Genomic DNA, 72089 nt, shown 5'->3' with positions numbered 1-72089 from the left:
AATCAAAAATTCCAAATCCTGCAGGAAAGGTAGACCAAGGTGAAGGACAACAGCAGAAAAAACTTAGCCTTTCACCTGGATGAAAGTTCACCCAAATATACAGTGTGATATTATTAAATATATACACATACATGTATCCTAAAAGATATAAGTATGGTACTAAAATTATTTCCAAAATGTCAATATTCTTTTCTTTCTTCAGTTCTACAGGAGTTTTCTGTTCAAGTAGATAAAACAGGGGAGCAAAGAAAGAGTTAGTAATGAAGGGTAGTTTTCAGAACATCTGTGATCATGCCTCTTCATGATCCAGAAAGATCTGCCAATCAACAGGCCCTTGATGTAAAATGTTGTTGTAAAACAAACTGTGGCCAGTTTGGAAATGTATACCTCAACATTAAGTTATATAGTACAAAAGAATTTAAGAGCAAATGTTTGGATTTCCAAAGGCAATAATAATTGAAGAAAATGGTAGCATTTTCTTAGAGGAAAATGTGTTTTTTAAAGAAGATTAAGCAGGTTTGTTTATTACAGGCCTTTTCACAAGCCTTAACAAGACAATTTTCACCATCAATGCCCAATAGATAGGTATAACACTCAGCAAATCCCAAATAGGTTTTCCCTAATGGTCTGTGTTGCTTAACCATTGGCAGATGTAATAATTTATCGAAGGCTCACATATAGAGGATAAATTACTTATAACCAACATGAAATATGATAGCAAGAATAGGCTAGAAAATTTATATTTAGAAACCCAGGGTTTGTCAATCAATCAACTAATTGTCATTAATTGACAAAACTTATTCAGAATCTGCTAGGTTGGGAAGTAACATCTTAAACTTACTACCTAATACCAGTCAAAATATCAATACAGAGTAATAGAAGTATTTAAGGAGTATTGTCAAGAATATAAAATCCATTGATTCTAGAATTTAGATCAATAGTTATCAATTTGTTTGAAAGAAGACTAATGTAATAGGAGAAAAAAACTCTTCAAATTATCTTTTATCTCCATTTCAAATAAAATATATTGACACTGAGTCTCATGGGAAAAATATATTTTTATATTATTTGAATTCATTAACCTCAACTTTTACATTGTATAGTGTTTTAGAGTTCAATTCTTGGTTCAGCAAATATTTATTAAACACTTTTTATTAGCCAGTATGTTCCTATGCATTAATTTCTCTTGTTTTGGAAACATTCCATTGAGGTTAGTATCACTATCCTCCACAACAGTAAAGTTATTTGTCTATATTAAAATAGTGAGTTAACTTTAGAACTTGGAAAAGGAAAAGCAACAAGTACTAGATGCCTGTTAGGTGCCAGGGATTGCACAAACAGGCCTTGGGGTTATGGAAATGAGTAAGAAGTTGTCCTGCCTTCCTCTACCTGGGCCTTTCTTACTCCTGGCTACAAGACTTCCTTGCTGAAGCTGTTGAGGAATGAGAAATCTTGTTCTAGGAAGCAACAATGCCATTAGTTTCTAAGAAGGATCAAAGGAATGAGCCGAAGTGTAGTTGTATTATAAAGTGGCTTAAGTTGAAGCTTTGGAGCCCTTATATACCTTATGTTGCTCTATACTTCTATAGATATTCTGAAATCTCTCCTTGCACCAGAAGGACCACTAAAGTGTAGCATGACTGAATCACATAGTATAGTTACCTCTCTCCCATAAAAATGGTTTCTATTGTAATCACACTTCAGCCAGATAGCATCTCCTGATATTTAGGGATATTACACAAAACAGACCTGTGAAACTCCTCACACTATGATAAATATGTTTTCAATTTTTCTTTCTTACAATTTATATATAAAATTTTGTTTCATGATCATGGTTTCATGAACAGTTATTATGTTTCCTCAAAGTAACCAATTTATTTTTACCTTAGAGATAGTAATCACATACCTCTTTTCTCATTGGTTTCTAGCAAGCTTGGAGTCAAATTTGTGATCTACCTCTAGCAAGTGTACAGAACTTGAGGGTAAATATTTTTATGTACCAACTTCACTCTTGGCTAAATTTTACTTTTTTATTCTTATTTTCCCTTTCCCTTGGCTTATTTACAAATTTAAAATTCATTGCATCTTGCATGCAAGTTTATAAGTTCTGATAAATTATTTTTGTTACAACTCAGGGTGATAGTAAATAAATACCTAAAAACTAAACACTCTGGAATTTATTTCCAAGGGCAGATATTTCAGAGTTCATAGACCTTATTTTTAGAAAAAGGGCGGAAACAGCAATAGCGATACAACCCTTCAATAAGCTCCTAGAAATAAGATAATTTTGAGCAATGCTATTGGTAAAACAATAAAAACATAAGTCAGAGTTACAAACAGAGATACAAATTACAGGTATAGACTGAAAAACAGCCCAGTTAGAGTGCATGGGTTCACAGAGACACAAGGTGAAATGCTGATGGAACCAGTTTTCAGCCTCCCCTAATTCCATGCTGAGGAACATGACTATTAGTGCTGCATTAAATAATCAGGAGAGCATATCCATATTTATATAAAATACCAACAGAAGACAGAGAGTCTAATGACTATAGATTTATTTATAAGGTGAAGCCTAACCTGAAAGATCCTCTGAGCATATTTATTCCAAGTCTTATGAAATGAAACTAAGAGTTCAATAACAGCAATAAATATAGTTCATGGCTTTGAACTTAATTCTAAGTTTATGATGGATCACGTTCACTATATATATATATTCAAGAAGACTGTCAATAGTTTAGCCCATTAATTTCCCATTTCTGGTGAATGGGTATGCTGCAACCACATTACTAAATGGGTTGCAGAAATTTCTACCATTGTAGCACCATGAAGATAAAGATACCACCAGGGAAGAAGGAGAGTTAAGTGTCCATACCTTTCCCTGAGATCTCCTGCTCTGGGATCTAGAGGATTCAGTTATAATTAAATTTTCTCTGAATTTCAAATTTTCACCTGAATGGGAGAAATTAACATTAACATACCAGAAATAATACTGTGTAACTAAATAAGCATTTATTTATGATATAACAATAAGCTATAGCAGCTATAATAAGCTACTAAAAAGCATTTGATAATTTCTAAATAAAAATGCTTTATATATTATATTTTTCAGTAAGAAATTTTAACCTTCACACTTTACTTATTTCTTGCTTATGCCAGCTTTATTGAAATTAAGTGACATAAAGTATACCTAAAGTTAGCACAGTTTATAAAAGAGTTTTATCTTGGATCCTTTGTAGTTAGCTTAGATTTAAAATAAGAGGAGACTTAAGATCATGACTTCATCAAACATTTGTAAGCAAACAGAATTATGTTCACAGTTCAATTCTGAAGTTAAGGAGAACACAAAAAAAGATTGATCCCAAATAAATGTCTGACATCTTTTATAACTATTCTTTATTGAAAATTGTATCATTCAATCCATAAAGGGGGCTTTAGAAAACCACTTTCTCAAGTTAAACCTGATCATATGGGAGGTTTTACTTACATTAATAAATTGAATGAACAGTTTTAATTAAAAACTCATGCTATTTTCAAAAATAATGCTGAAGAGTAGATTTCTGATCAATTGTAACTGCCAGATGGGAGATTTTCATAAGCTGTTTTTAATATTTCACTTTCATGAACACATCACTTAAATATGCTGCCTACCAATCTCAAATACAAATGCTATTCAATCACAGTATTAAAATACTGCAATAACTTAAGTACTTTTCTATAATTTTTGTTTACAGACTTTAAATATAAGGCATGAAATTCAATAATTGAATTAGCAAAGATTTTCATCAAATTACTTTAAGTACATTTCCACAGCAAGCACATTGGTGAGGAATTATGACATACCTGGTAAGTTAAAGTTGTGCAAAGATGATAATTTGAAAAGTGTCACTGATGACTGCAATGGGAAAAAATGTATATGTGCATGTTCCATACAATTATTATTTATATTAAGTTCTATGAAATTGTTATATTGATATTTATAATTGAATGTGTTGGAGTTTGTCTAAAAGACAAGTGGAATAGCATGGCTTATTTGCAACATTTTATATTTGTTTAAAAATGATATTTTGCTTTTACCAAAAGATATGACATTCGTCATTTTATCTGATTCTCAGAATACTCCAGTGATGTAAGGAAATTATTGCTTACTTTGCTTGCTAAGCAAGAAAACTGAGAAATATAGAGATGTAAAGGTTTGCTAAGACACAACACTAATTTGAGAACCCAGGTCTGGAATCTTCTATGACAGTGTTCTATTTTCACGATTTACCCACAGCTAGGCAGAGGCCAAGGGGCTAATCTAACTGGTTCTCCCGAGCTAAATGTAAAATGATTTAGAACCTAAACGGGAAAGAATGAGAACTTATTTTTAATTTCTCTTGAAATTCTTCATGAAACTGTAGCATAGAACTATTTTTGTTTCTTTACTCATCAGGAGAAAAAAGCAGCACGAGTATTACTTACAAAGCAATCATCAAAATATCCCTCGCAGAGTCTTTATTGATCAACAGCATCTAACACCAGATTAAGAATTAGACATCTTGAGTGCCTGGGAGGCCCAGTCAGTTAAGCGACCAACTTCACGTCAGGTCATGATCTCAGAGTTGGTGAGTTTGAGCCCCACATCAGGCTATGCTGTCAGTGTGGAGCCCGCTTTGGATCTTCTGTCCCCTCTCTTTGCCTTCCCCTGTTCTCTCTCATCCTCTCTCTCTCTCTCTCTCTCTCTCTTTCTCTCTCTCTCTCAAAAATAAATTAACAGTCGGTTAAGGATCCAACTTCCGCTCAGGTCATGATCTCATGGTTTGTGGGTTCCAGTCCCGTGTCAGGCTCTATTCTGTGCTGACAGCTAGTTCAGAGCCTGGAGCCTGTTTCAGATTCTGTATCTCCCTCTCTCTCTGACCTTCCCCTGCTAACGTGCTCTCTCTCTCTCTCTCGCTCTCAGAAATAAATAAAATCATTTAAAAATAACAAAAAAGTAAATTAATTAACATTAGGGGCGCCTGGGTGGCTTAGTCGGTTAAGCGTCCGACTTTCGCTTAGGTCATGATCTCGCGGTTCTTGTGTTCGTGCCCCGCTTCGTTCTCTGTGCTGACTGCCAGCTCAGAGCCTGGAGCCTGTTTCAGTCTTTGACTCCCTCTCTCTCTGACCCTCCCCTGCTCACACTGTCTCTCTCTCTCTCCTAGAAATAAATAAAAAACATTAAAAAAAATTTTTTTTTAATTAAAAAAAAATTAGAAAGCTTGCTCATCTGTAGCTCAGGATTAGGTTACATTCTCTCTTATTAATTTTTGCTTCATTATTACACGTGGCCTCATTATTTTGTTTCAATCTCTCTTGCCAGATTAAGAAAAGGGAAGGGCAGTTAGAGGATTTGCAGGATAAGCTATACCTGAAATTTTAGAATTTAGCAGTTACAAAGACACAGGACTAAGGGGAGGTCAAGGTATAATATACAGTCACAATCATGAAAAAAAATCATTTAGAGGTAGGAACACTTTCAAAAACACAAACATGTGCCCAGGAGTAGGGTTTGAACCTATAATAACAGATCAAGAACAAAACAGAGTATGGTGTTTTTTCTGCATGTTAATGCCAAGAATGAATAAGATATCCCTGAGAGCAACCCTCAGGAAAGCCAGACAGAATAAATAGATAATTTTAAGGAGCACTAACAAGAGTTTCAACCAAAAAGAACAAGATCAAACCACAAATGCCATTTTAATATTTTTAAGGCAAACTATCTTTGCTAGACACTATGCTCATCACTTTCATACATGTTACCTTTTTTTGAATGTTTATTTGGGAGAAACATAGACAGAGAGAGCACATGCCTGAGTGGGGGAGGGGCAGACATAGAGGGAAAGAGAGAATCTCAGTGGAGTTCAATGCAAGGCTTGAACCCATGAACCATGAGATCATGACCTGGGCAGAAATCAAGAGTCAGATGATTGATCAGCTGAGCCACTCAGGTGCCCCCATACATGTTATCTTATTTGTAATATTCTCTTTCTAATATCTCGTGACATACATGATTATACATGATTAACATTCCCATGTTACAGAATAAAGAAACTAAGATCCAATTACTTGAAGTATTTTCCCAATTGATAAAAGGTATATGCAAGACAAATCTCAGATTTTTGGAAATCAATGCATTTACGCTGAACTCCTGCATATATACCCGCAGTAGGACAGACTTTAATATGAGCTGCATCCAAATATTCTACAAGTACTATAAAGTGATTTTTTGACAACATGTATGCTACCCATGCCATGCACTATGGTGCCACAGAGCATCAGGAGGGCATCTTGCTGGTTCTCTCTGACATCACAGGTATGAGTTCCTCTCTCCATTTTATTCATGTCATAAATAACCCACCTTCACAGGCACACAAAATGATATTCAACATCATTAACCATCAAGGAAATGAAAGTCCAAACCACAATGAGATATCACCTCACACTTATCAGAATGGCTATTATCAAAAAGATAAGAAATAACAAGTGTTACTGAGGATATAGAGAAAAAAAAACTCTTGTGCACTGTTGGTGAGAATGTAAATTGATGCAATCACTATGGAAAATAGAATTAGGATTCCTCAAAAACCTAAACAAAAGAACTACCATATGATTCAGCAGTTCTACTTTTATATATTTATCCAAAGAAAGCAAAAGACCTAATTCAAAAAGACATATACTCTCCTATGCTCATTGCAGCATTATTTGCAACAGTCAAGATAGGGAAACAATCTAAATGTCTATCTATAGATGAATGGATAAAGATGTGGTATATATATACATATATACAATGGAATATTACTTAGCCATAAAATGTGAAACCTTGCCATTTGTGACAACATGGATGGACCTAGAGAAATAAGTCAGACAAAAAGACAATTACTGTATGACTTCACTTAAATGTGGAATCTAAAAAAGACCAAAACCAACAAAGCAGAAAGACTCAAAGATACAAAGAACAAACTATAATTGCTGGGCCAATGGGCAAAACAGGTAAAGAAGATTAAGGGCTACAATGTTCCTTGTTATAAAACAAATAAGACACAGGGAGAATATAGTCAATAATATTGTAATAACTTTGTATGGTGACAGATGGTAATCAGACTTATTTTAGTGACTATGTTGCAATGTATATAAATATTGCATCACTATTTTGTACACCTGAAACTAAAACAATATGGCATGTCAATTTTTATTATAAATAAACAAACAAAAAATAAATAACTCGCTTTGAGTTCATAACCATTCTGATTCAAAAAGACAATATGGTTACTGTCTGTCCACTGACTCCTACTCAGGGCTACAACAATACCACCTGTTAGACAAGTCTTTGCAAAGCATTCTCACAGTAAATATACTCATGATTTGCATACTTTTTATGGTGAAGACACTTCTGTGACTATTTCAATTAATGGTTTGATCTCAGACTTGGCAATTGTTTTGTGAGCAGTTGTGGTATCAGGATTCTGTTGAGAAAGAGATTAAGGAGAACATTGTTAATCAGATCAGCACTTTTTCCCAGTTGCTCTTGAGGGGAAAAAAAAAGCCTAAGACTTTTCATTAAGACAAAAGTTAAGAATGAAATAATCAAAGAGTGCACTGACTGAAAAGGCTTAGGCTAAGGTAGAGCTTATATAAAATTTACTATATTGCCTTGCAAAGGTTATGAGTCCGTGCAAGGAAATGTAATACTCTTGTCTGGAAAGCCCAGATTCCATGAGTCTGGAAGGTTGATTCAGTAATTATATGAGAAGATTATCATTTGAACACCCTAGCCAAAGCTGATTTTGGGTGGTAACTAGAGTATAATTCTCAGGTTAATTACTCTTTCCTGAGAAAAATCAGAAATAAGATGGTGATGTTGCAGGAACATTTACTTTTATAAATATGCAAAATTTGATGAAGATGGCTTAAGAGTAGCATTCAATTAAAATGGGTCATGAATGCATTATTTGAATAAATTAGAGGTCAAATTTATTCAGTATAGAATATTCACATACAGTAAAAACTTGACATACCATGGTGAAGATATGTGACAAAGGCTACTAAGTGTACAAAAATCCTTGTTTTCTTTTTCCATTCTGGGCACATTACTGGAATATTTTATTTCTAAATCTTCCTTACAGTTAGGTGGGGCCACCTGATGTTTCACAAATAAGGCACAAATTCTCCATACATCCCTCTATGCTCTCATTCTCTTCCCTCAACTCTCAGTCAAACACAGAATTTCGGGGCTGGGGCTGAGGTCCTTAAGATCCTAGGGATGGCAAAGCCACCAGATGAAACAACCCTAGACTCCCTCAACCCATACTGCACTGAGATATGAGGAGGAAATGAAGTTCTTAGTGATTTAAGTCACTGTAATTTGGAGTTTTTTGTTTTGCATATAACAAAAATAATAGCATATCAACATCACCTTTATCAACTGACAATTGTTAGCTTTCAATGGTTCTAAACTGGCTATTTCCTCTATCTCTTATATTTGAGGAAATAAAGCTTGTGAATTCTCAGATTCTCTTGACCACCTTTTTCTTTCTCTCTTAGCCAGGTCCCCATTCATATCACTCCTCCACTGTTGGACCTGGATAAAGTAACATTCTATAGTACAAAGGATGTCTCTCCCTGAGCAGCACTGAGGGGTCAGTAGTGTAAAGGTAAAAACTCTCCACAGAATATGACCACTTACGTGATGTGAGGTAAGGGAGCTTCAGAGACCAATTCCTCCTTTCCTTCTTCTAGGTGTGATTTATTCTCACCACATTTCAAGAGACGTTCTATGTCCTGCACGAACACACCTGCTAAGCAACCTTCAGTATCTCCTAGTGATTCATGCAATGGTGACCAATGTTGGAAAACAATGCATTAAACTGTTTTGCAGCTTCGCCCACCTCACTTATGTTTTCTTTTACAAGTTTATTTATTTAGAGAGAGAGAGAGCACACAAGCGAGGGAGGATCAGAGAGAGAGGGAAAGAGAGAATCCCAGGCAGGCTTCATGCTGTGTGGTGCCCTATGCAGCGCTCGAACTCACAACTGTGAGATCACGGCCTGAGCTGATATCAAGAGTCAGATACTTACCCAGCTGAGCCTCTCAGGCACTCCTTGCCCCACTTCTGTTTTTCCTTCTTTGGTGGGCTTCCACTTCCCAAATAAAATAATAGTATCCCATCCTTACCTCAGGCTCTGCTTTATGAAGGATTGAGCTAAATCAACTTATTTGCATAATTATTTTTCAAACACTTCATACCTATGCTCTTTTCATCCCCACTCTGTGAAACACTTGCCCAAGATCCTATAGTTAGATAAAGTTTTAGGGAACAGTACCAACAATCCGATGCAAAAATAGTACAATCTTTAAATATAGGAATACTGAATTTCTGACATTAGGCTTTTTGTAAAAGATTCATGGAGAATCCTAACAGTAATCATCAGGAACAATGCAAAGAAGTTTAGTAGACTATCAATTCATGAAGGAATAACCACAGATATGGGTTATAATACAGGTATATTAAATGCGTTAGCTATTACGGGTAGCAAGCAGGGTAAATTATTATAGGAGTCTTCTCATATTTCTGGGACCATATCATATATATAACTAAAAGGAAATCCAAGGTAAATGCTTTAGGGCAAATATCATAATTATATATTTGGGCTACATGCTGTATTTAATTACTATTCTTATTGGTCTCTTTCCTTTCTATTTTCTTTTACTCAGTATCCCATCCACATCTGAGTAGACAAACCCTTTGAAGTCCAAACACTTACCATTATTTCTGCTCCAGGGAAGTTTTAAAATGAGTCACCTTTTCTTAGAATATGCTTCAACAGAGGAAAAATGCAAAGACTCCAGAATTAGTGGTAAAATTTTATTATGTTGTTAAAATTCCCTAAAGACCAGAAATAACTATAATCAAAATTTAAATAAAACATATTTCTCAAATATTAGCCATGCGGGTTTTACAAAGGAGTATTTTTCTCTTCCCCCAAATCAGATGTCCATTAGCTTTTACCATATAAAAATGGAAAGAAAATAAGAAATGTGTTGCATCAAGCAATCTCCTAGGCATTTTACATGTTTCTCTCTTTTTTAATCTTACAATTGTGGCATAAGTTAGGAGTTACTATCTCCTCTTTCTACAGAGTAAAGAGAGGCTGAGAAGTTTGAAAACTTTGTGCAAATTATTTAGCCAATCAGATGCTGAAACATAATTGAAATTCAGATCTGACATCAAAGTCCACTTAGAAGTTTAAAAAGTATATTAACATTTCCAGGATAAAGTGCTTCTGAAAAAGCAAAAAAGCACCTACATCATTTTGCTAAGGTGTGCTTTGTAGTAAATAGGGTACCAAAAAGAATACCAAATAATAATTTATTAAGTTATACTCTTATCTGAAAAAATTAATCCAGCTTTTGAAAGCAACCTTTAACTAGGGCATAGTTTTCTTAGTAAAAAATTCTGGCATACTTAATAAAAGTAACAGACACTAGCTCGATGAACACAGCATACAAGAGCATTCTTCTTTCACTGGGCATTTGGCAGCTCGTGAGGGAAATCAGGCATCTGGGTCATAGCATAGTCAAATTTGCTCACCTCACACCATATGCTAAAAGAAATTCCAGATGTATTAAAAAGTGTAATATTTTTAAATCAAGTTAAGAAAAATTAAAATAATATTAAACTTTTAAAGCGTTGAGAGAGAAATGATTTTATGCTTTGAATTTATAAAGAATAAACAGGAAAATACCAACAAATGTTACATTTGAAATGTTTACATAAAAAAATAAAAATCTTAACTTTCTAGGAGACTTTTCAGTAAATGTGGCATTGAATTAATAGCTCGATTACATTTTTATATGTATAAAACAAAACATTCAAACTTCTGATAGGACAGTCGCTAAGACCATAACAAGTAAACTGACAAGAGGTGAAACAGATAATTTTAAAAAAAGGAAAATAGGGCGTCTGGGGGCTCCAGACTGCGGGGTGGACGCAGGTCTGAGAGATCAGCAGCGGAGCTGGGTGAGGCCGCCAGAGCCCGAGCTAGTGCCACCATCGCCTCGTGCCACCCGGTCCCTGGACACACCGCCGCTGCCGCCAGGAAGGAAGGAGGCGCCGAACAGGTTGTGAGCACGCCTCTCTGCCCGGGGAAAGTTTCCCCCACGGCTGCCAGCAGGAGTTGGTTGGGGTCAGGCTTCTGCTGCTGGAAGAGTTTATCCTGAAGCCATCAGAGAGAGGCCTCAAGAGAATCCTGACCCTCCCAGAAGGAGCAGACATCAACTAGAAGAGGGCTGCCTCAAGAAACAAGCCAAACTACACGTGGTGGAGAGTCCCAAATACCACTACCAGTAGGGAAATAAAATAACCAAATGCTCAACAAGAGAAACCAAGAGACACCATCCAAAGAACACTTCCTTTACAGACAGGCCCTGGACAGTCAAAAGAGCCCTCTCTAATACAGCAGAACTCGCAGTGTATGTGTATACAACAATCTTAAATTGAAAAGAGATAGAAAGCTGACCAAAATGATGAAATGAAAGAACTCTCCTCCAAAGAAACTCCAAGAAGAAATGACAGCTAGAGAACTGCTCAAAACAGATATAAGCAACATAACTGAACAAGAATTTAAAACAATAATCATAAAATTAATAACCGGGCTTGCAAAAAGCATGGAGGATCAAAGAAACTATGGCTACAAACAACATGGACAACAAAAATAGGCATGATGAATTAAAAAATGCGATAAATGAAATACATAATAAACTGGAAGTGTCCAATGCACAGACTGAAGAGGCAGAAAAGAGAATAAGTGATTTAGAAGACACCATTATAGAAAAACAAGAAGCTGACAAGAAGAGAGACAAACTGATCCAGGAACATGAAAGAAGTGTTCGAGAGCTCAGTGATACAGTCAAATGCAACAATATCCGTATCATAGGAATCCCAGAAGAGGAAGAGAGAGGGAAAGGTGTTGAAGGAGTCTTGGAACAAATTATAGCAGAGAACTTCCCCAACCTGGGAAGGGAAGTAGATGTTGACATTCAAGAGTCACAGAGAACTCCCTTCAGACGTAACTTGAATCAATCTTCTGCACAACATAACACAGTGGAACTGGCAAAATAGAAGGACAAATAGAGAATTTTGAAAGCAGCTAGGGAGAAAAGGGCCCTAACATACAAAGGGAAACCTATCAGAGTGGTGACAGACCTATCTACTGAAACTTGGCAGGCCAGAAAGGAATGGCAAGAGAAATTCAGTGTGATGAACAGAAGAATATGCAGCCAAGAATCCTATATCCAGCAAGCCTGTCATTCAAAATAGGAGAGATAAAAGTCTTTCCAAATAAAAAAAAAATTGTAAGAATTTGTCACCACTAAACCAGCCTTACATAAATCCTGAGGGGGACTTTCTGAGGGAATTGTTGCAAGGAACGCAAGATACTAGAGACACTACCACAAGTATGAATCCCACAAATGACACAATGACTTTAAACCCATATATTTCTATAATAGTAACACTGAATGTAAATGGGCTGAATGCCCCAATCAAAAGACACAGGATAGCAGAATGGATAAAAAAACAAGATCCATCAATTTGCTGTCTACAAGAAATGCATTTCACACAGGAGGACACCTTGAGATTGAAAGTAAGGGGATGGAGAAATATATATCATGCTACTAGAAGGCAAAAGAAAGCTGCAGTAGCTATACTTATATCAGACAAACTGGACTTTAAAGGAAAGATAGTAACAAGGGATAAAGAAGGGCATTATATAATAATTACAGGGTCTATCCATCAGGAAGAACTAACAATTATAAATGTCTATGCACCGACTATGGGAGCACCTAAATATTTAAAACAATCACAAACAGAAACAATCTTATAGATAAGAATGTGCTAATAGTAGGGGAATTTAATACTCCACTTACAGCAATGGATAGATCAACCAGACAGAAAATCACTAAAGAAACAATAGACTTGAATGACACATTGGACCAGATGGATCTGAGAGATATATTCAGAACTCTACATCCTGAGGCCAGGGAATTCACTTTCTTCTCAAGTGCGCATGGCACATTCTCCAAGGTAGATCACATACTGGGACATAAAGCAGCCCTCAATAAATATAAAAGAACTGAGACCATACCATGAACACTTTCAGATCATTATGCTTTGAAATAAAAATGAAAGAACTGACATCATACCATGCACATTTTCAGATTACAATGCTATGAAACTTGAAATCAATCACAGGAAGAAGACTGGAAAAACTCTAAAAACATAGAGGTTAAAGAACACCGTACTAAAGAATGAATGGGCCAATCAGGCAATTAGAGAAAAAGTTTAAAAATATATGGAAACAAATGAAAATGAAAACACAACAATCCAAAATCTATGGGATGCAGCAAAGGCAGTTCTAACAGGAAAGTACATTGCACTCCAGGCCTATTTCAAGAAATTAGAAAAAGTGCAAGTGCAAAATCTAACAGCTTACCTAAAGGAACTAGAGGCAGAGCAACAAGAACCCCCTAAACCCTGTAGAAGAAGAGAAATAGTAAAAATCAGAGCAGAAATAAACAACATAGAGACCAAAGAAACAATTGAACAGATCAATGAAACCAAGAGTTGGTTCTTTGAAAAAATAAACAAAATTGACAAACCTCTAGCCAGGCTTCTCAAAAACAAGAGAGAGCACCCAAATAGACAAAATCATGAATGAAAATGGACTGAGTACAACCAACCCCTCAGAAGTACAAGCAATTATCAGGGATAACTACGAAAAATTATATGCCAACAAATTGGACAACTTAGAAGAAATAGACAAATTCCTAAACACACACTCACTGCTAAAATTCACACGGGAAGAGATAGAAAATCTGAACAGACCCATAACAAGTGAAGAAATCGAATTAGTTATCCAAAATCTCCCAACAAATAAGCCCTGGACCTGATGGCTTCCCTGGGGAATTCTACAAGATGTTTAATACAAAATTAATACCCATTCTTCTCAAGCTATTCCAAAAAATAGAAATCGAAGGAAAACTCCCAGACTCATTTTATACAGCCAGCATTACTCTGATTCCCAAACCAGACAGAGATCCAGCAAAAAAAGAGAACTACAGGCCAATATCCATGATGAACACAGATGCAAAATCCTCAACAAGATACTTGCAAATCGAATCCAACAGCACATAAAAAAAAAAAAAAAAAATTATCCACCAAGATCAAGTGGGATTCATTCCTGGGTTACAGGGCTGGTTCAATATTCACAAATCAATCAATGTGATACATCACATCAACAAAAGAAAAGATAAAAACCATATGATCTTGTCGATAGATGCAGAAAACGCATTGGACAAAATAGAGCATCCCTTCTTAAAGACCCTAGAGAAAGTCGGGATAGAAGGAACCTACTTAAACATCGTAAAATCCATCTATGAGAACCCCTCAGCTAACATCATCCTCAACGGGGAAAAACTGAGAGCTTTCCCCCTGCGATCAGGAACACGACAGGGATGTCCACTCTCACCACTGTTGTTTAACATAGTGCTGGAAGTCCTAGCATCAGCCATCAGAAAACAAAAGGAAATCAAAGGCATCAGAATTGGCAAAGAAGAAGTCACACTTCCACTTTTTGCAGACGACATGATACTCTACCTAGAAAACCCGACAGACTCCACCAGAAGTCTACTAGAACTGATCCAAGAATTCAGCAAAGTTGCAGGGTACAATATCAATGTACAGAAATCGGTTGCATTTTTATACACCAATAACGAAGCAACAGAAAGAGAAATCAAGAAACTGAGTCCATTCACAATTGCACAAAAAACCATAAAGTTCCTAGGAATAAACCTAACCAAGGATATAAGAGATCTATCTGTATGATGAAAACTATAGAAAACATATGAAGGAAATTGAAGAAGACACAAAGAAATGGAAAAACATTCCATGCTCACGGAGTGGATGAATAAATATAGTTAAAATGTCATTACTGCCCAAAGCAATCTACACATTCAATGCAATCCCAATCAAAATTGCACCAGCACACTTCTCAACACTAGAACAAACTATCCTAATTTGTATGGAACCACAAAAGACCCCGAATAGCCAAAGTAATACTGAAGAATAAAACCAAAACGGGAGGTATTACCATCCAAGACTTTAGCCTCTACTACAAAGCTGTCATCATCAAGACAGTATGGTATGGCACAAAGACAGACACATAGACCAATGGAATAGAATTGAGAAATCAGAATTTGACCCAAAAGTATACAGCCAACTAATCTTTGAAAAGCAGGAAAGAGTATCCAATGGAAAAAAGACAGATGGTGCTGGGAGAACTTGACAGCAACATGCAGAAGAATGAAACTAGATCATTTTCTCACACCATACACAAAAATAAACTCAAAATGGATAAAGGACCTGATTGTGAGACAGGACACCATCAAAACCCTAGAGGACAAAGCAGGAAACAACCTCCTTGACTTCCACCACAGCAATTTCTTACTGGACACATCCCCAAAAGCAAAAGAATCAAGAGCAAAACTAAATTATTGGGAACTCATCAAGATTAAAAGCTTCTGCAAGGCAATGAAGACAATTCATAAAACTAATAGACAACCGACGGAATGTGAACAGAGAGTTGCAAATGACATATCAGATAAAGGGTTAATATCCAAAATCTATAAGGAACTCAACAAACTCCACACCCGAAAAACAAACAACCCAGTGAAAATTGGGCAGAAGATATGAACAGACACTTCTCCAAAGAGGACATCCAGATGGCCAACAGACACATGAAACGATGCTCAGCATCCCTCCTCATCAGGGAAATACAAATCAAAACCACACTGAGATACCACCTCACGCCAGTCAGAGTGGCTAAAATGAGCAAATCAGAGGACTCTAGATGCTGGTGAGGATGTGGAGAAACGGGCACCCTCCTACACTGTTGGTGGGAATGTAAACTGGTACAGCCCCTCTAGAAAACAGTGTGGAGGTTCCTCAAAATATTAACAATAGAACTCCCCTACGACCCAGCAATAGCACTGCTAGGAATTTATCCAAGGGATACAGAAATGCTGATGCATAGGAGCACATGTACCCCAATGTTCATAGCAGCACTCTCAATAATAGCCAAAACATGAAAAGAAGTGTCCATCAACGGACAAATGGATCAAGAACATGTGGTTTATGTATACAATGGAATACTACATGGCAATGAGTAATGAGAAACAATGAAATCGGGCCATGTGTAGCAACATGGATGGACCTTGAGGGTGTTATGCTGAGCGAAATAAGTCAGGCAGAGAAGGACAAATACCATATGTTTGCATGTATAGGAGGATTAGGAGGAACTTAACAGAGGACCATGGGGGAGAAGAACGGGGGAAATAGCGGGGGAAAGGGAGAGAGGCAAACCGTGAGAGACTCTTGAATGCTGAGAACAAACTGAGGTCTGATGGATGTGGGGGGGGAGGGGAGAGATGTGCATGGAGAGGGCACTTGTGGATGAGCACTGGGTGTTATATGGAAACCGACTTGACAATAAACTATTTGTAAAAATAAAAAATAAAAAATAAAGAAAAGCAAAATAATGATCACTTATAGGTGATAATTATCAAATATGCAGATTTGAAAATATTCATTCTAATAGCCAAAAAATCAAATTAAAACAAATTAACAGCCAAAAAAATTAAATTAAAACAAATACCATTTGACATGCAAAACCACAAAAATAACTAAGTAAATAAACACCCTAAATGCTGTAAAAGTATACTGAATTCACTGCCCCTTCTTTCCCGATGACAAACATAAACTCGTACACTCTTTTTGAAAGCAATTTGGCAAATAACTTACCATAGGTACTCCAAGTTTTCACATACCCAAGAATCTAGTCTAAGAAAGTCAGTCAAATAATGCAAAGAATTAAATATATGAAGACACCTGGGGTGCCTGGGTGGCTCAGTTGGTTAAGCATCCAATTCTTGATTTAGGCTCAAGTCATGATCTCACAGTTTGTGAGTTTGAGCCCCACAGTGGGCTCTCTACTGACAGTCTGGAGCCTGCCTTGGATTCTTTCTCTTCCTCTCCCATGCCGTTTCCTTGTTCTCACTCTGCCCTTTCCTCATTCTCACTCTCTCTCTCTCAAAAATAAATAAGTAAATAAATAATAATATATGAAGACATACAATAATACACTAAGGATAATTAGAAGCAACTCAAAGTCTAATATCAGGGGAATGTTTTAGGACATTATCACAGATACACTGGATAAAATATCTGGCTGTTTTTAAAATATTAATTGTTTGGAGGTACCTAGTGGCTCATTCAGTTGAGCATCTGATTCTTGATTTCAGCTCAGGTCATGATTCTAGGGTCACAGGATGAGCCCCATGTCAAGCCCCACAATGGGCTCCAAGCTGAGCATGGAACCTGCTTACGATTCTCTCTCTCTCCCCTCCCCTTCTTCTGCTCACCCACTCTCTCTCTCTAAAATTAAAAAAAAAAAGCCACATTAGGGGCGCCTGGGTGGCTCAGTCGGTTGAGCGTCTGGCTTCGGCTCGGGTCATGACCTCACAGTTCCTGGGTTCAAGCCCCACGTCGGGCTCTGTACTGACAGCCTCGAGCCTTGAGCCTCTCTTTGGATTCTGAGTCTCCCTCTTTCTCTGACCCTCCTCTGCTCACATTCTCTCTCTCTCTCTCTCTCAAAAATAAATAAAACATTTAAAAAATGCCACGTTAAAAAAGATTAATTGTTGAATAAAGCAAATACTTAAAATAGATATTTTTTAAGCAGAATTACATGGCTCTGATTATTAAGTACATTCTTAAATGTTTTCTATGAAACTGGAGTGGAGTACACTAAAACTTTAATAGTAGTTGGATTTATGGGTGCACTTTTTACATTTGTCCTGTTTTAACATCCTCTCTAAGTTGGGTGTCTACATCTATATTTTTATATACAGGTTACATATCAAAGCTAAGCACTGGGATAAGAAAGAGCATGACCAGGATTAATGGGGACAGACAATAAAAGTAAAAAACAAATGTTTCATAACTATTGCCTCTTATTAGCTGGATTTACATACACTTGTTGACTTCAATAGGATATGTGTATCTGGTAAGTGAAGACATTCTCTAAGTTAGAAAATATGATTAGGTCTAACCTTTAAAATTCATAAGACTTCACTATCAGGCAAATGAAACTAACAGAGCATTGTGCTACAAGCAGTAACAGTCAAGTAATATGATTTATGTTAAATTTACCTATATCACCTAGAATCTTATAGAGTAGTGCCCCCAACTTGGCCAAATAGGTGTTTTTCAATTTAAAAAAGTAGGAAGTTAATTTAGTCAGAGAAGGAGAGAGAAAGGATAAATATACATAGAATGATCGACAAGTAGAAAAATAAATATCTCTTCTGGGTCTGAGCAGTATGTATATGGCCCCAACCCACCTCCAGATATTTTTAACAGTGTGTCTTGACACTAAGTTACTGAAAACAGGTCTCATTCAACAATGAACCTGCATGTTGCCTGGGCCTCTATGTGCATCCAGAATGTAGAAGTAATTGAACTGAACCTGTTGACGTGGCTTGACAAACCCCATTAACAAAAGAGTGTAAAAATGACTGATACTCGATTTAAAAATGTTTATTTTCCTTTACATACAAACCAATGTTTTCCTACGACTGAAATGATATGTTGAAAACCCAGGAGTCCTCTGTGTCATTAGTAGAGAGATATGCTCTCCCCACCTACTCACTTCCCCTGCTCCTGCGGCCATCAGGAGAATACCAGTAATAGCTACCATTTATTGAGTCATGTGTCTCTTATGTACCAGGCACTTTGCATCTGTTATCTCATTTATTTCCAACCACAACCTTGTGAGGTCTGGACAATGGCTCTCAGAGGGCTATTACATGGCTCTCTTGAAACACACTAGCAGCAACACTTCCCTCTATCTGCTCGTAAGACTAATTGGGCCAGCTCTCAGAAATGCTGTGTGGAAACAATTTTTCAGTATTTATGATCTATGCAGTGATCTTCTCACACATCCTTTTGCAGGTGATGTAAGAAAAGGTGCAAAGCCAGAAATGAGGAGTAGATTGTTGTACAGAAATAAAACAAGCTTAAGTGTCATGCCTATATTTGGTTCTGTTGTTCACACGTTGGGTGACCTTAATTAACTCAGTTTAACTTTTCAAGTTTCCAAGTATCAGGACCTCATATTCACAAGTCCGGAGGACCACCACTTTAGTCAAGGTTTTTTCATTGTAACAGGAACCATATCAGACACGCTTAGGCAAAAATGCAAATTTACAACGGAATTATACAGAGATTTTGTTGGGAAGGTAGCTAAATTTCCTCAGAATTTTGGACCAGAATCAAGAATGTGATTAGGAACCTGAAGAGCTCCTTTTGGGGTCAGGCACTCCAAAATCTACCAGCAGGGCTAAGTTTACATCCTAATTTCACCATTTAATTATATCATCACTCAAATTGGTTTTTAATAGTTCTTAACACAGTGTGTGGTCCAGGGTGGGTATCCAGTAAATGGGAGCTATTTTTATTATTATTTTGTCATCAGCAATAATTCAGTAATAATGATATATTTTTACCGCAAAGTTGGCCAAATATATTTTTTAATCGTTAGGTATGCAGAAGTAGTACAGAGAAATTACCAAGAGTTCAAGATCGCAGTCAGTTTGCTTGTGTTCCAATTCTAACCCTACCACCTATCATCTACGTGCCTATAGGAAAGTAATTATGGATTATGATAATAAAAACATTTGCTTACTGGTGAAGATTAAAAGAGACAATTTGCATACAATACTGAAATTGAGTCCTCATTGGTACTAAATGTTCAATAGGTAATTGTTATAAAATTGTTGCTTTAAAATTTTTATGTGTCAGGAATAAAAATCCCACGTAACCTAAAGGGAGAGAAAACCTAAAAGGAATCAGAAACAGTGTGACAACTGCAATAAAGTGGCATTTAATGGAAGAACCCAACCTAACTACACCCTTAGTTTGTCCTTATTGTATTTAATTTTCCATTTACTTTTTTTCACAGCCATGAGGAATAAAGCAATCACTAAAGTGACATCATTTAAATGACTTACCACACATTCTAGTGCAGCATTAGCATCATCTGGGACTTTACTAAAAATGCAAATTCTTGGGCAACCTCCCCAAACTCACTATATCAGAATCTCTTTGGTGTGCATGGGGGTGGGAGTGAGGGGTAGCATATGGTGTTTCAACACCATGTGCATGACCCTGAGACCGCTCAAGTCATAGAACCAGTTTGAAGAATTCTGCATATTAGATTCACTTTTACAATTTTAAAAATTATCGATATTGGGGCGCCTGGGTGGCTCAGTAAGTTAGGCATCCCACTCTTGATTTCTGCTCAGGTCATGATCTCATGGCCCTGAGACTGATTCCTTGGATTGGCTCACCCTGGGGATTGAGTTTGCTTAAGGTTTTCTCTCACCCTCTCCTTTTGCCCTTCCCCACTTGTGCATGCTCTCTCTTTCTTTCTCTCATAAGAAAATAAATAAATAAATAAATAAATAAATAAATAGCATATGAAACTTACCTGTATTAATGCCAGGGTCCTCAAAACTACTAGGGAAAAAAAATCACTGGGGATAAGGATAGGATACCAACACAGATAATTTAGAAATACAAGTGAAAGCTTGCCCCTATGGAAAGAAAAATCACTGTAATTGTCCATTCCACACAACCATGATGCAAATGGCTTAGTGACCAACACCAAGGATGTCTCTGAAGTGCATGAAAACAGAGGTGGACTTGGTTTGAAGCACCTCCAATCCTCACATTATGGATGCTCTCCAGTATTACTTAATACTCTAAGATTTCCTCTTTTCTCACCTCAGGGTAATATGTACATCTGATCCTATAAGAAAACCAGTTCTTAGATTTTTTTCATTCCTGCTGAAAGAAATCCCAAGCAACCCAGAAGAAAAATTTTATAACTTAGCCAAGTGAAATTTCAGACCTGGTCAAATGGATTGCGTAAAGGTTTGTGGACAAGGAGTGGAGGACCCTTTCTACGGTCTTATTTTAATCACCAGCCCATTTCCTCAGCTACAATGTACTATAGAACATTGATAATTTATTATATTGAGTGGCATACTTTAATGAATACTAACTCCTTTCAATACTTCTTGGCAACCCCCAGAATTAACTGAACTAAGTGTATTGCTATGAGAACAGCCACTCAGCAGCAGCAAAGGTGCTAACTGGTACATTTAACAGCAGTGAAAACACAACCTGCAAAGATATTTGGAGATAGAAAAATGAAAGCATGTTGATAATATGGCTAGAATGATAAAACTTCTATTATGTAGTACAACAAAAATAAAGCCATTTTAATGGAATCATGTCAAAGGACCCATGTCTCCTGCTTTGAAAACAACTGGTGTTGGCTTCCAGTCAACTTTTCCAGGGTTTAGCAGCAGGAGGTCATTACCCTTTGACAATGTTCAGTTACACAGACATTATCTCCAATTAACAGGTTTTAACTACAAGGATTTCTCTTTTATTGAAAACAGTGTTATTTTTTTTAAATAAATAACTAAAGCAGTTATTCAGTAATTTTGTCTTTTTATTGACTGGCACGGAGATGATTACATTTACTCCTAAACACACACACACACACACACACACACACACACACACACATCTGAGTCAATAGAATCCCGTTAGTGTCCTTGAACTCTTTTTAAAGCTTGGTAGAGAAGTATTCAAATATTTACATAATCAGTTCAAAAGACCTCTTTCCCTCAAAAAAAAAAAAAATCCTTCTCCATATTGACATAACCAACATTCTATTTCAAATTTCCAAAATAAGGTACTACCAATTAAACATTTATAAATTGTAATGCATTATGTTTTCTGTCTCATTTGAGAAGGTATTATGGAATTCTGGATGATGGCCAGAAGTTCAAAGAATTTTTAACACCTCTCAATAGACACATTTATAGCTTTAACTATACAGAGCCCAGGTCTTATCAGTGCATAGCAGGGAAATGATTAAAATATTTCAGGAAAACTTAAACTTGGTTGTCCTTAGGTGGAAATGAAACATCATTTTGGGCTGAAACCTCCAATTATATAAGATAGGAAGTCACAGAAAGACATCAGATTTGTACACTGTCAGTCTACACGGCAGATGGTAGTGTCTGGCAATGCCTTTTTTATAACAGAAAATATTATTATAAAAATATCCAGAGAAGACATTTTTAGTTCTTTGACTTAATATGTGGAAAAATTAGATATTTCTATAGAAATTAGAGGTTTAATACCCAATAGTACGAAACAGTAATTTTCTTTGAAGTCTATGCATTAACTATTCTGTCATTTCTTAGAGAATTTTTTATAGTTGGAAGTCATCTGGTATTTTCATTTTCCTCTCTCTCTCTCTCTCTCTTCTCTCTCTTTCTCTTTCTCTCTCCCTCTCAACCATCTATTTAAATTCAGCCTAAATCTATATATTTTTATACTACAGTTAAATCACACTATAGTGTGTTGTGGTGTGCTGTAAGTTACATTTTAGCCTTCCCTAATGTTATTACAAAAGAATTGCCTTTATCTCAAAGGGGATATTTTCTTATAGATGAAGTTTCTTGAAGGTAGAATTCTCCTGAGAGCCACACTTTTGAGTGGCATGTTCTTAAGCATATTGCATTATGTGTCAGTACAATTAGCATATTCTTCTGGATTGTAAAAAGTAACAATAGTTGACAGCTGAATATGTAGGGAAATGGCCTGTAAAACTATCTCAGAAGTAGGAAACCCAGTCCTTGAATGGAACAAGCAGGAATAGCACAGTTTTTGTGATCCTATTTCAAAAAAAGAATGGAGGAGACTTAGACTCCCAGGTGGTTCGACCATTCCTGTCTCAAACTCCGATACCATGTTCAGTGTTTATTGTTTGGGGAGCAAAGGGAGTACAGAGGGCAGCTGAGAGAGAGGGAAATGAAATGGAATACTTCAGCCTGATTCTGGCCTAGTGCATAAGATGTATCAATACAGCCATGGGAATGCCCCCAACGATTTTCAAAGAATCTTATTAGCTGCAAAAAGGTCTCTATGTTCTCAAAAATGTTATATTGCAGCAGTGTAAATTCTCAAACTACTGAAGAACTGAGTGGGCTTCTTCCTCACCAGAATGAGCCTGGAAAGATGAGCAGTCAGATTCATTGCATTACTAGGTCACAGATTCAGAATGTGCAAAACCCACTGTTAAGCAGAAAGGAAAAAACAATAAAGGCAAAATAACCACAGCCAATAAAGACTATTTTGGAGATTTTTATGAGGCAGGAAATGCCCTCTTAATTATATATCCTAGAAGGGCATTTCAAGGAGCTGAAGGGGTTCTAGGGTGGCCTCTGAGACAGCATGTTGTCTTCATTCCCCAGTGCATACATGTTATTTTGATATACTTGTTTAATTTCAAATTAAAATGATAGAATAAAAATGCCTGAGGTCATTCCTATAGTTAGCTTTTCCTTGTCCTAAATCTTCTTTTTGTGGATAACGATTATTGAAGGTTTAAATATTTTCATTTATAAATGAAATTCGAGAATTAAGACATATTAGACCTAAGCCCAGAAACTGTGTAAATACAGGAGAAAGACATCAGCCATGTCACTATTGAAAACATATATGTTTATTTTCACTCTCATCCTTTCTGTCTGGAGCTCCTGCTTGACTTTAAGGATTCCTACTACTGTCACTACAACTTCAACCTTCTGACATGCTTTTTGTTGCAAGACATCAAACTCTTCTTTCTCCACACTTCTAGATGTAAACCTGATAGATCCCTATGGCTTAGAGAAGCCACTGGAAAGGGCCCAGATAGTATCATCTCTTACAGTTTAACTTAAATTTACAAGTCAATGTACCACCACCAAACTTGGAGCAGACCATTTACATTCTTTCATTTGGAACCAAAATGCACACCTCAGTGCCATCTATATTTTGATTTCAGTCACCCACTACTGACTCAACAACTATTTCCTGTGGCAGTAGCCCTCTCACAGTAAGAACTCTGGAACTAATTATTTTTTATGTTTTTGTGCCATGATTCTTTGCCTCTGGAGACAAATAAGCATAATACAAAAAGTATTCATGAAATCCAGAGCCTCAGATGTCTCTTATCTAGTCAAAATTCTGCCTTTAAAACACACCAGATTCTACTGAAGATTCTTTTATAGTACAAATGTTTCCAGGAATCTAACTTTTTAAGTCCATAGATTTTAGAGAAAAAGTCTTAAATATTCTAGAATGATTAAGGGTAGTAAAGAAATGTGTGACTGAAGCGTAAGTTCACACCACAAACACAAACAGCTTCAATAATATGACTGGAGTCAGTTCAAATGAGTGGCTACTTCTGGTAGACTGTTTCTAAGATAACAGACCTCTGACGCATGGCTTCCTTCCCCAAAGCAGTCAGAGGTTTTCCTCAAAGACCATCCTAACAAATTCCAGTTATCCCTCAGGATAGTTTACTTTAGATTGATCATTCATTGACCATAATATATCATTTATTTCTTAGTTTCATTAACATTTGTTGAGGCTCCCAATATGTAATTAGCGTTGTACTAAACTCCAGAAATAACAGAGTAATCATCCAAAGGAGAAGCAAAGTGAGGTATTGATTAAAATATATCTCTATTTACTTCAAATCTGGGTTACTTCTGATGTAATAAATTTATATCACACTGAATTATTTCTGAAAATCATGGACTTCCCAGTATACTCCAGACAACCAGCCCACCAACCCTTTCCTGGAGGTAGTCACAGGAGGCACCAGAAAGACTTGTTTTTTTTCCAAATACCTTGCTTTATTAAGGATGTTCAGATAGACTATCAAAACCTGGTCTCATGGTGGACCTCCTAACAATAGCCATAAATCATTTGATGGCTGAGAACCATATGCTCAAAATACTTTGTGATTGAAGCACAGAAACATGAAAACAAATGACAAGCAGAAAAGTACATGCATACTTAACTACACAGCATGGAAGTTCTTGAGTTGTTGACATAAACAAAGAGTGTAAGCAATAGAAATGAACATATTCTGGGTGAAGCGTGTCTTCTATTTCCTGATGCTATGAACCTCTCTGTTATAGTCCACATGAGCTCCCATTTATTTTTATATCAAATTGCTAAAACATAGCTTACATGTTAAAAGTCAGAATCTGTGGTTGGTGCATCAAGGCAAGTGCTATTTATGTATCTTGGTATACTCAGAAAGTAGCACAATATATTGAATCACAAAGCATGACAAAATAAATGCTGTTTTAAGAACCCTTGTTTTAAGAACACTTAGAGAATATATCATTTTGGTGATGCTGAGTAACATAATTTCTCTAACTTATTTAGTTATAGGAAGATGAGAGTTTGCTAAAATAAGCCTTATGTACCAGTGTATGTGAAAACGGGAGATATAAGTCACACTTCAATTTTTTAAGGAAATTTCATAAAAAAAGGTAAATGCTATTCTCTACTTATTCACTGAAAGTCATGTTAAAGTAATTTTTTTCATAAAACTGTTGAAGGAACAGTAAAATATAAACTTTCTTTTACTAGTAAACTGTCCTGGATCTCAGTCTTATATCCATATAATATTAATGATTTAGATTCAGAAAAATTGTAGAGGATTTAGTGAATGAATAAATGTATAATACATTTATTATATCCTATGACATTTATTCTTTCAAAATCTATATAGAAAAAAAACCTGTCATTGAATGTTTAATTTCATTTTTACACAGTTGTTCTTTTCATAACTATAGAAGTTTAGATTGACCATAATACTTTAGAAACATAATTGACAGAAAGTAATAACAGATAATGGGTGTGTATATAAAAAGACAGAATGAGAGAGAAAAGAAAGGTCATTATAAATTCACTGTGGTTTCAAATGGAAAATAGGAAATCACACAATGCAATATTCCCATTCTACATTCAAACTGTGCCAAATTTTACCACTTTTTCTTCACAAAATTTCTAAAATCCATCTGTTTTATAATGAAATATACATTTTTGTCCCAGATTAGATCATATCAACTACCTTATTTCTTACATCATAGACTCCTTGAATGCAGATGTATGTTAAACATGTATCTGGTCAAGGTAAAATTATAAAATCAGTAAAACTGGCTCCTCTCCTCTCTCCTTATCTTTGTCACACCAAATGGTGCCTCCATTTACCCCCCTGACTGTTGATGCTTTCAGGCTTCCTCATGGCTTCCTAGAAAGCTCACTCACTTCCCTTCTAGGCCCACATCCTCTGTTTCTGTTTGTGGTTATATCTCTCTCTACATAGTCTTCTCATTAAATCCACTAATCAGATCTCAATTTAGAACTTACTCAAGTTTTATACATAAACTACAGTGAAATGTTATAACTGAAAGGATGGAATCAGCTCCTAGAAGTGTTTATATTTTAAATGTTGACTATTTATCAATAAACACAGTATTAATTTAGCACAGACTTGGCACTGGCTGTTTAGCATTGGCTGAGTCAGACACAAAAGATATATAACAGATTGTCCCTGTTCTTGAGAAGTTTAACACTGTTTGAGTTGGGGCTTATTGCTAATATGAAACATTTTGAGCTAAATTGCCAATCTCTGATTTCAATGTAATTGGAATTCTCAATCGGAAGCATTCATGATGGGATAGAGTAGGTAGAAATGTCTCCAGAAAGAAACTGAGTCATTAACAGAACCTTGAGAAAAATCCTGGATTTGAAAAGATAGAGCCAACGACAGAGGCCATTTTCCAAACCTGGAAAAAGCAAGACCAAAGAAACAAAAAAGGGGAAACAGAGTAGTCTGTCCAAGAGATGCTTTGGGAACGAGATTAATTAAATAGGACATATGCTAGCCAGCCAGTAAAAAGTAAACTCGGGTAGGTTGGGTGTGATGATGTTACTTTTCCATGATTAATTTCCTTTCTGATGGCTTTAGAAAAGAGACCTTTTCCTTACCTTGTCCAGCTTCAAGAGGCTGACCAAATTATTTGACATCCCCAAAAGATGTCCATTTCCTAATCCCTGGACCATGTGGACAAGGGAGTTTATGTAGCAAAAGGGACTTGGCAGATGTGATTCAACTAAAGGCTTCCGTATGGGGAGATTACCCTGGATAGGCCAGGTAGGTCCAATCTAATCAAATGGGTCCTTCAAATCAGTGAAACTTTTCCAGCTGTGATCAGAAAGAGCTATGAATGCAGAATGGTCAAATAAATGAAATATTTCTGGCTTTGAATATGAAGGAAGGGAGAAGGAGGTCATGAGCCAAGGAATGTGGGCAGCCTGTAGACCCTGGGAAGACAAAAAATGGACTAATTCTAGAGGATCCAGAAAGGAAAACAGCCCAGTCTAACACCTTGATTGTAGCCCAGTGAGACCTGTGTCAAATTCCTGACATACGTAACTGGAAGATAATAAATTTGTCTTGTCTTAAGCCATAGAAACTGGACACCTAAATGTTGAAATAAGTGACTATTATTTTCAGATAAAATTGAACAACATTTACCCTCTCAGTGTTAGGAGCTAAGTAAGGGCCCAATAAATAATTGCATATTTATCTTCATTGATTCTGAATTGTGATTCTTCTCAACTTTTTCATATATTTGTGCATAAAATTTCATAGAGTATGTAACAGTATCACAGAGTACACTAACCCAAGAACAAAAGCCTCTAAAACTTTTGTCACAAGGAAATCTCAACACATCACTCTTCAAAGAACAATATATGATACTATTTTTGCTATTTTTTATGAAAAAAATGAGACACAAAAGATCTTAAAGTCAACGAGTGGCAAAACAGAATCTGAATTTAGGTCCCTCTGGCATTTCATTATTGCACCAGCAAAGTATATTTGATTTCTTAAAATCTGATGATATTCTTCCACCTGACTGTCTAGTACAGAAATTCTTTCCCTGACTTTCTAGTACATTTTACTTCCAAGTCAAGCAAACAAGAAAGAATAGGAAAGTGAGTAGAACACCACAGTGTTTTGAAAGTTTGGGGGATTTATATACATATAAATTCATATGAGAATCTACATGGGCCAAATAATCTTTGCCCTTTGTTACAAATGAATATATAAAAGGTACTCCTTATTAGAACTCTAGTACAGTGTCATCATTAGAAAGCCTGCTGGGCCAGCCACAGAGCTACCTCACTCAGATTTCCTCTCCAGGGAATATCTGCCACGGGGGTGCTGTCAGCCGACAACCTCTGCTGCAGTTCACCTTGGTATTTATTATGAGACACACTTTCTGCAGGCAGTTCTGGCGAATGATGGTGAAGCTGAGAAATTCCAAGATCTGGCCATTTTTGCCCATCACAAGACTCTCTCTTTTTTAAAGCTTATTTATTTATTTTGAGGGAGGGAATGAAAGAGCACAGCAGGAGAGGGACAGAGAGAAGGAGTGACAGAATTCCAAGCTCTGAGCCATCAGTGCAGAGCCCAATGTGGACCTCAAACTCATGAACAATGAGATCACGATGTAAACTAAGATCAAGAGTCAGATGGACACTTAACCTACTGAGCCATTCAGACACCTCCAGTCTAGGACTCTTAATGGATATTCTCTCCTCTAGATCTCCTCCTAAGGCTGGCTCAACCTTGTCAGGGGAGCACTGCTCTCAGAGACTCTCTCCATCCAATTTTCCTCTCTGCCTCCTTTCACAGATATCAGACCTGCATCATAGTCTGAAGTCTTTCCCTTCTCTTTAGCCCTTTCCTCTTTATGTTCAATGCATATTACCACCCATACATTTTCTGTGCTTGTAGCTCAGTCCTGGCACCTGACTCCAGTACACCTGAACTGATACTTAGGAGTACAAGAATTTTACAATTTCATTTCCCTTCCAAAATAGTAACTAAGACACTCTTTTAAATAACAAGGCTAGTGTGGCTGTATGCAAATCAATTGCTGGTCACCAGGATTCTTTCTGCTCAACAGGTGGCCACCTGGGATACACAGTCAATGTTGTTCTACCACACTATCATTGCAGAGCAAGGCTGGTGGCAACAAGGCAGAAAACTATAAATACTTTCCATCTTCCTGCCAGAAAAGCTAGTGTGTTCTGGTGTCTCATCCATACCTGTAAAGAACAACCTGTCCCTTTACTTCCATCTGCTGCGTGTGACAAAATCAAACCTGTGTTTCCTCACTCCAGCCTTTGCTTATATTAACACAGGTTGTCCCCTCTTTCAATTAATTAATTCACTAATGAATTATGATCCACCTGAGGAAGTATCCTATCTAATGCAACATTTGAGATCATTTCAATATTAGGATTTCTCCTCCAAAAGATTTCTAATGCTGTTAAGAAAAATAATCATGCAAATAAGCATGTGGTTGTGTTTTACCTGAACCATTTCCTAGATCTATTATAAACCTTTGTTTTTCCTTTGCTTTTCAACATGGCATATGTGCTTTTTTTTATACTCTGGTAAAGCAACTTGACAGTTGGTAGCTGTCTGGCTGTTTATTCAACATATGTACCACTTAATGCACAGGTCTCAGTGATACAGTCCCCAAAGTCAGTCCAACTGGGATAAAAGTCAACAAATAGAGCTTTGCAGGGAGAACATTTACTTGGGGAGAGTTAAATATTTGAAAGGTGTTTAGCAGTTAAGATTTAAAACTAATGTCATAAGAATTTACAGGGTCAGCAACTCCCCCGGCACCACACATTCTCCTGATTTCACATAGGAGCTCCATATGTTAGGAAATCACCTTTTTAATTAGATCTCTGTAGCCTCATTCTAAGTTACCACTGTCACAAGTCTTGGATAAAATCCTATTCTCAGGAAACCTTTCAGTAAACAGTTAGATGTAGGTTCTTACAAGAAGATATGGAGACAGATTCCCCCAGATTGCAAGTGATTTTAAATTAGCTGCTCTGGAAAGTGGTGGGTGTGGTGTTATTTCAACATCCTTATAAGTTACCTGAGCCTCTTCCCCAGGGAAAACAAAACGTGCTCAGTCATTTGCATTTCTGCAAGTTGAATTGGTTAGGGAGTTCTGTGGCCTATTCTGTCCTGTCCAGACTAGCAGACAGGAAAAAACATAGAAATCTCCAATCTGATGTGGCCATTAGGACTGCTGAAGTGTGAATCCATCTGACAAGTAAGGCTTCCTGAAAATATAGAAATGGTCTTCAGGAAGGGAGAAGAAAGTTAATGGAAAAAGTTATATGTAAGGAGGTATTTTGTATAAGATACCAACTTCTCAAAAACCCTAAAGTGAAAGCAGTATTAATACTTTCACCTTTTTAGGTAAAAAAAAAAAAAAAAAATTGAGACTGAGTGGCAAAGTGACTTTCCCAAGGTGACAAGGATAAGCAATAGCACAGCACAGATTCAAGTCCCATTATGGATAAAACAAACATCTTGTTATTGGCCAGAAACATATACTCTCTGTAAATAATATAATTTATAATGATGCCTTGAAACTTGCAGAAATTGCAGGGCAACTCAATCTGATATGAGGCTCTTTTGGCCCTAGAGTTCGTCTATGCTCCAGAGGTAAATTAAGTTCTGAAGTCACCAGTTCTCAAATTTAGTGTATCAGACAAAACTCTTATTATCTTTTTCAAGTTCTCATGGCTGTCTGTTTCCTGTCCCACACTGCTGCCACCAGGACCCAGTCAATCATTTGCTCTATAAGTGTCAAGTTCCACCTCCTTGTCAGCTGCCACACAGTGAGGCAGATGAGCTGCATGCCTAGAGTTTTAATCCTTTCCCTCTACTCTTATTTTTATTTATTTTATCATATTTATTTATTTGTGTATTTATTTTTAGAGAAAAAGAGAGCAAGTGTGAGTGGGGGAAGGGCAGAGGGAGAGGGAGGGAGAATCTTAAGCAGGCTCCACACTGTCAGTACAGAGCCCGAAGCAGGGCTTGATCTCACAACCCTGAGATCATGACCTGAGCCAAAATCAAGTCAGCCACTTAACCAAGTGAGCCACCTAAGTGCCCCAATTTTCTTTTACTTTTAGATTTGAATGGGATATCTCATCTTAGAACATGGAATCTGGAATGTTCTGTATCCAGAGTGGTTGGCATGCAAAGGAACTGGAGGACACTTGGAAGTGACAGAGAGTTAATGCTCTGTGGTGAAAATTTTGACCAATGGGAAAGAGAAGACAGGAGGGAGCCCAACAGATGAATGTCATCATCTTTCCCACACCACCTAATATGGATTATTCTGTACAGCACATTGGGGAATACACAGTATGTCAAGAAAATATACCTGCCAACGAACAGCATGGCTCATTATAAAGCTGTTGTCACACATATAAATACAGAATTTCACTTACTTTTCACAACCTTTCTTTGTCTTATTCCCCTTATTTCTAACTCTCCTGTCTTAAGTTTGCACATATGAAATAAAGCATTGGCACTTAATCTTCATCTAAGCCTCCATATTCTGAGGAAAGTGGCAAACAAAGCCATTTAGTGAATGTAAGAATTACTAAATGGAATTGTCAAAATTCCATTGTCAAAAATGTATATTTCCTAAAGCTAACTTTCTCTACCTTAAACATGAAAACTCTTGGGGTTCATAATATAATTTCAGAAGCTATCCTTGTTTCACATTATTTTTGAATTTAAAAAAGATTCTTTTAAAAATTTAAGAGATAACTCAAGTTGTCCAAGAAGTAAGTCTTTGTCTTCCTCTTCCACAAGAAGAAAACTACAATTGTGCTCCAATCAGTCATATGTTTACAGCCAGGTAATGAACTAAGATTGGTCTAAAACAGTTGAGACAACAATGTTCCCAAATTTCCAAGCCTCCATTGAGGCAAGAGGTGCCACCACTTGAAATCAGCTCTGGTAAAGATGATTCTGGAAAAGCTTTCTTCTAATAACAAAGCAGGATAGATAGGGCTGGTTTGATGTCTGATTCTTCCCCAAACTTCTTTCTAGAATGTAGAAATGATGCTTGAATGTGCAATAGCATTTATACATTAGCTTCAATAGCCATTTATTCACTATAAAGCAACAAGAAGAAGAGTCAACGTGTCCAAGACAATGGAGCAGACAGAAAATAGTGTTGGTCTGGACTTTCTGCAATGTGGAAAAACAAACAAAAACTCTGTTTAAACTATTATAGTTAGGTTTTAGGAAACTTGTAGCCAAATGCATTATTAACACATATAGACTCTTAATTTTGTATATCATGTTGATAGGAACAATCACTTCAATCTTATCAAAGGAAGGAAGGGAGGGAGGGAGGGAGGGAGGGAAGGAAAGGAAAGGAAAGAGAGAAGAAAAGAGAAGAGAACAACTAAAATAGAGCAGAAACAAAATGTGCAGTAAGTTGATACACTACATAATCCACATATTCTAAACACAATAAGCATAGGATAAGGAATATTTTTCCTATTGAGCAAATAAAGTTTCACATTAAAAAAAAGCTAAATATTTCCCCCTTACTCACTTAAATGGTTAAGTGTTACAAGGTTTTAAAATGTGTATTTTTGGTAGTATACAGTTTTCTTTCCAAAATATATAATTTGAAAGGTGATGAAATTTTAATAAAAGTTTATATAAATCATTATAATGATATCAAATAGTTTTTTGAAGCCCTGGCTTTATTACTGTATTCTTTCTCAGCCCTTAATTTCCAATTTATATTCTAAACCTCCAATAATAAAAACAAATTTACATTTATTTCAATAGAGAGCCTTTTTTCCCAAATAATACCTACTAATGTCTTAGGATATGCTACTATTCCAGGGAAAAAAGTTTGAGAAAGCTCTGCCAATACAAGTCTATGGATTTACTCAACACACTTACGTGACACACCAAAGTATATCACTTACTACAATAATTTATACACACATACACACACATAAATACCCCTATATGTATCTAAATATATTTTATATTCATCCAAAAATCTTAAGGTTTAATATGAAGAAGGAGTCAAATGTCTTTACTTTTAATGCTCTATGTACTTAAGTTTATCATATACAACTTTAGTTCCATATTGTCCTTATTAGAAGTTCCCAAGAAGGAAACAAATGTAGGAAGAAACTTCTAACATGTTCAAGTTTACATAATGGGTTTCTAGTTGAACTAGAGATGGAAGTTTATTCTTACAGTCATTAGACAATCCTCCTATAGAATATTCAAGCTACTTTCTGGGGTCTGGGACGTGAGGGGAAAGGAAAGAAAGTAGATAATATTTAATGTCAAAGTATAATTCCTTCTAATTTTTTTCAGTTAAGAAACAAAAATATTGTAATGTGAAACTATTGCTTGGAAGAAATTAATTCTGTTTAAGACTAAGTAAAAAGTAATGTAATTAGACTAATTAAAAATTGAAATCAGCATTTTAATTAACATAGATTTATTTATTTTCAGCTTTGAAAGTTTAGAACAATTGTCATATGGTCATAGTAATGATGGAGTTCTTATTTTAATTATGAGTTTTGCTTCTGCAGGAAGAAAAATGTAGACTTATCTATTATCACTTAATAGATAATAAAAGGAGAAGAGTTCAAACCCTAGATAGTACAATGACTTTCCCAAAAACAGATCTTTTCCTTTTAAGCACCAGATCAATAAATGACCCTTTTGATCACAGAACAAACTAAAACCTCCTCTATATTTTGCTTGTTACTTTCATTTTTCCCCAAGAAAAGAGGAAGCCACTTAAGTAGCAGACCACAAAAGCACTGTTGCACTTTCATCCTAGTTAAGAGTTCAAAAAGTAAATAAAACTTTTTGAAACTTATACTTAAGAACAAAGCTAGCACCCAGTAGCTCAATATACCTTAGGGGTTAGGAGTTTATTCAGAGCATCAAGAATCAGTATTTCCATCTAGACATATAAGTGATCTAAATAGCATTCATAGGACTTTAAAAGGCTTTTTGAAATAAAAAGTAGAGCAAACTACAAAAGTATAAATTCTAAGTTTTTCTACATCATTCTTACTTTGTAGAGCATTTGGTCAGGATGGGGGCTGTCAGCACATCACATATCAATCAGATATGAAAGAATACGCTGGTCCACATGGCCAAGGCACAGGAATAGACTAATGAGAACCAAGCTGTGTGCGTTTTCTCTTCAGTTAGCTTTCCATCAATTTTCACAGGAATCCATTGGGTCAGGACACTTTGTAGGCATTTGCTATCACTGCCAGATCCTTATCTTTCCTTAGTATATGGAATTATGGACTAGTACAAAGTGCTAAGTGCTGGAAAGTACAGTGAAAGGAGACAAGTATACATAGGAAGGACTGATGCACATGTTGGTGGCCAACTGGATATTTGGTGAAAACTGAGCATTAGGAGAGAAAAGAGTAATTCTCTACAAGGTTGACATTTCTATTTCTTTAACAGGTGATATGGAGCATTTAGTGCATAATGGGATTAAGAAGTTTCCATTGTAAGTTTTGTAATATAAAAAAATAATACTTTTGAACCTATTTTAAATTTTTTTTAAAAATGTTTTATTTATTTCTGAGAGAGAGAGAGACAGCATGAACAGGGGAGGGTCAGAGAGAGAGGGAGACAAAGAATCTGAATCAGGCTCCAGGCTCTGACCTGGCTGTCAGCACAGAGCCCAACGCGGGGCTCAAACCCACGAAGCGTGAGATCATGACCTGAGCCAAAGTTGGACGCCCAACCGACTGAGCCACCCAGGTGCCCCGAAGCTATTTTAAAAATTAGTGAAAAGTACAAATCTCCCAAAATAAAGAAGCATCCACTCAACTGTTTACTTGGTTCATTTCTGTACTTTGAATAAGAAAGGCTACTGAGAATAAGTCAAGAGTTCCATATTTTGATCACCTGTTATTAATTTCCTTTTGGCCCTGAGAAGATTCAATACCTCTTTTGTTCTCACCATCACAGTTAAACTCACCCACATAACTGAGTACTGAAATCTAGTTGGAAAGAAAAAAAAATGCTTAGATATTTATATGGAAAATGTGCCCTGAGGAAAAAGCCACTATAATGTCAGAACTAAAAAATGGCAATTTTGTATTTGAGAATTTCTTACTGAAAATGTTAATTGCAAAATGTGCCAACTAAGATTTGCTCTGTCATTTACCAGCACAGAGCTCCTTTGCTCCTTTGTCTTGTTTAACGCCCCTACTATAGTCTGAATGAGTGATGTTCTTGAATTACTGCTCTTTCCAATTTCTTTTTCCTCTGCTTTCCTTACTTTACTAGTTCTCAGGTTTCTGTCTCTATTGTTCCCGTTGTCTTGTACTCCTTCTGGGATTGTAGCTTTATAAAATGAGGTAGTGATGGGTTGCAGGATTTTTCCCCTCCACTTGTATACTGCCAAGGGACTCTTTGAAGACCTTACTTTTACCATCAAGAACTAGGGAGGCAGACCTGGTGGCCTTAAGGGATTTAATTAGAGTTCACCAAGTCAGAATCTCCAAGCTCTCAAAGAACTAATTTATATACAAGTTCACTCACTTTTTCAACTATTTCTTAGGCCTTATTAAAATTGCAGGTTATTAAAGGGAACATCCTGTGTTTTCCAATACCCAGAAAATAAACCTGGGTGATGCAGAATCTCAAACCTCCTCCAGGAGCAAATGCAAAATACTGCTTATTGCTAGGGAAATAATAATGAATTAGCATATAAATTATTGAAGCAACAATTGTGGAGTTTTGTTGATCATGATCAATTATCTCTATATGGAGAGGACCTGTTTTACAGGCAAAAGTTAAACACCGATAGTACTTTAGTGAGAGAAAATATGTAATTAAATGCATTTGTAGTCAGTTGTCTTATTATTGCTCCCTATAAAAATGATAATTATTATGACTCCTCTTTAGCTAATGTTATACTCCCTTTGTTAAGCTGTTAGCCAGACCCTTGTTAAAAGCTGATGACAAACTGTATCAATTTTCAAAAACTTTCTGGTCAACCAAAACTGTCACACATGGACATGATAGGAGAGTTACATGTACCAGCACGATTTCTAATTGAGAACATTGAGATTTTATCAGAAAAAAATGCGGGTCTTTTCTTGCCCTTTCCTTTGTGCATTAAGAATTTGTGTCTTAATGAGATCTTCTAACCAGAGACTGACTTAAAACATGAATTGACCACCCAAGGGTGTCAAATTAACAACTAATACATTAAAATCTACAGACCTTTAACATGAAGAAAGATAGCTATAACGGAAAGGGCCACTAAGCCAGCTGTCACAATAAATGGGAGAAATGGGCAAAAAGAAAGCAAACAGGTTGCTCTCATACCATTTAATTGTTAAAGTCTTCATGTAAAGATCAAACAGAAGAGAAGAAATTCCTAGGGGACAGAGAGATGGAAACAAAATGAAAGCTTTGTCACTTCTCGTTGATTTGGAGTGCAATTTATAAAACACATTAATATCGTTTTGTTGCTTTAAAAAAAAAAAAATTCCAGGAGCGCCTGGGTGGCTCAGTCGGTTGGGTGACCAATTTCGGCTCAGGTCATGATCTTGCGTTCCTGGGTGGGTTCGAGCCCCACATCCGGCTCTGTGCTGATGGCTAGCTCAGAACCTAGAGCCTGTTTCCGTTTCTGTGTTTCCCTCTCTCTCTCTCTGACCCTTTCCTGCTCATGCTGTCTCTCTCTCAGAAATAAATAAAACATTAAAAATTAAAAAAAAAATAAAAAATTTCCACTAGAAAGAATCCTTCTTAGTGAAATAATTGTGAGAATTCTGTCACAGCCATTGTTTTCAAGTATTTTCTCAGCTCACATCCCTGTAGTATTTTCATATAATTAGTGTATTAGTTTTTTCAAAGTTAACCTTCACTATGGCTTTAATAAGTGGATTGAAGATCTGGGTCTTTTCACAGAGCTAATTGGTGAGATATAGAAAGAATTTAGGTCATCTGCACACTTTGGATTTTTAATTATTTATATGCTCTTAGTAGGCATAAAATCTTAGGTACTTTTCCATCTATTCATTCATACAAATATGAAGTACTTTATGCCATTTACACTCTAAGTCAAGTTATATTTTAATCCCGATTATTTTCTGGCATCACTGCACAGAAAAAATAGTAAAGTTATCATCTTATGAAAGCACACTAATTCTCAGTTACAACATTACGAGACTAGTTTATTGGTATAAATTCACATGAACTTCCCAAGATGAGATATTTTTCATAACTTAAAATTTTAAAGTTATGGTTTATAATGATCACCCTGGAGCAGAAAAGGAAAATCTGTTTCTTCAGTAGATGTGTTAAAAATTCTTTCCATTTGCTTTCCACCAAAAGATCATGCTTAAGTACTTTCATTTAATATAAAATATTTTTCAGGTTTGCCTTGTTATTTAACGAAATTCAAAATCAGTTTGCAAAGGCAATCGCCCCATTCCCCCAACCCTCTAAAAAAACTTGTCATTTCATGACAAACATAGATTTCCTGAGAGATGGAAAACATTCACTGTGAAAATTGCTATATTTATCCTTGAGACATATTTGGTAAAATTCACTAATTTGCCCAGTGCATAATTTCAGTATGTTCATGGAAAAACAAACTGTCTTACCAATGACTTTAAAACAGAATCCCTCTGCTCTCAGAATTCAATGGAAGGAAGTGCTATGTAAATACTAATGATTGAGTGTGATCTTCCCAGGCAGTGGGAAGGAAAATGCTCATTTTGATCACACACACTTACGCGTGCACGTACATACTCGTGTGCATGATTTTCTTAGAAAAGGCCTTTATAAGATTTTCATTAAAAATAATCAAAACAACAACTTACAGGTGAAGAATTAAGTCAGAAAGCAAGATGAAGGCAAGATGAGGACTATTCCTAATCACATAGGTCAAATGCTTTTTGTCTCCCAAATGGTCTCTGACAATACTACTTGTACTTATTATAATATATGATGTTGCAAACCTACTTCAGTAATGTTCTAAAAGTCAACAGAAGTCTATCTTTGCGTCCTTCTGATATCATTTTTAGTTTTATACAAGCGAGCTGATGAAGGGAAATGAAATCTGAAGTTGAATATAGAGTTTCAGCTTGGAATGTGCTCAGTCTCCTGTCCTGGAAGATTCACCTCCTCAAATCCATGTCCAGATTATCTGTGGTCCATTATAAATGTAAAGTAATTAGATATTCTATTTGATTTAAAATAGGTGTGCAATCAGATTTTTCTGTTTGATTTTGACTGTTCATATATGAAGGCATACTATGTCTCTAAATTATTATGTAATAGACTTCACAAAGAATTATCAACAAAACACAAACACATGCAATATTCATAATAACCATTTGTTCTACTTAAAATCCTAACATCTAAAATGACAGGAAAACGTAGCTAAACTGAGTGATATCATGGCCATAATAGACCATAATAGGCTAAAATATGTAGTTTAACTCCTTGCACACCAAAATTGTAGTAAGCACATTAAGGGTAACTGCAGAGACTGAATGTTTATGTGTCCCCCAAATTCATATGTTGAAATCCCAAACCCCCGTGTGATGGTATTAGGAGGTGGCCCTTTGGGAGTAGTTCAGTCATGAGGGGGAGTCTCACGGAATTAGTCCTTTAATAAAAGAGACACCAGGAAGTTCCCTCACCCTTTCTGCCAGAATATAGCCATCTATAAGCCAGAAAGTGGCAGTAATCAGACAGTGGATCTTAAGGTGTCTTGATCTCAAACTTCCCAGTCTATAGAAGCGTGAGAAATAAATTTTTGCTGTTTATAAGCCACTTAGTCCATGGCATATTGTCATAGCAGCCAAGCAAACTGAGACAAAAGCCACAACTTAACTTATGTATATTTTGGAGAAATGTGTGTCTTTATAAAGAAAATCCCATCCTATATGTATGTCTCCTTTGACTAGAGTATTTGAATTTACACAATTCCTACTAACCTTGATCAACTAAAAATATAATTCTAAAAAAATTAGTATATAAAGTCGAAGACATGAACTTGAAAAATTTTTTCATTCATAATAATGAGTATGAGTGCCAATGGGTAGAGACTCTTTCCTGAGCTTTTTAAGACTCTATCACAATACTCTATTAAACTAAAAGATTCAGGGAAAACCCAGGAAAAGTCCAGAGCCCAAGATTAACCTTACAGAAAGGCTTCAAATAAAGATTCTAACTGGACAGTAAAACATTAAAAGAGTATATTCACAGTCTAAACCATTCACAGTGCTAGTTATGGTTGATGAAACATTTTGAGCTTTATCATTAAGGAATCATACTCAAAATAGACCTCAGATGTACCCATTTTCCATGCCTATTCTAACTCTTACTCTCTTCACTTTAATTCTTACACAAATACACTGATTTTGGGTGGGTGGGGAACCTGGAATTCACAAAAATAGCCAGAAATAACCACACAGCTAGTCCTCAGGCCTCTTTGTATCCTCCTGTATCTTCAAATACATAAGATTTAATACACTCATTTTTTGGTCTTGCTTCAGTACTTAATGGTAAATTAAAATTGATTACACCAAGACCATCACTGTTTATATCTGATAATATAGACCAAAAAAACTTGAACTAAAGGTAAAAGAATCGCCAACTCAGTAATTTTCTTACTGTTTACTTGTGCTAGCACTATTAGTATTAACTTCAATATAAACTTTCTCTATAGGGTTCTTTTTAATTCTCCAGTAATCTTTGGAGAGTTGAATCAGGTAAAAACCAGAAAAAATAATGTATCAATCCTCATAATTGGATACCCATGAACTGCAATATGTAGTAAGACACGGAAAGCAAGTAAACGATTGAGTGTACCATAATACAATGTGGACCATCCTCTCTGCCCTTGGAATACCTCACATACAGGATGTAATTTCTGACTTTTGATTTTTGTGCAAGAATGGGGGCCAGAATTGATCCCAATGTCATAAAGGAATAAAGTTTGAGGTTTTTAAGCAAACTAGATGGTATTAAATCTTCATTCCAACATACTGGATTGGGTACTCATCTGTGGTTTATCCACACCCTCTCTCCCACCCACTCCCACCACCAAACCACAGGATGAAACCAGTAACTGTGTAATACTACCAGACCAATATTCATAAAACTCTACTAATGATGTGTCATTTCTCTCAAGTATTTAGATTTCCTGTACAACTTCATTTTATTCTAACATTCAGAGTCGTAATATCTCTTCCCTCAGAGCCCCTTTAATGTACCACACAAAGGAGATTTTTCTTTTTTTTAATTTTTTTAATATTCATTTCTTTTTGAGAGATAGAGAGACAGAGACAGAGTGCAAGCAGGGAAGGGGCAGAGAGAGAGGGAGACACAGAATCTGAAGCAGGCTCCAGGCTCTGAGCTGTCAGCACAGAGCCCAATCAGGGCCCAAACCCATGAATGACGAGATCATGACCTGAGTCAAAGTCCAACGCTTAACCGACTGAGCGATCCAGGTGCCCATAAAGGAGTTTTTTCTAAAACTGTCTTCTTCTTTTCCTACATACCTGACCAAGTTCCACTTTTTGAAGCTTTCTGCAACTATGTAAGTCCAATATAAGTAGACCCAGGCTCTGTTATACAAGAACTACAGTGATCTCTGCCACGATTAACCCCATGCCTATCTCCCTAGTATTTTCATTCTTTTTACTCCCTCTACTATAGAAATAATAATTTTATAGCTCCTCAGTCTCCTCCTTTTTCATGAATCACACTATCTTTATGGCTTCAGGGGGCTAACATCTATTCATTCTCACCCCTCACCTTAAGATCACCTCCTCAGAGAGTCCTACATCTAACTGAGTCTTATTATAAAGTTCAGTAGCACTCTGACTCCTTTGATACATTCATTGTACTTCTGTTTGCATGTTTAATGCCTACTCTTTTTTACTGAGCAGTCTAATTCATAAAAACAGGTCAGTGTGACAGGAGTTCAAAGGACCTTAAGAAAAGATTTATCATAGAAAGTGAGAAAAGACTTCAATTTGAAAGTTTATTTTGGAAGCTGAGTTTTGGTCTAAGTAGGCAGAGATAATGAGAAAAGAACTACAAAGAATACAACTCATTTACTGGATGAACTGGATGTCATTGAAAGAACCAACTTTATTTTTTCTCACTATTGGTTTTGAAAACTCACTATATGAATCTATTTATCACTGTCCCTGGGATAACATCTCAGACAGGGCCCCTATATTTTTCAGTCACTCACAGATAATTAAAAATGCCCAGTTCATTCTAATAATCCCATAACTTCTGGCTAGTCGAATACCCCTTGATAACTTTAAACTATTTTCCAATTTAAACTATTTCCATGGCCTTGGAAACCCAGATTAGAGAAGAGAAGTTAGGAATAAAGAATTTAGTTTTATACAGATGGTGACATTATAATGTGGCACTGGTACCCCCTGGATGGTGTTGAGTCATTGCTATTTTCTATCTCAATGGGGAATTTTGTAGATTCCATAAACATGCTTCTGCCTAAACTCTCCAATCATAGCTCCCCAAGTGCTCGCATTGACTGGCCACTACAACTCCTTCATCTTCCTGTGCCTGTGTTGAGGTAGTTGTACACTTCTATGCCATCCCATGGAATGGAATTTCTTATTAGACAACATAAGACTGGATATCTGTTTTGCATTTCATATCTGGTCCCCAAGAAACACTCACCTTGTTCACTTCAGACTTTTAAACTGAAGCTCTTACAAATATAATAACTTGTTTCTATTAACTCAGGAGGAACAGAAAGCTTTAACCAAATCCTCTTTCTTTTTAGGTATGAGAATTTAGTTCTGAGATCCTTAAAATTCCAAAGAAAGTGTGTTAAACCCTCTGAGTTGTCCTTGTGAAGATCTTTTCACTTGACCTGAGGTGGAGGAGTAGGAATAATTATCTTCCTACCATCCATGAGAGGGATTAGGAATCCAAAGCACAGAAATCCTAATATTTCTCCTTATCTCAATTTTCTTCTGGCATAGCTTCCATGTGGCTGGTGGGAGAGTCCTAGAACTAGCATTACTGTTTCTTAGCATGAGTTTCAGAGATAAACAAAGATTTCACTTTAGAATGAAGGACTATCTGATTCCTCTTGTAGTTACAATCTTTGTGGCCTCAAATAAAACTAAAAGAGAAGCACTCATTTAACATCATATTTTAGGGGGAAAAGCAAAGTTAATCTGGGGATATTTGGCCACCCTCTATTTGGAGATAACCCAATAACTACCTTGACAGATTCTTAAGATTCATTCACACAAATACAAAATTGAGAGATAAAGCTGTAAAGGAAGTCTGGAAGATCACTCTTAAGAGCTTACATTTGGGGGCGCCTAGGTGGCTCAGTCGATTAAGCGTCCGACTTTCGCTTAGGTCATGATCTCGCGGTTCGTGGGTTCGAGCCCCACGTCGGGCTCTGTGCTGACTGCCAGTTCAGAGCCTGGAGCCTGTTTCAGTCTGTGACTCCCTCTCTCTCTGACCCTCCCCTGCTCATGCTGTCTCTCTCTCTCCTAGAAATAAATAAAACATTAAAAAAAAAAAAAGAGCTTAAATTTGGACTCATAAGCCATAGAATTTTACTGAAGTATTTTTAAAAACACATTATATTCCCCATCACACTTTTGTAATCACTTCAAACCTTGAGAATGATAAAATCTGCTGTAGGGACATTTCTATTAGTGACTCTATTATAATGTGATAGAATTGGATGGTCCCACTGGATTTACATAACTGCATTTGGTTCAAAAATTATAGAATTTCAGAGTAAAGAAGTCATGATGTACCATCCTCGTTAATAATACAGTGAAAATCATTTACATGAAATTCCTATGCCACATAAAAATACGAATACTGCCAATAAGGACAGCATAGTATCCTCTGATATAATTTTTTTAACTGAAGTCATGTAATCTAGCTGAAGGCAAGTGCAAAGTAAAAAAGAAATCCAAAAAATCATTTAGACAGGTCAATACGAACTATGAAGGAATATGAAGGAACAATCCTATCACTCAATTCTAAGTCCTTATAAAGCAGAAAGGGAGTTGGGAAGTCATATGACTTGAGTCTACAAGAACCAGTTAGTAAATCTGAATAATACTGGCAGAGATATGATAATCCAATCCAGATCTATTAAGAACACGCCATGAGAAGCATATAAATATAAAAATAAAAGGACAAGACTAGAGCCCTGAGGGACCACACATTTTCCAGTAACTGTTTCTGATGAGCTGTTACCCAATATAGTATGCTGTGTCTGCTGACAAAGATAATTACATTTCAAACCAATTTAATGCTCTCAGAATTCTGACTCACGTTTCTGAAAGTTCTAACAATATATCACTGTCTACTGTGTCAAAGGTGAGTGATAGATCTAACTTTGAGTGTAGGGATCCATTCTTTCTCACAAACTCCCACATATCACTGAAGATAAACAGGTGGTTCCTGGTAATCTAATGGGCACCCCAAAATCCATGTTGGAATTTTATCAAATATTAATCATAAATAATTGTCTCTTCAGGCAAAATATCAAACATCCTTCCATTCTGTTTTATTTTTTTCCTAAAAGAGACAAGAACTAGAAAATCTATATCAGAATCTAGCAGGCATATAGCTGATAATCTTCAAATGTTTGTTGGATGAATGTATGAATGTATGCATACATATTTATTCAACAGTCAATAAACTAGAGAAGCAAAATGCATGTGAAATATAGTATGCTTATAGGTTATGATATTCTCATGTCTTCTAAAAATTATACCCTTTGTATAATTCCTTAATTATACATGTAAGCAGGGCCAAAAAAGTACTTAAAGTAAAACAAAAAGCAATAAAATAAAACAAAGTATAATAAAGATTCCCAAAACAGAGAATTATTTGTGCTTCTCCAAGACTTGAATTAACACTTTTAAGGGGGTGCCCACAAGCTCACGCCGTAAACCATGTGACTCTAGATCTTGGGGTTGTGAATCTGGGCCCCATGTTGGGTGTAGAGATTACTTAAAAGTAAAATCTTTAAAAGGATGCTTTTAAGAATTGAAAATAGGAAAATTATTTAATGCCTATAGCGAGGGTAAACCGAAGGCCATAAGTTCAGGTGTATGAATAAAAGCTACTCTTGTTATTTTCTTTCAACCAATGACTTATATTCCCCAACCCCACTGAAATGTGGCAAAATAAGCTCTACTCATTCCATTTTCTTCCCTCCATGATGGTAGGAATGCCCACACACTCATCAGTCAACACCAACTACCACAACAACATTCTCAGTCTCAGTCCTCCACAGCACCTTTTGTTTTGCCATTTCTGCTGTTCTAAGTGCCCTCCTCAGAACCTGGTATCCAGTCTGCAGGGAGCTACCACAACAGTCTGCTCATTTTACACAGTTTATATATTAGTTATTTCTCTCCAAATGTCCCTGGAAGTATCTTTAGCCTGAAAGGCATCTCCCTCTTTTTCTGTCTTCAAACCCTCCAGGACACCTGATTTATTCTCAGTGAAACTAGGTATTAGGCAAGATATGCCAGGAAGGAAAAGGCATTTGTTAAGAACAAGTTGAGCTGCTATCACAAAGTAGTCAATAATACAGAGTGTGAAATAATTTAGTTTATTACTCTTTCATGTAATATCCACAGATAAACATTCTTTACTAAGAAGCTAGAAGAGCTCCTACCTACCTTCAATCCAGGAAGCCCTGCTTTGGGTTTGGGATCAAGGTGGAATCAAGGTTGTTGTTCAAGGTCTCCTCACCACTGGAAAGAAGAAAGGGACTCAGGAGGACATGTATATATTTCTTTATAGAGGCCTACTTTGGAATAAGGACCGGTTCCACAGGTGTGTGGCCCATGCAGCCACACAGGTCTTGTGATAAGAAGGGAGCCCCATGCTAGGCTCTAATGCTCTGCAGTCACCATATTATTTTTTTAATTATTAATAATTTTACCTTTGAATTTGTTTCATAAGAGAAGTTCATTGTGACAATGGAGCATGTGCAAGGGTCATGGAACCTTGGCTCATTATTGATTCTACTTCCACATGATATCCATTCCTCCTTGAGACAAGACTTGAACACTCTCTGCCATACCCCACTTAGCAACTGCTGCTGTCCCTCGCCCCTAGCAGTTGTTGACTATTACAAATAAAGTTTGTATCAACATTGATGTACATGTTTGTGTGAATGTAAGTTTTCTTTTCTCTAGGGAAAATATCTCAAAGTGGTATTGGCTCATATAGATGTATGTTAACTGTCATAGAAACAGCCAATCAGTTTTGCAAAGTGTCTGTGCCTTCCTGCATTGTCACCAGCAACACACGGGAGACATAGTTGCTCTGCATCATCACCACACTTGACATTGTCATTATTTTTTATTTTAGTCACTTTAATAGGTGCATAGTGGTATTTAGTTGGGATTGTCATTTGAAATTTCCTAATGGATAATAATGTTGAATGTATTTATGCACCTATTTTCCATATTTATTTCCTCTTCAGTGAAATATTTGTTCAAAATCAAGTCCAATTTTTCAGTTGTTTTATTTTATGGGTTATGTTTTTAGAACCATTTCTAAACTTTCTTGGCCTAACCCCAAATGATAAAGATTGCCTCCTATACATTTTATTAAGAGTTTATAGATGCGTGTTTTAAATTTAGATATAGGATTCATTTTGCCGTCAAATGCTCTACCCTGAGCTATAACCCCTCCCTATTTTGTATTAATTTTTATATGAGGAATGAGGCTTAGGTCTGGATATATGTTTTTGCAAATGGATGACCAGTTGCTCCAACACTGTTCATTAACAAGACCAATCTTCTCTGTTCATTGCTTTGCACCTTTGTCAATAATCAAATGGCCATATTCATGTAGGTCTATTTCTTTAGTCTCTGTGTGGTTCCATTGAGTCTTGTGTTTATTTTTTCACCAATACTACACTGTTTTCACTAGTGTCCAGAATGTCTATTGATCTATTATTTTTCCTTCAAGTAAGTTTGATTAGTAGCATGTTTTCTGTGGGCCACTGGTGTTATCAGTGCCCTTTGGGAAAAAAAGGTTTGATTCTGTTGGGATGGAGAAATGCCTAGAGAAGACAATGCTTATCAGCAAATACAGGGTATACCTCCAGACCTGACCTGCAAGATTGGGATAAGGAGTGTATCTAGAAGTGGGTGGATAATAAAGACTCATATTGCTCACTTGAAAATGAACACGAGTCTTTCATTGTGTATCCTTGTGGAGTTTTGGGGGTTTGGTTTTTGTTTTGTTTTTTGTTTTTTGCTCTATTCATGTACAGCTTAATCCACAGAAAATACTGAAGGTCACAGATGCAAATGTGTAGATCAGATACCTGGAGCTTTTTCTACAGAACTCCCTCTATATTGGTACTTTTTTGCAGAAATTTCTAGCTGTCTCAGCTTCCCTGAACTCCAATATCCAGCTCCTCAACTCAGCAAGGCCACCAGACTCTGTTTGCATTTTCTTTCACGTTCCCAGCCTGAAAACTGCCACCAACCAGAAATCCTAAGTGATGTTAGGGCTTACCATCTTTGTCTACTTTTTCCTCAAGGATAAGTCACTGCCATTGTCCAATGTCTGAAAATAGTTGTTTCATATAATTTTCCTGCGTTACAGTTGTTTACCTTGGAAGGTTAAGGCCAATACTTATTGCTCAACCACAGCAGGTAGAAGTCTATTATTTAGCCCTTTGAATAATGTTAGATTAGGTGTGTGTGCAGGTTTGTGTGCATAACAAATAGAATTGTTATAAATATTTATATTTAGATATTTGTATGAATATAAGTTTTCAACACATGATTCCTGGGTTGTAGCAGGGATACGGGAACTTTCTAAGATACACTTTGTTAAGTGTTTGTACCATCTTCATCCTCACTATCAATGGACACCATTTCCATTTGCTCCATATCTATATGCTTGGTATCATCATTTTTTTTAACCTATTTTTTCCATTCTATGCAGTGCGACTTGAATTTACATTTTACTAATTGTTACTGATGTTGAGCATTTTTCATGTGCTTATTTTCCATCTGTATCTTTTCTTTGGTGATATGCCTGCTCAAATTATTTGCACATAATTTTAATTTAAATGTTTGTTTCTCATTATTGAGTTTTGAGGATTCTTTATATATTCTGGATACAAATAGTATACTAGATGCAAATATTTGCATATATTTGTGGATTATCTTTTCATTGTCTTAACTGTGTCTTTCCAAGTCTTATATGTTTAATTTTGAAAAAATTTCACATAGCAATTTTTTAACAGATTATATTTTATCTAAGGAATCTGTACCTAACTTTTTACCTAAGTCATGATGACAAAGATTCTTTCCTATATTTTTCTTCTTGAAGTTTTCTAAGTGTGTTTATTACATTTAGTTATTTGATCCATTATGAGTTAATATTTGCTATGTATCAAGCTTTTTGTTTCTTTTAACATATAGAAATCCACTTTTTCAAGCACAGTTTGTTGAAATCACGATCCTGTCTTCATTGAATTGCCTTTATATCTTTGTCAAAAGTCAACTAATTCTATTTGTGTAGGCTTATTTCTAGGCTATATATTATGTTCCATTGATCTATACAGCTATAATTTTATCAATATTACATTGATTAGATTATTGCAGCTTCTTGTTAAGTCTTAAGGTAGTATAAGTTCTAAACTTCATTTTTTGTTTTTGTTTGTTTTCTAGTTTCTGTGTATTCTTAAAACATTTTAGAGTCAATTTGACAATGTTTACAAAATATTAATTGGATATTTTGGAATTGCTTTGATCTATGTGTTATTTTGGAGGGAGGTAACATCTAAACAATACTGAGTTTTCCAACCAATAAACATATATTTCTTTCATTTGTGTTTTACAGTTTTCAGTATCAACTTTTATGTAACTTTTATGGATTTACATATAAGCATAATATTTCTGAGACAATTACAAGTAATGTGTTATAATTTAAATTTCCAATTGTTTATTAATTAGTACATAGATTAGTACCACTAGTATATAAATTAGTACAATTGATTTTTCTATATTGATCTCATAACCTACAACCTTGTTGTAGGTTAAACTCACTTGGTACTTTTAATAATATTTTTGTAGGTTCTTTGAAGTTCTTTATGTAGACAACATATTGTCTTTAAATAATATTAGTGTTTTTCTCAACTTGTATGTTTTTGATGTATTCTTTTTTTCTCCTATTGTACTGCCTAGAACTTCGCATAGTATTTTGAATAGGAGTGATGGGAACATTTCTGCTTTAATCCAAATTTTAGGTGGAAAGACTTTGTTTTTTATGAGTAAGTACAATGTTACCTGAAAGACTTTGTAAGAATGTCCTTTATCAGGATGAGGATGCCCCCTTTTACTCCTGGTTTAAGAGTTTTCAATCTTGAATCAATGTTGAATTTGGTCACATGTTTTTCCTGTATCTATTAAGATCAGGGATATGTTCGTAAATGTGTAACAACTGACATTCTGGGGAGAAGAAAACTCTGAATAGTGCTCCTATGAACATTCATGCATGAGTATTTGTTTACATATCTGTCCTCAATTCACTACAGTTTTCTTTTGGCTAGTTAGTATGATATGCTTTTTTCATGCTTTTATACTTAGCTATTTGTGTTTTTGTATATTTGTAGGCAGCATATAGTTGAGTTTTTCCTTATTTAACTCATCAAAAAAAAAAGCTTGTTTTAATTGAGGTGCTTAAGCCATTTGTATTTAAGGTATTATTGATATTCTTTAGAGATATCAAATAGATTTATATTCCCTGGTATTATCTTTTTCTTGCACCTTTTTTTCCTCTGTTTTGCCTTCATTTGGATAATTTTATGTTTCTTACAGTCCCATCTTGTTAGCTTATTAGTTACTTTGGTTCATTTAGGGATGATAAAATATATCTCTATTGAACAGTATAGTTCAATTATCTCCTTCTTGGTCTTTGTGTTACTGTCATACACTTGTTTCTATCCAGGTTATAAGCTCTATAAGACATTATTACTTTTTTTTGCTTTAAGCTGTCAATTGTCTTCTCACATGATTTATTTAAATAAAAAACAATCATTTTACATTTTTCATACCTTATTATATTACCATAAATAGTTATATGTAATTATTATATAATTGCCCTCTAATATTCTTCATCTCTGCATATATCCATAGTTCCAAATAGACCTTTTTTTCTTTTTGCCAGATGGAACTTTTTAAAATTACTTCATTCAAAACTGTAGGGAAAATAAAGATTATTTAAGATATATACACACTCAAAGAATTCACCATCACATACTGCTATCCATTAAAAATATAATGCAAGGCATACGTATAATCTTTAATTGTGTAATACTTACAAAAATGTAAAAAGATTAAGATCTATTTTAATAATATATTTTATTTAACCCAATATAACCAAAATATTATTTCAAAATATTACCATTAAAACTAACAAAATATTTCAGGGTTTTTTTTTTTACACTAAGCCTTCAAATTCTGATGTGAATTTTATAATTATAGCTATCTTAATTTGGTCTAGTCACATTTCCAGCACTCAGAAGCACTGCTGACTGGATAATTGATGTGGGAGCTGTCCTGTGCATTGTAGGTTATTTCATTGCATTCCTGACCTTTATACATTAGGTACCAGTAGTACCCAACCCATAGTAGGAAATATTACCCAACATTCTCTGGGCGTGGGGTGACAAACACACTCCTAACTGTGAACCATAACTAGTCCCCAGCATAATTGATTGCCAGCACTAGTTAAAACTGAACCATGCATCCAAAAGTAAATAGAGAACAGAGGCTCTCAGAGTGCTTAAAGAGTTCTATATCTAAATATACATACATGCTGAATGTATGTATTAATATTTTTTAAAAGCCTACAAGATAGTCACTGAGAGGAAATTAACATGAAGTGGCCAGGGGGAGGCTGAGAAGATGGCAGAGCAGGAGGACCTTAAGCTCATGTCCTCTGATGAATACAAATAAATAACACTCACATGGGCATCAATCACCCAGGATATGACCCAAAGACTGGCAGAACAAACCACAACTAAAGGTAGAGAAGAGGCCACATTGACAAAGATAGGAAGGATAGAGATGCAGTTTGGGAAAGAAGAGGACTGTGGCCATCTGCAGTTGCAAGTGAGCAAAGCCATGGTGAAGGGTGAGAAATAGACCATCACATAGGGAACACACACAGGGCAGATCTTTAAAGCCCTATAACATTTGGCTTTAAAAGTGAGAGGGGCCAAATTTCATGAGTTCTTACAACCAGCAGGACTTAAAGCCTGAAATTTTAAAAATCAGCAGGTGCAGCTCTTGAAGAGTCCAGAGGATGTTGAAAAGCCAAGTCTCTGTTCTTACAGAGACAGCAGGACAAACGGCCAACAGAGATAGAGTATAGAATTGGCAGCATTAAAAAAATCTCCTGGGGACAGGAGAGGGACAGTTATTTATTAACCTCAGAGCTTGGCCAGAGAGACAGAGATCTCAGGGAGACCCCACCAGGAACAAAAGAGCTAATGGTGCCATTTCCCTCCCTGGCCCCTCAGTATATTCATTCCTTCAGTGTGGGAACCACTGAGGCAATGACAGTCACTACCTAACTTGCTTACACCAAGCTCCACCGTGCCCCCATTCCACTCTTATGTTTCAGTGGATCTGTCCTTTCCAGTCACTCTAGTTATGCTTGCCTCAGTCCTGGTGCTATACGTCCCCATCCTCAGAAAACCAGTACGTACCCCAGCAACACCATGTCTCTCATCCCAGGCCATCAGTTCCATCAGTGGTGGTGAGAGGTATCATCCTGCAAGCAGACCAGCACAACCTTGCTAAAATACACCCCACCCAGCCAGGCACCAAACACAGCCCACAACTGGCAAAGAGAGTCTCCATAGACAACTGGCCTAAAGGAAAAAGCAGCCAGGACACAATGCCAGGGCACATGCAATACATAGGAAACTCTCACTGAAGTACCAGGTCCTGGGGAACATGGCACACAGCATTGCAGGGTACTACTAAACTTCTTGTTCATAAGGCCATTACCCTCAAGAGCAAAGGATGTAACCGATTTTCCTAACAGAGATACACAGAGTTAGACAAAATGAAGAGACAGGAGTAGGTCCCAAATGAAAGAATAGAACAAAACCACAGCAAATATCTAACCAAAGTGGATGTTAGTAACATTCCTGATAGAGAATTTTAAGTAATGATCATAAAGCTAATGGACTTGAGAAAAGAGTGGAGGACATCAGTGCGACTCTTAACAAAGAGATAAGTGATGAAGAACATAACAAGTGAAACTGAAAATATAGTTGATAGAAAAAATAGCAGGCTAGAGGAAACAGAGAAATGAATTAATGATCTGGAAAATAGAGTAATTGAAAGTAATCAAGCTGAGCAGGTGAGAGGGAAATAAAAAGTATGCAAAATCAGAATAGATATAGGGAACTCAGTGACTCCATAAAGTTAATAACACTGATGTCACAGGGATCCCAGAAGAAGAAGAAATAATAGGGGCGCCTGGGTGGCTTAGTCGGTTAAGAGTCCGACTTTCGCTTAGGTCATTATCTCGCGGTTCGTGGATTCGAGCCCCGCGTCCGGTTCTGTGCTGACTGCCAGCTCAGAGCCTGGAGTCTGTTTCAGTCTGTGACTCCCTCTCTCTCTGACCCTCCCCTGCTCACGCTGTCTCTCTCTCTCTCTCTCCTAGAAATAAATAAAACATTAAAAAAAATAAGAAGAAGAAATAATAAATGAAAATTCCACTAATATGGTGAATGAAACAGATATCCAAATCCAGGGGGCACCCGAAAAAGTCACCCAGGGAGATCTACATCAAAACACATAGTAAATAAAAGGAAAAAAAAAATAAAAAGGAGTGACAAATTTTTTCTAAAGCATCAAGAGAAGATAAGACAGTTACTTACAAGGGGAAACCTCATAAGGCTATCAGCAGAATTTTTAGCAGAAACTTTGCAGGCCAGAGGGAGAGTCATGATACATTTAAAGTGCTAAAAGGGAAACATCTGCAGCCACGAATACTCTATCCAGCAAGGTTATCATTCAGAATAGAAGGAGAGAGAGAGTTTCTCAGACAAGCAAAAACTAAAGAAGTTCATGACTACTAAACCAAGAAATATTAAAGGGGACTCAATGACTAGAAAGGAAAGACCATAAATGACAGTACAAAGGGAGGAAACACAAAAGCAATAAAAATAAGTATATCTGTAAAAATCAGTCAAGGGATTAAAAAAACAAAATGATATAAAATATGTTACCATATCTAAAACGTTGGGGGAGAGGAGTGAATAATGGGTTCAAACTTAAGTGACCATCAACTTCAGCATGGCTATATGCCAGTGCTGTTATACACAAACCTAAAGGGAACCACAAATCAAAACCAGTAATAGATGTGCAAAGAATAAGGAGAAATAAATCCAAATATATCAAAAATAGAAAATGAAGAAACTATGAGAGAGAGCAAGAGAAGAAAACATCAGAGAAACCCTACAAGAAAATTTACAAAAGAAGTAACAAAATGGTAATAAATACATATCTATCAATGATTACTTTGAATGTAAATGGACAAAAAACTCCTATCAAAAGACACTGGGTGACAGAGTAGATTAAAAAAAAATTACCCATCTATATGTTGCCTACAAGAAATTTATTTCAGATAGACATCTGCAGATTTAAAGTGAGGGGATGGAGAAACATTTATTATGCAAACAAATGTCAAAAGATAGCTGGGGTAGCAATCCTTATATTGGACAATAAGACTTTAAAGCAGACTATAACAAAAGACAAAGAAGGCCACTATATAATAATAAAAGGGACAATCCAAAGAAGGCATAGCAATTATAAATACATAAAACAGGTAATAACAAACATAAAGGTACTAATAAACAGTGATATAATAATGCCAGGGGACTTTAACACCCCACTTACATCAATAGACAGATGACCCAAAATGATAATCAACAAGGAAACAGCGGCCTTGAATTATACACAGGACTGAGTGGATTTAACAGAACATTCAGAACATTCCCCACCAAAACAGGGGAATACACATTCTTCTCAAGTATGCATAGAACATTCTCCAGAAAAGATCACATATTAGGCCGCAAAACAAGTCTCAACAAGTTAAAAAAGAATAAAGTCATACCACACATCTTTCTGATCACAATGCTATGAAACTAGTTATAAACCATAAGAAAAAATCTGAAAGAACACAAATACATGGAGGTTAAATAACAGGCTACTAAACAATAAATGGGTCAACCCGATCAAAGAAAAAATAAAAATATTACGTGGAAATGAATGAAAATGAAAACAACAGTGCAAAATCTTTGGGATGCAGCAAAAGGAGTTTAAGAAAGAATTTTACAGCAATACAGAGTTACCTCAAGAAGAAAAATCTCAAATAAACAACCTAACTTTAAATTCAAAAAAGCTAGAAAAATGAGAACAAACAAACCCAGGAACAGTAGAAGGAAGGAAATATTAAAAGATTAGAGCCAAAATAAATGATACAAAAACTAAAAAAACAACAGTACATATCAATGAAACCAGGAGTTGTTTCTTTGAAAAGATCAACACAATTGGTAAACCTCAAGAAAGACTAATCAAGAAAATAAAGAGAGACAGAGAGAGACAAGGAAAATGCTGAAATAAACAAAATCACAAAAGAAAGAGGAGAAATAGAAACAACAGTCAACACAACAGAAATACAAACAATTAGAAGAGAATATTATGAAAAATTATATGTCAACAAATGGGACAATTGAGAAGAAATGAGTAAATTCCTGGAACCATAGAATCTCCCAAAATTGAAACAGGAAAAAATAGAAAATTTTAACACACTCATATCCAGCAATGAAATTGAATTAGTAATAAAAAAAAAAAAAACTCCCAAAAAACAGAAGTCCAGGACCAGATAGCTTCACGGGTGAATTCTAACAAACATTTAAAGAAGAGTTAATACCAATTCTTCTCAAACTATTCCAAAAAATAGAAGAGTAAGGAAAGTTCCAAATTCATTCTATGAAGCCAGCATTACCCTGATACCAAAACCGGATTGAGACAGCACACAAAAAAAGCTGTAGACCAATACCTAGGTACAAAATTCCTCAACAAAATTCCAGCAAACTGAATCCAACAGTACATTAATCAGTCACAATGGACAAGTAGCATTTATTCCCAGGATGCAAGAGTGGTTCAATATTTACAAATCAATCAACATGATAATCACATCAATAAGAGAAAGGATAAAAACCATATGATCATTTCAATAGATGCAGTAAAAGCATTTGACAGAGAACAACATTCGTTCATGATAAAAAGCCTCAACAAGGTGGATCTAGATGGAACATATCTCAACATAATAAAGGCTTTATATGAAAAACCCACAGCAAACATCATACTCAATGGGGAAAACCTGAGAGCATTTCCCCTACGGTCAGGAACAAGACAAGGATGTCTACTCTCATCACTTTTCTTCAACATAGTACTGAAAGTTGAGGCCACAGCAACCAGAAAACCAAAAGAAATAAAAGATGTCCAAATTAGTAAGAAATAAGTAAAACTTGCACCATATGCAAATGACGTGATATATGGAAAACCCAAAAGACTCCACCGAAAAACTACTAGAACTGTTAAATTAATTTAGTGAAGTTGCAGAAATCTGTTGCATTTCTAAATATAATATGAAGAAGCAGAAAGAGAAATTAAGAAAACAGTCCCATATACAATTACACCTAAAGTAAAAAATACCTAAAATGAACTTATTCGAAGAGGTAAAAGATCTGTACTCTGAAAACCCTAAAACACTGATGAAAGAAATTAGAGACAAAATAAAGAACTTGAAAGACATTCCATGTTCATGCATTGGAAGAAAAATATTATTAAAATGTCTATACTAGCCAAAGCAATCTACAGATTTAATGGAATACCTATCAAAATACGAATAGCAGTTTTCACAGAACGAGAACAAGAAACTCTAAAATTTGTATGGAACCACAAAAGACCCTGAATAACAAAAGCAATTCTGAAAAAGAAAAGCAAAACTGAAGGTATTAGAATTCTAGACTTAAGGTTATATTAAAAAGCTATAGTAATCAAAACAGTATGGTACTGGCAGAAAAATACAGACCCATAGATCAATAGAACATAATAGAAAACCCAGAAATAAATCCATAACTATATGGTCAATTAATCTTCAACAGAGAAAAGAATATACAGTGGGAAAAGAACAGTCTCTTCAATAAATGGGGTCAGGTATACTGGACAGTAATATACTTAAGAATGAAACCGGATCACTTTCTTTCACCATATACAAAACCTAGCTCTAAATGGATTAAAGACCTAACTGTGATACCTGAAACCATAAAAATCCTAGAAGAGAACACAGGCAGTAATTTCTCTGACATTAGCCATAGAAACATTTTTCTAGATATATTTCCTAAGGCATGTGAAATAAAAGCAAACATAAGCTATTGAGACTAACTAAAAATTAAAAAATTTCTGTACAGCAAAGGAAATAATCAACAAAATTAAAAGACAACCTATTGAGGGGCACCTGGGTGGTCAGTTGGTTAGGCATATGATTTCAGCTCAGGTTATAATTTCATGATTCATGGGTTCAAGCCCCACATCCATCTCTGTGCTGATAGTGTAGAGCCTACAGCCTGCTTCAGATTCTGTGTTTCCCTCTCTCTCTATCCCTCCCCCACTTGCACTCTGTCTCTCAAAACTAATAAATAAATGTTAAAATTAAAAAAAAGACAACATAACTGAATGGGCGAAGACATGCAAATGATATATCCAATAAAGGGTTAGTATCCAAAATATATAAAGAACTTATAAAACTCAACACTCAAAAACAAATAACCCAATTAAAAATGGACAGAAAACATAAACAGACACTTCTCCAGAGAAGTATCAGATGGCGAACAGACACATGAAAAAATGTTCAACACCATTCATCATCAGGAAAATACAAATCAAAACTACAATGATATACGGGGTGCCTGGGTGGCTTAGTCAGCTACGTATTGGACTTATAATCTTTGCCCAGGTCATGATCTCACAGTTTGTGAGACTGAGCCCTACATCAGGCTCTGCACTGACAGTGTGAACATTGCTTGATATTCTCTCGCTCCCCTCTCACCCTCTCTCTACCTCTCCACTGCTTACATGCTCTTTCAAAATAAAAAAAATAAATAAACCTTAAAAAGCCTAGAATGAGATATTACCCTATACCTGTCAGAATGGCTAAAACCAAAAACTTAAGGAACAATAATTGTTGGCAAGGATGTAGAGAAAAAGAAACCCTCATGCACTGTTGGTAGAAAAGCAAACTGGTGCAGCCACTATGGAAAACAGTATGGAGTTTCCTCAAAAAGTTAAAAATAGAACTACCCTATGAGCCAGTAATCACATTATTGGCTAGTTACCTAAAATATACAAAAACACTAATTCAAAGGAATACACGAACCTCTGTTTATTACAGCATTCTTCACAATAGACAAATTATGGAAGCATTCCAAGTCTCCATAAACACTTTTTATCAAAAGATAAATGGATAAGGAAGAGATGGTGTGGATACATATATACTTTTGATCTCGGTTCAGGTCATGATCTCATGGTTAAGGAGCTAGAGGTCCACGCATAGAGCTCTGAGCTGAAGGCATGGAGCCTGCTTGGAATTTCTCTTCCTTTCTCTCTGCCCCTCCCCCACTCACTCAGAACACACATGCTCTCCTCTTCTCTCCCTCTCAAAATAAGTAAACATTTAAAAAGTATCAGAAACCTTTGGTTTCCATGTAATGTCATTTTACTGTTCAGACTTCAGGGAGTTGGAAGATAAATGGAAATGGAAAATAAAAGTTGTAATTTAAAAATTATGAAATGAAAAATAAAAGTTGTAATTTCTAAAACAATAGTGAAAATAGAATGGCAAAATTGCCTGTAAAATGGTAAGTGAGAAATATTTAAAGAATCCAAAAATCAATATATCTTTACCCTGTTTGGCATAATCACATATATTTGGGGGGCAATAGGGTAGAATAATTATTATTATTATCCACAGTTTATCTCAGCCTTCTCTTCCCTGCTTCTACTTCCATTCCACACCAGTCTTCACCCTATTCAGCCAAGTTTCCCTCCACATCTTCCACTTTCTGAGAAAGAAATGTCTCAGCCAAACAAATTTCTGAAGTCTTCAGAGGTAAAAATGAGCAACTAGGAAGAAGTGATATAAAGTCTATACACAGGTGAAGTTGATAAAATAATTAAGAGCATGAGAGAGGAAGAAGGAAGGACAGAAGAGAGAATAAAACAGTTTTTCTACTCTGAATTGAAGAGGATTTGGGTGGGACTTGGAAAATGAGGAGTATGAGAACTTTAGGAGGGGAGACAAGACATCTATAAGAACCGTTGTAGGTGTTTTGTAAAGTTTTTTGAAACAGATAAATTACGGTCAGAGCTTTTTTTTAAAAATTATTTCCAGTCAGACATGCTTTATTGCTATGAGTGTGATCTCTTACAGAATCTGGAATAATTAAACTTGGGACTTACTAATAAAGGTAAATTTATATTGATGGAATTCCTACATTGGGGCAAATGGAAAAATATCAATTAAAAATGTGAATGTTAAGTCACTGAGAAATGGAATTATTACTTGAGAAAAGAATTCCATACATCTGGATAATAGAACAGTTTTCTTAGCACTCCCTCCCTTCCTATGGTTCCATTGACTTAACACTGGCACGCGTGGAGAATCACCATCTGGGAGCAAGTCCAAGTGTCTTCTGTTATAGAGTAGCCATGAGATTAATCAGAAGCCACTCCACCATTCTTAGGACTACAAACAGGACGTTCAACCAATATACCTTTCATGCCATGTAACACTGCCTAGTTTTTTATGGCATTCTGATGGGTTCCCTGCTGCTTAGCAGATAAAACTTGGTTAATCTAAATTATTAGCCAGTATAATGCAATCTAGTCCTTGACCTGTGGGTCAGAGGAGGATATTAATTACATTTAACCTCTGATATCTGTTGAGGGCTTTCTGTATTTATTTGAACCTCAAGTCTGCTGAAGATATGAAACGTTTAAATTCAGAATGAATTATGAGTACATTTTAACTGGACCCCTTAATATTATGATCTTTAATAAGGTTTCATTTACATCTGTGTTTTAGGCTAGAATCTTAAAGTATGGGGGTTAATATACTGAATGGGAAACCATTATCATTCAGGACCAACAATATATAGAAATAAACAAGAAATAGTAATAGGGTAGAAATGGCAATACTGCAGTGTCTTCTAAATATATAATTTTTCCTACGTAAGTAACAGAATCACCCATTAAGGACAAAACTATTATCTCAGTCCATGGAGGTGTTCAGATAGTTAATTATCTGTTAGGATCTTCATGTAAAATCCTATACCATGTGATGTTGTAATTCTACAGAGCATCAAAAGTTCTATCGGATGCTGCTCTGTAGAAATGGCAATGCAGATTTGCTAATTCAATTTGTGTTTAGAATATTTAGAGGGTTTCAAAAAATAAGGGCACTCTTTCCCAGGACTTTTATGAACTTTAGTGCATGCACACTCTTGCATTTAGTTGAAGATGTGATTTTCAATTATTTGCCCCCTAATGAATTTTTCTCTAACACTGTTCACACCTTCAAAACTACCACCTTTCTTAAGTGGAAAATCATTAAATATAAGCCATCTTCACACTTTGTCGCTTTCCTTATTATATTTATTTCATACATTTAAATAATGTACAATATTTCATACATTTGTAAGTTTGGGCTTTTAACCACGTGGGATATGACTAGTGAATTCTTTTTTTCCCCATTTTTTTAGGTGTATATGTCAGGGGATGAGTGTACTTGTTTATTTTCATTAATTGTTTGTTGTTTTTGTTACTTTTTATATTAAAAGACTTTATTATTTCCCCCAAACATAAGACTGAATTATAGAGGGGCTCCTGGGTGGCTCAGTTGGTTAAGTGTCCAACTCTTGATTTTGACTCGGGTCATGATCTCATGGTTCATGAGATAGAGCCTCACTTCAGGCTCCTCACTAACAGTGCACAGCCTGCTTGGGTTTTTCTTTCTTCCTCTTTCTCTGTCTTTCCCCCACTCATGCCCTGTCTCTCTCTTTCAAATTAAATAAAATAACTTTTAAAAAGAAAATTTAAGACTCTGAATTAATCAAGATCAAAACTACCAGGAAAACTGGTGCTTTCATTTAGAGAAAATTGCTTAAGAAATCATCTCTTATTATGTTCACTATATTTTTACAAAACATATGCTATAGACATGTTTCTGAATTTTCCAAAATAATTTATACTTATATTTTATATATATTTAACATTTATTTGTAACTGAGATTGTTATATATGTAATTATATATATTTATTATATGTAACTATATATACTTATTATATATATAATTACATACATATATTATATATATGTAATTAGATATGTAATATATAATCTCAATCTCCAGCTCCCTCAATGTGTTCTCAAAATGCATTTTTATAATGCTCAGGATCTTGTTCCCACAAAAGCCAAGACTGAACCCAACATTCCCTTGACTTCCCCCAATTCCAAGTTTCTGCCTCAGAACTCCATGAATCAATAATTATTTGTGTGACCTTTAAAACAATGAAACAGGATCTTAATCCAGATATTCTCAACAGGGGCAGAATTTGCCAAATTTTACCAATCCATATACACTATAAATCTTAATTTCTCCTTTATTTTTCATATATAAAAATGTTGTTGGCCTAACAATAAGAAGGCTGGGACTTAGCTATGTGACAACGCTGTGCTCCCTTGGGTGTTAATTTATTCTGTGTGTCACTGTCCTATTTTATAAAATAGGTACATTAACACAGGGTCAAAAAAAACCTCTAAAATCTTAAAAGAAACTACTAATAACCTTCTCTTGGCTGGCTCCTTTTCACTCTAGAGTCCCTTCAGTGCAGTGGCCCTCCAGTACTACTCTACTTAAGACAACCTTACTAGAAACTCATCCTCATCCTTTTACCAATCTCATTTTAGTTTTTTTTAATCACTCTCCAAAAACATGTTGTTTATTTAATTGTTTACGGTTTGTCTTTCTACCAGGAGAATATAAGCTTCCAGGGGACAGTGGTAAAGTCTGTCTAACTAACCAATGTATCGCCAGCATTTAGAACTGAGCCCAGCACTCAGCAGACCCTTAACAAATATCTGTAAACAAATAGATGAATGAGATTACAAAAACATGAAAGCATTTTGGAAAATTTAAAATATCTACTGAAATTAAAATATTAAAACTATCTTTCAAAAGATACAACAGAAATAGTCCTTTTTACCTATATCAGTGATATCTGTTGTCAATTGTGCTGTCAACAAATATTTTAAAATGTTAGCAAATAATATGGTTCCTCTTAGGATTCTGGTAACAGACACATGTTACATATGCATAAAGAATTAACTGCACACAAAAGATTTTATGTTTCTCTTTCGAAATATTTCTCCCTCCCTGAACGGAGAAACTTTCTGTTATGTGGAAAGTTCCCTGTGATGAATAATACAAGATCAGAGGAGGACAGTGGACCCTACTTCTCTCTTTGTGGTGCTACGGTTCACCTAATACACTCTCGTTCTTTCTTCTTTACAGTGATCTACCATTGCCACTGGCCTTCTAAATGCTCCTTTAATTTCTTCCCCTTGCTGCACTACATGGTTTTTATGAGGATGAGCAAAGAATTACTAGTCCATTTCGATCGGCAGTAAATCTTTCTTTTGTCCTTGTTGCTTCTTAACTGTACTTTTAGTCTTATTTTCTGAAATGATTAATTCAAGTGGAAAGACAGTATATTGCCACATCCTTGGATTTTACTTCTTTGTGAATAACTGCTGCATGGGTGCAACTCATGTGCATTGAATTTAGCCATGGCTTTCATGCTTTCCTTGTAGCATTAGACCAAACCTGGAGTATAGAGTCCAAGAAACAATCAGGACATATGGGATCTACCCAAATTCTGATATTACTCTTCTCTATTACTTGCATAATTATTTCCCTCTTCAACCAGTTTCATTGCTAGTGGTATGAGAAGAGAAGTTAATAAAAGTTTATATTTCCCTCTGAAATTCATCTTGTAAACTTTGATAAACAAGGTAGCCTGGAAAATTTCCTTAAGACTCAGATTATCTATCTTCGAAGTAAAGATAAAAATACTTTATGGTATTCCTCACAGACCTAAAAAAAGAACTCAAAAATTATTTACTTATTTTAATACATGGAAAAATAGGTATTTGTTAAAGAGCTTAATTAAGTAAGAGATGGTTTGGTCAAATGGGGTTGAAAAAGCAGTGTGCTACACTGACCACTAGAGTGCCACTCTAAGAATCAAATATTTCAGGTGTCATTTCTAGAACTGGCAAATGATTGCTTTATGACCTGTAAGCAATAACTTAAGTTTTGGGGGTCTCAATTTCTTTATGTAATTTGAGAGGCTTTCTGGATTTAAAAGTCCTGTAGTAACTAGCAGAATCTGCAATCAGATAGATTACGACTTTCACACATGAAGTGGGTCTAGAGGCTTCTCAGGGCGATTAACATGTGGTAATCATAGCAACTGATCTCTCCATAAATGCCTGGTTCCAAGAGAAAAGGAAAAACCTAGTTATTTGTAAGGCATTCACAAAATACAGATAATATCACATAGATGAGGGCATTCTAATGTTGAATACACAACTGAAACTCAGCTACTCTGTGAGGTAATAAAAGTAGATGCAAAAAATATGCATAATGTAAGTAAACTACACTCCTGATATAGTAATGCTTATAATCTTAAAGAGGTAAGGTCTTCTATTCTTTGATGTAACATTAAGGAAATGCACAAGGCTAGTTGTAGAACAAAATTTTGAAAAGCATACCTTTTTAAGCTCTTCACATTTTTAAAGTAAAAAAAAAAATGTTTTATTCACCAAATCCCCTACTCTGAAGAGGAGAATAGCTCTTGCATCAGCAATCAGACAACAAAAGGAAATAAAAGGCATCAGAATTGGCAAAGAAGTTAAACTTTCACTTTTCACAGATGACATGATACTCTGCATAAAAAACCTGACAGACTCTTCCAGAAGCTTACCAGAACTGATCCATGAATTCAGCAAAGTTGCAGGGTACAAAATCAATGTACATAAATCGGTTGCATTTTTATACACCAACAATGAAGCAACAGAAAGAGAAATCAAGAAACTGATCCCATTCACAATTGCACACACACACAAAAAAACATAAAATGCCTAGGAATAAACCTAACCAAAGATATAGGAGATCTGTATGATGAAAACTATAGAAAACTTAGGAAGGAAATTGAAGAAGACACAAAGAAATGGAAAAACATTCCATGCTCATGGATTGGAAGAATAAATATAGATAAAATGTCATTACTACCCAAAGAAATCTACACATTCAATGCAATCCCAATCAAAATTGCACCAGCATACTTCTCAAAACTAGAACAAACTATCCTAAAATGTATATGGAACCACAAAAGACCCCAAATAGCCAAGTAATATTGAACAAGAAAACCTAAATGGGAGGCATCACCATCCCAGACTTTAGCCTCTACTACAAAGCTGTCATCATCAAGACAGTATGGTATGGCACAAAAACAGACACATAGACCAATGGAATAGAATTGACAACTCAGAATTGGACCCTCAAATGTATGGCCAACAATCTTTGACAAAGCAGGAAAGAGTATCCAATGGAAAAAAGACAGCGTCTTTAACTGGCGAGCAACATGCAGAAGAATGAACCAAATCATTTTCTCACACCATACACAAAAATAAACTCAAAATGGATAAAGGACCTGAATGTGAGACAGGAAACATCAAAACCCTAAAAGAGAAAGCAGGAAAAAAACCTCTTTGACCTCAACGGTAGCAATTTCTTACTTGACACATCTCAGAGGCAAGGGAATCAAGAGCAAAAATAAACTACTGGGACCTCAACAAGATAAAAAGCTTCTGCACGGCAAATGAAACTATCAATAAAGCTAATAGGCAAAAAGCTTCTGCACGGCAAAGGAAATAATCCATAAAACTAATAGGCAACTGATGGAATGGGAAAAGATAGTTGCAAATGACATATCAGAAAAAGGGCTAGTCTCCAAAATCTATAAGAAACTCATCAAACTCCACACCCCAAAAACAAATAGTCCAGTGAAGAAATGGGTAGAAGATGTAAACAGACACTTCTCCAAAGAGGACATCCAGATTGCCAACAGACACATGAAACGATGCTCAGCCTCCCTCATCATCAGGGAAATACAAATAAAAACCACACTGATATACCACCTCACACCAGTCAGAGTGGCTAAAATGAACAAATCAGCAGACTCTAGATGCTGGCGAAGATGTGGAGAAACTGGCACCCTCCTACACTGCTGATGGGAATGTAAGCTGGTGCAACCCCTCTGGAAAACAGTTATGGAGGTTCCTCCAAAAATTAACAATAGAACTCTCCTGTGACCCAGCAATAGCACTGCTAGGAATTTACCCAAGGGATACAGGAGTGCTGATGCATAAGAGCACATGCACCCCAATGTTCATAGCAGCTCTCTCAAAAATAGCCAAAACATGGAAAGAGCCTAAGTGTCCATCAACGGACGAATGGATCAAGAAATGTGGTTTATCTATATGATGGAATACTACATGGCAATGAGAAAGAATGAAGTCTGGCCATGTGTAGCAACATGGATGGAACTTGAGGGTGTTATGCTGAGCAAATAAGTCAGGCAGAGAAGGACAGATACCATCTGTTTACACGTATAGGTGGATTAGGAGGAAGCTAATGGAGGGTCATGATGGAGAAGAAGGGGAAAAATAGTTGGGGAGAGGGAGGGAGGCAAACGATGAGAGACTCTTGAATGCTGAGAACAAACTGGGGTCTGATGGGGGTGGGGAAGAGGGGGAGGGGGTAATGGGCATGGGGGAGGGCACCTGTTGGGATGAGCACTGGGTGTTATATGTAAACCAATTTGACAATAAACTATTTTAAAACAACAACAACAACAACGATGAATATAATAGCTCTTATTTGTCCCAAACAATAACAACACAGTCATGGATGCTTATATGCCAATTGCCTCATATATCATCAATGTCCCTTTTTATCACTTAAGACAATTCTTCTTTTCTTTTTTAAACTTACATCCAAGTTAGTTAGCGTATAATACAATAATGATTTCTGGAGTAGAATCCAGTAATTCATCCCCTACATATAACATACAGTGCTCATCCCATCAAGTGCTTTCCTTATTGCGCCTAGCCCATCTGACCAATCCTTCCACCCTCCACCCCTCCATCACTCTTCAGTGTGTTATATATATTTAACTTTCTTGTGTTTTGTCCCCCTCCCTGTTTTTATATTGGTTTTGCTTCCCTTCCCTTATGTTCATGTTTTGTATCTTAAATTCCACATATGAGTGAAGTCATATATTTGTCTTTCTCGGACTAATTTTGCTTAACATAATACCCTCTAGTTCCATCCACATTGTTGCCAATGGCAAGATTTCATTCTTTTTCATGGCTGAATCATACTCCATTATATATGTATGTATCACTTCTTCTTTATTCATTCATCTGTTGATGGACATTTGGGCTCTTTCCATACTTTGGCAATAAACAATTCTTCTAATGGATTAATTAATTAGAATCAAGGGGGTTTCAGGTGAGAAGGATGCTTCTCAAAGCATTCTACAAGGGTTAATGATACTGTAACAGATGAAAAGCACACCAGGACATATCTTTAAAAACTTGTGAGAATTGATTGTTGCCCTTGTCTGTGGCATTTGGTTCTTGGATCACTCTTCTTAAGAAAGTATCCAGGCATTCTGAGTTTTTTCTTATGCACTTTCCTAAGAAAAGTAACTTTAATTCAGTCTGGCATATATTGTACTCTCATAAATATGCTACACTTCACTCTACTGGCTAGTGATGATTTACAGCTTTTTGTAGCTCTCAGGCCAAAGTTAGCTAGAAAGTTTCTCAAGATATTTTCTCCCATTTTATGAATTCTTTAGTCTATTATAGAGCTATATCAGCACAGCTTTTCAAATAGAAAAATCTTTCCATTGTTGCTTCAAAAGCAGAGATTTTAGTAATGTTAATTCTAGGATAATATAAATACTAACAGACAGTTACAGCAATAAGCAAAGTAGTAGTTACCAACATAGAAATAGACATAAGAACAAGAAAAGTAACAATAACAGTGGATATAGCTAACGACAAACTGTGCACAATAGAAGATACAAACAGAGCCATTTTTTACACTACAGTTCCTAGGATTTTTTCATGGTGTGGACTGATAATTAATGGGCTCAGAGTGAGCCCATCTTTCCTAGGTTATAGAAATTCTCTGAGTAGTTCAAGTTTACTTCTGTAGATCATGTTGTGTAAAGTATGAGAACCATGGGCAGAATGAAATGAGAAGCTAAGTAAAGCAATGATATTATAGGTTCAGGAATGTCTCTTTCACAATTCCCGCTATTCAGAAGATTTGGGAATCAAATTAATTTTTGTAGTATTTCCTTCTGTTCATATCTCTGAATCTCAAAATTAAAATCAAAAGGTGATCTCTGATTCATTTCTAGTGTAGAAAAGTTTGGACCATGGCTTATACAAAAAGAAGAGCAGATGAATGCATATCTGCAGCTTAGATGTACTAAGCTTTCACAACACAGAATAGACAAGGTGCTATAACGAATGACCATATAGCAAAACAGGAAAATGGCCTTAATCCTGTATGCTGGGAAAAAATCTCTGGGTAGCAGTACTGATTAGCATTCGGACTGCTGGAGGAGAACTGTAAAATGTAAAACAGGTGAGAACATCTCAACTTCGGAGAAGAGAATTTTAAAAGTCCACTGGCAGAGTTACAGAACCAAGAAGCAGAGTGTATTTTAGAGATAAGATAAGATACAGTTAGCATTTCCAAAATAGTTTCTATTGAGGCTTTATTAAAGAAAAAAATAGTATAGTATATATTATATAAAAGATGTATGCTAAATACTTATTTTTCTCTTTCTAGATAGTGAAGTAAACTATTAACACTGAAATTTTAATTCTACATGAGGGCTTATATATTTTTTTCCATTGAGTAAGGTTAAAAAAAGGGCCTCATAAAAAAAGAAGTAAAATGAAAGAAAAACTGTAGAGAAAGAAGAATATTTTGCTCTTCATTAAAATTTGTCCTTACTGTTAAAATCCCAATAGCTATCTTCCATTTAGTGGAGTAACGGGAGGGGGAAGAGTTTTTCCAATTCATATAAACTAGAAGGAGAAGTCTAACAAACAAAATATTGACTATCCTTTCAAATAGCTCAATTGGGAAATAATTATTAATGTCAGACATAATATCACTAGGTCAGTAACCTTTCATCCCACAGTGCAATATTTTACTGTGCTTGCCCGAGAAATCAGTTACAATAGACTCTACCATTTGTCATGTACATCATTTGGAATTTCTGAATGTAGGAATAGTTGACCTTAACCATTCTACAACTACTAGAAGTTGAAGGTCATGCCATCCGTCATTGAAAAGAAAATTTTCTCTGAATTGGCAATAAGCTCTTGACTTTGACCTGTGACATTAATGCCAAGAACTAAAGTCTTTTCTATCTTTGTGATTTACATAGAAAACACATGTACTTTAGTCTACTACACTGTTCTTTTACATCTGTACCAGAGTCTTGTGCATTTAAATGAAGTATTCAAGCAGAGAGATTTACTTACTGCCAAAATTAACTTGCTATCAGAGAATACAGTTCTAGAGCAATTTCTCTTATTTTCTCCATTGCAGGTCTGATAGCTAGATAAATAAAGGTAGCTATCAATAATAAATAATGTCAGAAACCATAAACATCATGTACCTGAAAACTGAAAATACTGCTTTTTAAAAGTCTGCAAATACTTAAGATCCACCCTTCAAAATCTCTTTATATATATAAATTGTTATCTTTTCTCTGCTTGTGCCTTGTTGAAGTGAAAAAAGAAGAAGGATTCTGGTTAAATACCTTACTGCATTTAATATATTTAACATCTCATTTAATATTGTCACAGCTTACAATCTAGATTTTATCTGACAATTGTTCTATAAGAAAAATGTAATATACCCATATATCATAAATCGATCAATTTAAGGTTATGTTTTCCTTAGTTTCCAACCCATCTTTTAGACTCATTTCATTTCACTTCATAGAATGGGGGTGTGATAGTGTGTGTTTCTTACTGGAAAAAAAAAACAATAAAATATTTCTAAAGGCTGAGCACTTTGAGTAACCAAGGTTCTATTTTTCATCAACCAAGATTTAGACGTCTCTCAGGGAAGTGTGAGCAGAAAGGTAAGGGAGCATACATTCTTCCTTATATGTATATATGAATACCTAAGTACTTCTATTTTACAAACAGAGATCTGTTCATTCCAAGTGGTTACTACAACCTATATTTTGCTTAGATAGATAGATAGATAGCTAGATAGATAGATAGATGATAGACAGGGGTAGATACATACATACATAGAGAAACCCATACCCATATATTTCATATATTTAATGATGACAACAATTTTATTCATTCACTCATTTTTCATTTATTCTCTCCTCTCCAACATAATTATGATCTTCCTCTGGGCAAGAAGCATACTGTACTCATCTTTGTGTGTTAATGCCTAGCACACACTGGAGATTTGGTAAAGGCCTATCAGATATTAGTATGGAAGAAAAAATAAAATTTTGTATGCTTATTATCCATTAATTATATAGTGCTTCCTAAAATTTCAGGCTTCATAAAATTTTCTTCTTCCAGTTGCAAGGACCTTACTGTCTTTCAGTATGCCATATTTGGCACCAAGTTTGGCTCCTATACTTATTATGAATTTAATTATGAGGTGCATGGGTGGCTCAGTCACTTAAGCATCCAACTCTTGGTTCTGGCTCAGGACATGATCTCCTGGTTCATGGGATCCAGCCCCACATCAGGCTTTGCGCTAAGCCTGCCTGGGATTCTCTCTCTGACCCTTTCCTGTTCATGCACACTCTCTGTCTCTCAAAAGAAACATTTAAAAAAAAAAGAAAAATTATGAAAATTTAAGTAAGATATCTAATCATTTGTGTCTCATTTCCCCATATGTAAAATGGATATAAAAACTGTACCTAGCCCATAGGGTTATTAGGAGGATTATTTGGGTTAACTTAAGCGGCTCAAAGAGTGTCTGGTACATAGTAAGGGCCATGTAAGGATTTGCTCTGGTGATTATTAATATTCCCTAGTCTTCTTATCTAAAAATAAGACAATAAAACCTTTACTTCATAGATTTATTATCACTAAATGAGATAAAAATGTAAAGCAACTAACAAAATTTCCTGGTAGATTGGATGTGGAATATAAGAGAAAGTAGAGTCAAGAATGATTCTAAGTCTTTCTTTCTAAGCAAAAAGGAAGGAGTTGCAATACACTAAGATGGGGAAGCTTGAAGGAGAACTTGTGATGGGAGCAATTCAAAAGACTACTATTAAGAATTTTAGGTTGGAGTGCCTGGGTGACTCAGTCAGTTGGGCAGCCAACTTCGGCTCAGGTCATGATTTCAAGGTTCCTGGGTTCGAGCCCCATGTCGGGCTCTGTGCTGACAGCTAGCTCAGAGCCTGGAGCCTGTTTCAGATTATTTGTCTCCCTCTCTCTCTGACCCTCCCCTGTTCATGCTATCTCTCTCTCTCTCTCAGAAATAAATAAAACGTTTAAAAAAAAGAATTTCAGGATGTAAATTCTATTAAGTATTTTAATGTACATTTTAGGCCAGCAGCTTGACATACAAGAGAAAAGAAAGAATACATATCAATAAACCCTAATTAATCTATGGGGCCTATATTGAGTTAATTGAACCAACTGTATACATCAGTGGTTTCTCATTTATTAGCTATTTGGGACTTTTTTCAGAAGCTGATGATAGACACATGTACACATACACACAAAATATGTCTACATTTAATTTTTATGCTGCAAAATTTGATTTTATCCACATAGGCCATAGAGACATTGTTGACAAAATTACAACCCTCTCATTCTAATTTTTCATGCAAAATAACACTCACTTACTGAAAAACAATTTTAGCAAATTGCACAGATAAAATCAAATATAAACTTTATTTCTGCATAAAAGTTAATTTCAATAGACAGCTGTGTTATTTTCATTTATGTGAACAGCTGAAAATGTGCACGGTACATTCAAACTCTTCAAATATTAAATAATTTCAGGTGTTTTGTTTTGATGATACCAAGGTTTTAAAACCAAAGTTCACATTAATATACTTTAGCAAATGATATCAGAACTCTAATATTATGATGCCCACTGGTACAGACTACATCTGTCTAAAGGGGCATCAAGGGGGGCAAAGATAGGGAAAATCTATTGAAGATGGCTGACAGGACTAATAAGAAAATACCTGATTCTGATTAGTAAGGAATGCAGAAATAACAGGCTATAAATTGTTCCCTCTGCTAATGCTCTTGGCTCAGACCTCTGGAGAATGATCTCTTCTCAGCCCATCAGTGTAAAATAAACCTCCTGCCTTCCAAGATCTCCAAGTGCCACTTAGTTCTTTTGCAGGGTGATGGAGACCAGATTCCGTAACATTTGGTTAGTTCCCTGCACTTCACAACATCATTTCAGAATTGTTTCAAGAAGTTAACTGCTTTTTCAAAGAATCTGAGTTGAATTTACACAAATATCTTTGCCTTCAACCCATGAGGTCATCTGTATCAACTTTAGTAAAAATTTATTCCAGCACTGAAACGTTGACATTATTATCCTTTTCATACCTCCTCTTCTACAATGGTGAGTTAGCCAAAATATTCATAATTTTAACATCGTTAATCATGATAAATGTAAGAACATGACTCAATCTATTTTTCCCATCACTAAAGTTAAACTTACTGTCCAAGATACCTAAGCAAAGAATGAATGTGTTACTACAAACCTGTTCTGAGTGTTATAGCAGTGACCAATAGAAAAGGAAATTAAGAACACAAGTCATTTACACTAACATGAAGAACAAAATATTTTGGAGAAATGTAACAAACTGAAAACTACAAAACAATGTTGAGAGGAATTAAAGAAGACCTAAATAAATGGGCAGATATCTCATTTTGCTAGATCAGAAACCTTATCTTTAAGGTGGGAGTACTTTCCCAAAGTGATTTAAATCATTTCATACAGATTTAACCCAATTCATATCAAAATCCCACTTAGCTTTTCTACAGAGTTGGCAAACTAAGGATAAAATTCATAGGGAAATGCCAGGGACTCAGAATATTCAAAATAATCAACACAGTTTTAAAATTATTGCTTTGCTGGGTGGCTAAGTTGGTTAAGTGTCCAACTTTGGCTCAGTTCATGATCTATTCGTTTGCGAGTTAGAGCCCCACATCGGGTTCTCTACTGTCAGAGCAGGGCCTGCTTCAGATCCTCTGTGTCCCTCTCTCTCTGCCCTCCCCAGGACTCTCTCTCTCTCTCTCTCTCATTCACTCTTTCAAAAATAAATAAGCATTAAATTTTTAAAATATTGCTATATGAAGTTGACTTTTAAATCATATAGAAGAATGAAAGAATTACAAATTAGGTACTTCTGTTATCAACTTTTATATTTATATATATATACTTATACTGGTGCCCTTGGGTGTGTGTGGGTGTGTGTGTGTGTGTGTGTGTGTATTCAGGTAAATGCCCATTTTCTTTTATTTAAGCTTAAAGGACTCCCTTAGTATTTCTCACAGGACAGGTCTTCTAATGACAAATATTCTTAGCATTTGTATAACCTGAAAATGTTTTAATTTATCCTTCATTTTCTGAAAGATTGTTTTGCTATAGAGTTATTTGTTCTCAGCCTTTTTCTTTCAACAATTTAAATAGGTACATTCTACTACCTTCTGGCCTCCATGGTATCGGATAAACATAAACAAAAAACAGACGTTACTTTACTGGCATCTTCAAGTGATGAATCCTTTTTCTGTTGCTGCTTTCAAGATTGTCTCTATGTCCTTAGTTTCACCAGTTTGTGATTTTCTTAAGCTGTGAATCTCTTATTCACACTTGGAGCTCTTTGAATTTCTTATATATATTGGATGAATTTTGTAATCATATTTGGGCAATTGTTAGTTCTTATCTCATCAAATATTTTTTTCTGTTATTTTCACTCTCCTACATGTATCTGAGTTTCTGGTCATTTTCCTTCATTATTTTTTTCTTTCTTTTTTAGACTGGATAATTTATCTCAGTTTTTCTATCTTTAAATTCACTCATTCTTTCTTCTGACAACTCAAATCATATTAAATATTGTACTTTTCAACCTCAGGTTTCTATTCAGTTCTCTTTTATATCTTCTATCCACTCACAGATATTCACTATCTATTGATACCTCGTTGTCATATTTTCCTTTACTTTTTAGACAATGCTTCCTTTATTTCCTTTCACATAATTATAAGTGACTTAACAACCTTCTAAAATTCTATATTTGGGTTTCCTCAGGAACACTTTCTAATGACTACTTTTTATTTTCCTATACATGGGTCATACTTGTCAGTTTCTTTGCATACCTTTTATGTTTTTTGTTGACAAGTAGACGTTTTAAAGAATACACCGTAACAACTCTGGATATTAGATTCCTACCTCCCAGGGGGTTAGTGCCTACTCTGGACTAACTGCAAATTCTGTATGCTTGGTCATGTGTGGTCACTGAAGTCTCTGCTTTGTTAGCTCAGTAGTTAGCTAATTACTGGACAGAGATTTACCTAAATCTGTCAAACCAATAAGTCTCCCAATATTTGCCAAGGGGCATTTATTTCTTTCTGCGTCTGGAGGCATACTTCAACTCAATGGCAGGAAAATTACAACTCTACCTTAGCCTTCAGTTCCTGCTGTGATAGATCATCTAGATCAACCATAAATGAGAGATCAAAACTTTCTCAGGTTTTCCATATTATGCACGGCCCTATATATATAGTACTGCCTTTCGAGATTCC

The sequence above is a fragment of the Hyaena hyaena genome, unplaced genomic scaffold (genome assembly GCF_003009895.1).
Source record: "Hyaena hyaena isolate Hyena2069 unplaced genomic scaffold, ASM300989v1 scaffold_1146, whole genome shotgun sequence".
NCBI classification, from domain to species: Eukaryota; Metazoa; Chordata; class Mammalia; order Carnivora; family Hyaenidae; genus Hyaena; species Hyaena hyaena.
The sequence above is the reverse complement of the archived record's forward strand: the minus strand, read 5'-3'. Positions refer to the sequence as shown.